The sequence below is a fragment of the Rhinatrema bivittatum genome, chromosome 9 (assembly GCF_901001135.1).
Source record: "Rhinatrema bivittatum chromosome 9, aRhiBiv1.1, whole genome shotgun sequence".
Taxonomy (NCBI): Eukaryota; Metazoa; Chordata; class Amphibia; order Gymnophiona; family Rhinatrematidae; genus Rhinatrema; species Rhinatrema bivittatum.
The window spans coordinates 71,870,317-71,942,405 of record NC_042623.1 but is presented as its reverse complement, the minus strand read 5'-3'; positions in this window follow the sequence as shown (position 1 = coordinate 71,942,405).

Sequence of the window (72,089 nt, the reverse complement as noted above, 5' to 3'; positions counted from 1 at the left end):
CCTCACTCATTGTATCCCTTTCCAGATCATTTACAAATATATTAAAAAGCATCAGTCCAAGTACAATTCCTGAGGCACTTCACTATTTACATTTTTCCACTGTGAAAGCAGACAATTTAATCCTACTCTCTGTTTCCTGTCTTTTAACGAGCTTGCAATCCACAAAAGGACATCACCTCCTATCTAATGACTTTTTAGTTTTCTTAGAAGTCTCCATGTGGAACTTTGTTGAACATCTTCTGAAAATCCAAATACACCATATCTACTGGATCAACTTTGTCCACATGCTTATTCACCCCTTCAAAAAAATGTAGATTTGTGAGGTAAGACTTCCCTTGGGTAAATCCATGCTGGTTGTGTCCCAATAAACCATGTCTATCTAAACTTTTTTTTAAATTTTATTCTTTATAATAGTTCCATGACTTTTCCACAGTCAATAGCAGCAATGATCACACTAAGAGGCTGTTGTGAAATTGAGAAGATGTGGACCCTTAGACTGAGGGGAAGTTGGCGCTACCTGAAGAGATGGCTCCTCGGGTTCCCCCCGTCGGGTGGCAAGGCTGACTTGAAGCAGAAAACAGTTGGATCTTCATCCCTGGAAGCCTGCAGCCCCCGCCCCCCCAGAGGAGCCCGTAGGAACTCGGACTGCTGGGGCTTAGGTGAACCTTTGGGAGGTCGAAGGTGAGTGGCGCGGGCACAAGGGTCAGCTGGGTCTTCACCCCTGGAAGCCTGTGGTCCCCCCAGGAGGAGCCTGTAGGGACCTGGGCCACTGGGACTTAGGTGGACCCTTGAAGATGGAAGGTCCGTTGAAGTTCGTCTGAGGTCTAACACAGAAAGTTGCCACTTGCCAGTCCGAAGTCAATCACAAAGAATAGTCGCTTGCCGATCTGAAGTCAAACACAGAGGAGCGTCCAGAAACAAGGATACCTGAAGCACCAGAAGACTCACCAAAGGGAGCAGACTCATTGCCAAGTCAATGAATAGAAGAAGGAAGTCTCCTTAAATACTTCCCTGAGCCTGACCCTACAGTAGCAGCTGAAACTACTTAAGGGAACGAGGTCCCTTTAAATCCTTTCAGGAGGCACGGCCTCACGCCTAAGGGCAGGGCAGGCTGAGCCCTAGCCCAGAAGCACACCAGTGCGGCCTGACACCGCGGGAAGAGGGCCGGAGGATCCCCCCCCCCCCCGCTGGGGGGTCCCGCAGGAATTCCGCCCCAAGTGCGGGCCAAGAGAGGAGAGCAGGAGCCTGGCATGACAGTGCTTCCCTGCCGCTGCGGTGGTGTCACTGGCGGTCCTGCCGCTGCGAAGAGAGGTAGGAGGGGCCAGCTGCGGCCGCCCGCGGCTGGCTGCTACAACAGAGGCAAAGTGGTTTCTAACTTCTTTTTCTTTCTTTCTTTCTTTATTGTATTTATATGCCATTGTTCTGTAATAAATCCCAACAGTTTAGAAAAATAAAAAAACAGTTAAGAGCATCATAACAGATAGATAGTTGATAAATTGAAGATTTTTTACAACATTTACAGTAGGTTTCAAATAAAATTGATAAACAATAATGAAGAATACATTTTAATAAATCTGTGACCTCACTGTTCTAGTAAAGTCTCTGAATTTATGGAGGCCAATTACTTATCAATTGGTCTCCATCTCCTTTAAAGCCTAATCCCTCTTCCAAATTTATCTGAATCCTCTCTGCACTATAGAATGGTTAGAATTTAATCTTAATTACTTATCAAAACATGGTAAGTCCCAATTTTCATGCTTTTCCTGCAATCTTCTTAAAAATCTTAGATTTCCTGTTGAAAACACCAGGGGGCTCTTTTCTCTCATGGGCAGCACACTTGAATTAGTAGAAGAAAACAATGTTTGAACAATGCCTTTAACACCTTCTCTCTGGCAATGGACAGGAATCCATTTCTCTTTTGATGAAACCTCTACTTCTCAGGCTCTTCCTAGGTAAACAAGATCTCTTTTCCCAATGAGTTGGAAACTGGGTCTCTGGTACTTGGGTACTCAGTTAAAAATAAAATGCTGACACAAAGGGAGGAAAAACAAGGAAGAAAATAGTAAGCGTGGAAACTTTTTCTTGTCTCCCAAAAATGAAAAGATAAGACAATGAGTAAAACAACTCAAAAGTGAAACTTGAAATTCCACTGCATTGGGTCACTGACTGATCTATCCATTGGAGCTGAGATAGAGAGCAGCAGAATCTACCCAACCCCTTGTTCTTACCTTACCCAGGGACTCCCCAAAATCTCTGTGAAGGGGTATCAAGGATCTCACAGGGAAGGCTTCCAAAAAGGATAAAAAGAAGAAAATAATCCAAAATAAGTCAGAGAAAAGACTGATCTAAAGAGGGTGAATCAGGAAAATCTTCGGAACCAAGTTAGCGAAAATAATTAACAGGAGGCAGGGACATCCTGCCTTCTGAAAGATTAACCAAAAATCTACAAAGCAATTCCATTAAATTATAACTGAAATCCAAATATGAATCCACACTCTAAGATGATTGCAAGGGTTTATATAATGCTAGAGCACACGATCTGCAACTCCCATCTGGGGGAGTGAAAACCAAACCTTTCTTTACTAAAAGTCTCAAACCTCCCCAACTAAATAGTATATTATTTTTGGTAAGGAAGCCAAAGGTTCCTTACATATTTGATAGTGTCTAACGATCTAAAGTCGGCAAAACAATGTGACAAGGCAATAGCTAAAGCCAGAAGAATGTTGGGCTGCACAGATAAAGGAATATCGAGTAAGAAAAGGGAAGTGATTATCCCCTTGTACAGGTCCTTGGTGAGGCCTCACCTGGAGTACTGTGCTCAGTTCTGGAGACCTTATCTCCGAAGGGACAGAGAACATAAGAACATAAGAACATAAGAAAATGCCATACTGGGTCAGACCAAGGGTCCATCAAGCCCAGCATCCTGTTTCCAACAGTGGTCAAACCAGGCCATAAGAACCTGGCCAGTACCCAAAAACTAAGTCTATTCCATGTTACCATTGCTAATGCCAGTGGCTATTTTCTAAGTCAACTTAATAGCAGGTAATGGACTTCTCCTCCAAGAACTTATCCAATCATTTTTTAAACACAGATATACTAACTGCACTAACCACATCCTCTGGCAACAAATTTCAGAGTTAAATTGTGCGTTGAGTAAAAAAGAACTTTCTCCGATTAGTTTTAAATGTGCCCCATGTTAACTTCATGGAGTGCCCCCTAGTCTTTCTACTATCCAAAAGAGTAAATAACCGATTCACATCTACCCGTTCTAGACCTCTCATAATTTTAAACATCTCTATCATATCCCCTCTCAGCCGTCTCTTCTCCAAGCTGAAAAGCCCTAACCTCTTTAGTCTTTCCTCATAGGGGAGCTGTTCCATTTCCCTTATCATTTTGGTAGCCCTTCTCTGTACCTTCTCCATCGCAATTATATCTTTTTTGAGATGCGGTGACCAGAATTGTACACAGTATTCAAGGTGCGGTCTCACCATGGAGCGATACAGAGGCATTATGACATTTTCCGTTTTATTCACCATTCCCTTTCTAATAATTCCCAACATTCTGTTTGCTTTTTTGACTGCCGCAGCACACTGAACCGACGATTTTAACGTGTTATCCACCATGACGCCTAGATCTCTTTCTTGGGTTGTAGCACCTAATATGGAACCCAACATTGTGTAATTATAGCATGGGTTATTTTTCCCTATATGCATCACCTTGCACTTATCCACATTAAATTTCATCTGCCATTTGGATGCCCAATTTTCCAGTCTCACAAGGTCTTCCTGCAATTTATCACAATCTGTTTGTGATTTAACTACTCTGAACAATTTTGTGTCATCTGAAAATTTGATAATCTCACTCGTCATATTTCTTTCCAGATCATTTATAAATATATTGAAAAGTAAGGGTCCCAATACAGATCCCTGAAGCACTCCACTGTCCACTCCCTTCCACTGAGAAAATTGTCCTTTTAATCCTACTCTCTGTTTCCTGTCTTTTAGCAAGTTTGCAATCCACGAAAGGACATCACCACCTATCCCATGACTTTTTACTTTTCCTAGATGCCTCTCATGAGGAACTTTGTCAAACGCCTTCTAAAAATCCAAGTATACTACATCTACCGGTTCACCTTTATCCACGTGTTTATTAACTCCTTCAAAAAAGTGAAGCAGATTTGTAAGGCAAGACTCACCCTGGGTAAAGCCATGCTGACTTTGTTCCATTAAACCATGTCTTTCTATATGTTCTGTGATTTTGATGTTTAGAACACTTTTCACTATTTTTCCTGGCACTGAAGTCAGGCTAACCGGTCTGTAGTTTCCCGGATCGCCCCTGGAACCCTTTTTAAATATTGGGGTTACATTTGCTATCCTCCAGTCTTCAGGTACAATGGATGATTTTAATGATAGGTTACACATTTTTACTAATAGGTCTGAAATTTCATTTTTTAGTTCCTTCAGAACTCTGGGGTGTATACCATCCGGTCCGGGTGATTTACTACTTTTCAGTTTGTCAATCAGGCCTACCACATCTTCTAGGTTCACCGTGATTTGATTCAGTCCATCTGAATCATTACCCATGAAAACCTTCTCCATTAGGGTACCTCCCCAACATCCTCTTCAGTAAACACCGAGACAGGATGAAGGCGGGCAACCAAAAAGGTGTATGGTCTTCATCGAATGCCTTATGAGGAGAGATTGAAGAATCTAAATATGTATACCCTGGAGGAAAGGAGGAGCAGGGGGATATGATACAGACCTTCAGATATTTGAAAGGTTTTAATGATCCAAAGTCAACGACAAACCTTTTCCGTTGCAAAAAAAATCAGTAGAACCAGGGGTCACGATTTAAAACTCCAGGGAGGAAGACTCAGAATCAATGTCAGGAAGTATTTCTTCATGGAGAGGGTGATGGATGCCTGGAATGCCCTTCTAGAGGAAGTGGTAAAGACTAAAACTGTGAAGGATTTCAAAGGGGTGTGGGATAAAAACCGTAGATCCATAAAGTCTAGACAATGTGAATGAAGAGAAGAATGGCTTGCGGGAATGACGGCTACCTAACTGGAAATAATACCTTTATTCAATAAATATACACACGGTTAATGCGACACCAACATTGCTCTATGCTTCAACGGCAAGAGGAAATGTGGAAAATAGGATTTGCATTCACAAAAAAGAGGGGAGTAGCTTGCTTGTTACGGTGGTTACTACCCCAATCCAAATAATGCCTGATACTTCACTTTCACATCCAGCATAGCTCATTGTTTCAACGGCAGAGGGGAATGAAGAAAAGATGATTTATATTCAGACAATGACTAAATTACATAGTCTGGATAAGCAAAGGTGTATCTCCATTTGTGATGTGTCCCATACAGCTTATTTCTTAGGATGAGAGAGAGAGAGAGAGAGAGAGAGGCCATAATAGCATGTCCCGTAGATAGGTATATGTATCCCTAGGATAGGCCCACCTAGTAACTCGAGGTGGGGATTAGGTAAGAGTGTAGGGGGTTAGGGGCCACTTTCACATTGAACATGAGACGTACGAACTGAACAGTGGTCTCTTGTGAAGATTAGCTGGCTTTCGGAGTGAGGAAACTCACTCCAAGATGAGATTTGGGCAAGGGTCTCTCAACCTAGCTTGATGTTACCCAGGTAGAGAGTCCATCAAGCTAGGTTGAGAGACCCTTGCCCAAGTCTCATCTTGGAGTGAGTTTCCTCACTCCGAAGGCCAGCTAATCTTCACAAGAGACCACTGTTCTGTTCGTACGTCTCATGTACAATGTGAAAGTGGCCCCTAACCCCCTACACTCTTACCTAATCCCCACCTCGAGTTACTAGGTGGGCCTATCCTAGGGATACATATACCTATCTACGGGACATGCTATTATGGCCAGTCTCTCTCTCTCTCTCGCTCTCTCTCTCTCTCTCTCTCTCTCTCCTCTTCTCTCTCTCTCTCTCTCTCTCTCTCTCTCTCTCTCTCTCTCTCTCTCTCTCTCTCTCGGACATAATCAGGTTTGGCACTTATTGCAGAATATGAAATGGTATTGCAATGTGCACTAACTTAGCTCTTCACACAGAATGTGATAAAACCACACCCCTTTTGCTATCACATGCGGTACTTACCGCATTTTGAGAAATCTAGGCCATAGCTAGATACTTTACTTAGATGCAGCTCCAGCACCACTCTCTACAGCAATGGCAGGGGTGGAAGTGAAATAGAACCAAAACGTTACTAAGGGCCAAGAGTAACAGATAAGTATGAGAAAAATAAGTGTGAAAGGTTGCTGGGCAGACTGGATGGGCCATTTGGTTTCTTCTGCCGTCATTTCTGTTTCTATGTTTCTATATCTTTCAGCACTTCAAAGTGAACTACATTCAGGTACTGTAGGCTTTTCACTAGCCCCAGAGGGCTTACAATATAAGGGCCTCATTTACTAAGCATTTTTTCCCATAGATACAGCATGGAAGAAAAACATTAGTAAATCAACCCTAAGTTTGTACATGAGAAAATGGAGGGTAAAGTGACTTGACCATAATCACAAGGAGTGTATTGGGATGACAAAAAAAATCATACTGATTCCAGCTTCTTAACAGACTAAAGCTTTATTTACACTTCTCAGCATACAATCACAGTAACATGCCTACCTTCAGTCATGACAGCAATGCAATTAGGAGCTGCCTTCTCCTTTGTACAGACTGCTTTCCTCCAGCAGTCTACTTACAGCTTTAGTTAGGTCAGCAATGTATGCCAAAGCTGTCTTCTCCTGTAGACCTGGGTCAGGCATACTGATCCCAGCTGGATGAACATCTCTTAACCCCCCAAACCCACCACCCAAACCCCCCCCCCCCCCCCCCCACCGAACTCTTTCTGCCTAGCATTGTCCCACCCACAATTCTTTTCTTCTCTGGGATTTGAGGTAGACCAGGCACCTGGCCTGGTCCCACACAGAGTGGCAGAGGAATTTGAACCATGGTTGCCCTGGTTTACAGCCTACTGCTCTAACCATTAGGCTACTTTTCCAATCCACTCTACTTTCCTTCCTTGTTTTCATCAACTTCCCTGTCTTCCATTTTATGCATTCCATTGTTCTTTTTGAATGTGTTTCTTTTCACCTTTATTTTCTCAGCCACCTCCTTGGAGAAACACATTTTTTTCCTTTTTCTCTTACTTTTATTTACATTTTTACATAAAAGTTTGTCGCCTTTGTTATAACTTCTTTTAATTTGGAAACTGTAGTTCCACTTCACTCATGTCATCCTAGCCTTCTAGCTCCTCTTTGAAGTATGTTACCATTTTACCAAAGTCTATGTTTCTGTAATCCAGGACCCTGGATTTTGTGTGACTTCCTTCTCTCTTGGTTGTTATATCAAAATATACCATTTGATGATCACTGGTACCTGGATGGGCACTTACCCAGCCATTTGAGACAGTCTCCATTTATGAGTACCAGACTCAGTCTTGATCCTCCCCTCATAGGTTCCTTCACCATTTGTCTGAGCATAGCCCCTCAAAGGGCATTCACAATTTCTCTTTTTCTTGCAGATTCTGCAGCATGAATAGTCAAATCACATCAGGCAGATTGAAATCTCCAAGGAGCAATACTTCTCCTTTACTTCTCACCTTTTGGATGTCTTCAGCCAGATCTCTCTCCATTTCTTCTTTCTGATTTGGAGGCCTATAGCCCACACTAGTGTAAATGGAAATTTCATCTTTTATGAAGAAAGCCAACAACACTTCCTTTCCCCATGCCCTCTTCATTGTAATTGCTCAGGTATTTTTATAAACAGCTACTACTCTCCCATTTCTGTCATCTCCATGCTTTCTGAAGGGGTTATAGCTCGCTAGGGCTGTATCCCCTTCATAAGAACATAAGAACATAAGAAAATGCCATACTGGTCAGACCAAGGGTCCATCAAGCCCAGCATCCTGTTTCCAACAGTGGCCAATCCAGGCCATAAGAACCTGGCAAGTACCCAAAAACTAAGTCTATTCCATGTAACCATTGCTAATGGCAGTGGCTATTCTCTAAGTGAACTTAATAGCAGGTAATGGACTTCTCCTCCAAGAACTTATCCAATCCTTTTTTAAACACAGCTATACTAACTGCACGAACCACATTCTCTGGCAACAAATTCCAGAGTTTAATTGTGCGTTGAGTAAAAAAGAACTTTCTCCGATTAGTTTTAAATGTGCCCCATGCTAACTTCATGGAGTGTCCCCTAGTCCTTCTACTATCCGAAAGAGTAAATAACCGATTCACATCTACCCGTTCTAGACCTCTCATGATTTTAAACACCTCTATCATATCCCCCCTCAGTCGTCTCTTCTCCAAGCTGAAAAGTCCTAACCTCTTTAGTCTTGTAACTTACTGAGCTATGTTTCTATAATAGCAACAATATCGAACTCTTCCTCCACCATTAGGACCTGCAGATCTAGAATATTTTTGCCCAGACTACAAGCATGTATGCTCATAGTTTTCCAGCTTTCATCACTCAACTTTCTGCTCTTCCTGGACACCTTTTGTTCTATTTTCTTTAAAGGTATATTAAAGATCTGATTTGTATTAATTTCTCCATCCACTTCCTGTATTTGTTAGAGATGAAATTCCAACTTTTTTCTGCCATCCCTGTCCTCTAGTTTAAATGTAGCGCCGGCGCCATTTTGGTTCCTGGCTCCCGACGTCACGCGTGCAGGAGATCACCCCCGGACCCCCGCTGGACCCCCAGGGACTTTTGGCCAGCTTGGGGGGGCCTCCTGACCCCTACAAGACTTGCCAAATGTCCAGCGGGGGTCCGAGAGCGACCTCCTGCATGCGGGCCATATTGCCAATCTTCAAAATGGTGCCGGCGCTACCTTTGCCCTCACTATGTCATACGGGCGACGGTCACCCGTATGACATCGTCCTGGTTGGCTCTGAGATTGGATCTAAGTTTGATGTGGAAAACATGGTGCTATATCAAGATCAGCCAATACCATTTGTATAATATGGTTGTTTGTTCAGTCATACTACAAAATGGCATTAGCTAGTCCTGAGGCCAGAAAAGGTTTGTTGATGTCAAACTTGTCGCTGTCTCAGATCTAGTGATACCCTTTTTAAGGAACACTGATATTCAGGAGTGACTTGGGATCACTTCTACCCCCTTTCTAAGATGATGATCCCCTAGAAAAAATGTAAGTAGGGGCCAGTGGAGGAAAGGGATAGAGCTTCTTTGCAGAAGATGGGGAACCAAGGGGCTTGGGGAGGCTCCAGCTAGGCTTCACTTAGCACAGCTTGGGAGGTCCTGGTCCTGGCCCTAAACCTTGGGTTGTCAGCAGAGATGAAGGGAGCAGAAGGGCCTGGAGAGTCTCCTGGGATCTGAGGCAGTATTGGGAAGAGGTTGCAGGATGGTCTCTTTTAAATATTTTTTAATCTCAAAAATTTTTATTGAACAATATAAGAAATAAAACATAACCAAATATAGTAAGCATATATAGATAGATAGGGAGAGAGACAAGACCCATAATTTAGGTAGAATAGTCCCAAATGCACCTTTAAAGAAATATATGATATAAATATAAAAAAAAACCCCAAAGGATAATATAGGAACTAACAAATATTCAGCTCATAAGTAGCAGTCACGCCCAAATGAATGACCATTTTATAAAAGAAAAAGAGGAAAAAGAAAAGAGAAAATAAACAAAATACCCTTTCCCAACTCAGACTCCTATGTTTTATCCAAAAATTCTATACAGAAAAAAAAAGAGAAAGAGAGTGAACACTGATATGAATAAAAAAGAGAGAGACACAGCTTCCAGGATTCACATATAGAATAAAAGACAAGCAACATCATGCAGAAAACTCTATTCATTTCTCTAGATTAGAAATATGGACCAGATATCAGTAAATTTCTGCAAGTTATCTTGCAATTTCCAAGTCATCTTTTCAAAACCAATGATGCCTCGTACCTTTTGTAACCATTCAATCTTAGTAGAAGGAGAAGGTCTTCTCCAGCATTTAGCTAATTGCAGCAACAATTTTTGGGAAAAATATATTGAAATACTTCTCCTAACAGAAAGCCAGAAATGGTATAGGGAATGTTTAGGTTCACAAACTTACCCCTAGATTCATGAAATGCTATAAAATTTCACATGAATAACACCTGTGATAAAAAAGGAGTGTAGTTAGGGTAATTTTTTAGTTACTGCAACATGTGCTTTGCATAGGTATTTTACAGCAATGTGAGTAAACGTTTTGGATAAGAGAGAGAGAGACACTTTTTATCAAGCTCTCATATTAGTCATCTATCTATACAACTATAGGAGGGTCATCTAGTAACTCAAGGTGAGGATCTGGTGGTGGTCTAGGGTTTGGGGGGCAGTTTTACATGCACAGATGTACAAACAGCACAGTTCACATCAGTGAAGATTTGATGTGATTTGGAGTGAGGAAAGCTACACAAAGATGAGATTTCTACAGTGTATTCTCACCCTAGCTTGATGCACCCTCTACCATATAAAATTGCCCCTCCCCCCCAAACCCTAGACCACCACCAAAACCTCACCTCAAGTTACTAGTTGACACTCCTATAGTGGGTAGGAAATAGATGACTAATATGTGCCACCCTAAAGGCTCTCTCTCTCTTTCTCCCTCTTTGTTCAAAACAAGATTCACAATATTTATTACAATTCCCATTTGAGGCATATCACACAGCATGACACCAGGAAAAAAGGTGTTGTTATTTCTGGCGTGACAACGTGCATTTCACTATCATGCCCAATGTCAAACATCCCTCATTTTCATAAACCCCACCCAAACTGCTCCCCTTTGATTACATTTTCGGAATTTCCATATGCATCGCACGATGCAAATAATGCCCGCAGACGTTAAAGCCCTAACACATTTTGATGAATGACCCTGTTTGAGATATAAAAATATACTTCCTACCAGTAGCTATGTATCTGATAACATTCCCACCTGAAATGTAGATAATTTTTTTTTATATATTTATTTTTTGGGGGAAATGAACCAAAAAATCTGAAAATGTTGGAATATTTTTGTTCAAGCCTATTTTCAGTTTTTCCATTCTGAAAAACCATTTGTGCAATAATGAATGCACATCCTTAGAGCTTTGTACTTCTGAAATTTTGTGTAAGTTTGCTGCTCACTGGCACACTGAAAATGGACCTTACCTGCATGTGCATATATTATTATTGCTGTTATGACATAAATGTTTATATAATGTCTTTATTCTGTTTTCAAAGAGAAATAATCCTTTGAATATAGCTGAGTGAAATACCTATGACATTTTAAAAGCAAGTTTAAACTCAGTACAATGGAGTGGAATGACATTTAATTACTGATGTGCAGTCACTCAGTTCAGCTAATTACGATCCCTGGAGTTTAGTCATCATATGTAATTAACTTTTACTTTCATAGATGCCTAATGTTCCACAGCAGTGGCAATGAACACTACATTTGAGGATTATTGACACAATTTACAATGAATTTTAAGATATGATGTTTCTCACTGAGTGTTACTATTGCCATCTGTTCTTAAATAATGCAATCTTTTTCCATTCAGAAAGAAAATTAAAAAATACAATGCTAATAGCATTACTTAATGGTACTTTTGCAGTGAACTGCCATAACAATGTCAACCTATGTATATTTGCAAAGTGTAATTAAAATGATTTACTAGCAAACATAATGCAAATTAAGCTAAAAAAATAATAAAACAGTTAATCTGAACAACCAAATAAACAGATTTTTATCATACTTTGAGATTTGATTAGAAATCCATGGTGAATCTAATTTTGGCCATCATTTACGAAGTATTTTTTTCCATAGATATTGAATGAGAGAACAGCCTTGGTAAATCTGGCTTATTATGTCCCAAATATCAGGTAGATTTTTAAAAGGGTCGTGTGTGGGCCCATCTCACCCGCACAAAGATACATGCTATTTTATAAGTGTACACGTAGGTTATAAAATACTCTTCACACACGTCTACAGCTTTACACATACACACATAGAGACAGAGAGAGAGAAAGAGAGAGACTGTTTATAAAGCTCAGCCTGACACTAAGGGGCATATTTTATTTATTTATTTTTTTAATTTTATTTTTATTGCGTTTTTAACAAAATAAAGAACAATCATACAATGTGGTTATACAGGAAAGAAATATCAATTTAACAATAATTAAAAGTAAAAATTCTATATAATCCTTTATAACTTACAAGAAATACTTTTAACTTCTGGTTCATACCACATTGAGTATTTACTTAAGTAATGGGAGAGCCAATCAAATATCGAGCAGAATCTAAGCAATAAACAAAATAAGATCTCTATCCATGCTGGATTTATCTGACATTATCTTATTCAACTCCTTGACTAGGTTCATTAGGACTGAGAATGTGTATCTAAATATTGACGTAACTGTTCGGGGTCAATAAATGCATATCTGGAATCATTATGAAAAAGTAAACATTTACAAGGATAACGCAATATCCGTTTCACTGTTAATATTCCACCTCTGTTCTTTGTATCGCCCAGAGCGAACGTTGTTGTTACATTGTAAACCGTTGTGATATGTATATTTTACAGGAACATCAGAATAGAAAAGCAAATAAATAAATAAATACATATGAATTTCACCCCTCTAGTAATTACCTCCTCCCTCATTGCTATAAATATTTCCTTTTTATCTGTGTGATTTTAGCTATATTCGGGAATATTTGTACTGGATACCCATAATACTTCACTTTTTGATATTAAAACTGCATCTCTTTCTGAAACAAATACAAACTGAACAGAGTTGATCTTAGACTAATATCCATATCTTGGGATTTCTACAAAAAGTTTGTCAAATTCAAGTTTATATCCATTTGATCTTCTTGTTCTAAAACATTTTGTTCTGGTGTAATTTACTGAGCTATATAGTACATTTTTGAGATGGCTGGAATGGTGTTCTCAGGGTACTTTAAAATATTTAACAAGTCATTTTTAAACAAATCAATTGCTGATAACATCTTTATTTTTGGAAAATTCAGTATGCTGAGGTTTGCCCTCTTCATCTGATTTTCAATTTTCTCAAGCTTATTTTCATGTATTCCTTCTGACTTTATTAAGATTATTTGAACCTTCTCAAGACCATTTATTTTCCCTTCCATTGTATTTAATTGCTTTTCCACATTCTCCACTTTTTTTTTTCTGTTTTCTTTGTCTTAATTAAAGCCTCTTGCACAGTCCTTAATCAAGTGTTAATAGAACATTGCATAGAAATCAAAATATTTCTTATTTCTTGTAAGGATGGTGCAGCAATGGGAGTGGAACACATAACAGAGAAATCATCATTCTCTGTTCCTACCTCGTCTAGGCCTTCTCCTCGATGATCCAGGCGTTGTTGTGCCATTTGGCCCTGACTTCTGGAACCTGATTCCACCAGGTTCTCCGAGGCAGCGGTTAATCCTTCTGCTCCTCTCTGTAAGTCAGGGATTTTCAGGTAGGTGTCCGTTTCAGCCCTTCGAGAAGAAAGGCTTCCAACTTCTACCGCCAATGGAGGGTCCGGAATCATTGGGGCGCCTGGGCTTAAAGATATCTCGAGGGCCAAGGGGCTTGGCAACTGTTCCTTACCGTCTCCAGCGGCCCCGCCTCCGGGCAATATTGTCGGTGTTTTGGCAAAAGCAGCCTCTATCCCTGGCTGCCGTGGGTCCATTCCCGATGTTTATTTTATTTAACTGTTTTTATATACCGACATTCGATGGGGGTTCTCTCACACGAGCCTTTCTTTTTGTGTGAGGCATTTGTTCAGGTAATATCACAAATAGTAAAGAAAATCTCCAAAAGCCTCGACACGCCAGGAGCTGCTGTCTTTACCTCCTCACAGCATGGCGGCCATCTTGGCTCCCTAAGGGGCATATTTTAAAAGGGTTACGTGCTTTATATACACGCGTAACCCTTTTAAACCCACTCTTGCACGTGCCGAGCCTATTTTGATAGGCCCGGCAACACGTGCAAGCCCCAGGACGCGCATATGTCCCAGGGCTTGAAAAAAGGGGCGGGGAGTGGGCGGGGTGGGGCGGTATGGGGGCAGGGCAGGGGCGGGACAGAGGCCTCCGGCACAGTGGCCGTGCTGGGGGATCGCGTGTCAGCACTTGGCTGGCACGCGCAACCTACTCCCTCCCGGAGGCAGGTGCAACTTATAAAATAAAGGTAGAGGGGTGATTTAGGTAGGGCTGGGGGGTGGGTTAGGTAGAGGAAGGGAGGGGAAGGTGGGGGGCTGAAGGAAAGTTCCCTCCAAGGCAGCTCCAATTTTGGAGCGGCCTCGGAGGGAACAGGGAAAGCCATTGGGGCTCTCCTAGGGCTCGTCACACACAAGGTGCACAAGTGTGCACCCCCTTTCGTGTGCTGACCCCGGATTTTATAACATGTGTGTGGCTGCACGCATGTTATAAAATTGGGTGTAGATTTGTGCGCGCCGGATTGCGCGCACAAATCTACACCCTGCGTAGCTACTAAAATCTGGCCCTAAATATATGGATCATTGTAAGGGGGCACTTGATTTGGGGTGAGTTTTCAGGAGGTGGGTTGGGGGGGGGGGGGTTACTACAGACATATTCAGAGGTATTCATTTAAAAATTGACATCATTAAAGAATTTTAAACATGATAAGCGATGAAAATTCTAAGAAGAGGAGTTGATTTGTACACTGCAGCCTCTGCTAGCTGCATTGAACAAATCAATTTCTTTTCATCACTTATAGGATACTAGAAACAGAGCTTTCTTTTGGGTTGCCCCTTTCTTGTAGAATGGGCTCCCGGTGGAGATTCAGCATTTATACAAATATAGGGCCTTTCAAAAGCAGGTGAAGGCACATTTGTTGCTTGAGACTTTCGGGTAAATTCTTTGAGGGTTTTAATTGACTGTAATTGCTGTAAGTTTTTTGATTTTATAATGTGTATGTTTGTATTGTAAACTGCCCAAAACAGATGTCTGGTAATTGGGTGGGTTAGAAATTACTGTAAATAAATATGGTCATGGGATAGGAGGTAGTGTCCTATTGTGAATTGGTTACAAGACAGGAAACAGAGGTTAGGACTAAATGGTCAGTTTTGTAACAGAGAAAGGTTAATAGTGGAATACTACAGGGATTGGTACTGGGACCTGTGTTATTTAACATGCTCATAAGTGATCTAGAAAAGGGAACAATAAGTCAGATAATCAAATATGAAGATGCACAACATTATTCAAAGTTTTTAAAACACAGTGATTTGTGTGGAACTTCAGAAAGACCTTGTGAGACTAGAAGATCTAGCATCTGAATGGCAGGTGAAATTTAATGTGGAACAGTGCAAAGTGATGCACATAAGGAAAACTAATTCCAACCACAGGTACGCAATGCTGGGCAAAGTATTGGAAGTCACAACCCATGAAAAGAACCTTAGAGTTCTTGTGGACAATTCTTTGAAATATTCAGCTCGGTGTGAAACAGCAGACAAAAAAATCAAATTGAATTTTAGAAATGTTCCAAAAAGTAACATAAGGATAGCCATACTGGGTGAGACCAAAGATCCATCAAGCTCAATGTCTTGTTTCTAACATTGGCCAATCCAGGTCACAAATACCTGACAGGATTCCAAACAGTAAATAGATGGCATGCTGGAAACACCCAGGGATAAGTAATGGCTTTTCCCATGTCTATTTGGTTAATAGCAGTTTACGGACTTCCCCTCCCAGAAAATATCCAAACTTTTTTTAAACCTATCTCACTAACTGCTTTTGCCAGAATTCAAGAACTTAATTGCATTGAGTAACAAATAATTTTGTCCGATTTCCTTTTAATCTGCTACTTACTAACTTCATAGATTGTCCTCTAGTGTTTGCATTATTTGAAAGAGTAAATAACTGATTCACTTTCCCTGTTCTATTCCACTCATGATTTTGTAGACATCTATCATATTCCCCCGAGCCATCTATTCTCCATGCTGAACAGCCCTAAACTTTCTAGCCTTTACTCATAGGATAAATGTTCTATCCCCTTTAATATTTTGGTCCCTCTTCTCTGTACCTTTTCTAGTTCAGCTGTATCTTTTTTGAGATGCAGTGACCAGAATTGCACACAGTAACCTGGTGCGGTCTCACCATGGAGTGATGTGAAGATGTTATGATATTCTCCATTTTATTCTCCATTCTTTTCCTAATAATTCCTAACATTCTGATTGCTTATTTGAACACCATCACATATTGAGCCAAGTATTTCAACATATTGTCCACAAGGACTCCAAGGAGCTTTTCCTGGGTATTGACTCCAAATACAGAACCTGACATCATGTAAATACTGTGTGGGTTAATTTTCCCTCGGTGCAACACTTTGCACTTGTCCACATTAAATTTAATCTGCTATTTGGATGCCCAGTCTCCCAATCTCATAGTCATTTTGTAATTTCTCACAATTTGCTTGTGATTTTCCTCTAGGAATAAGTTTGTAGGTGATCATTTATTAATATAGTAACTTAGTAATGATGGCAGAAAAAGACCAAATGATCCATCCAGTCTGCCCATCAAGTTTCTTATGGTAGTAACTGATGCTTCGTGCAGGTTACCCCCATATTTCTGTTAAGGGCCCACCCTCTGGAACTCATTACCGCCGGATCTACGCCAAGAGACATGTCATCTAACTTTTAAGAAAAACCTAAAAACGTGGCTCTTCCGGCAAGCCTATCCAGAATCGCAGGAACACTCTGACACCGGTCAAAGAGCAAAATAGTCCACTATAAGTTCCACGACTGCCCATATCCCCTCAAGGCCCGATTACGCCTTATCTGGACAGCCCACTTGTTTTGAAAAGACTCCTTTGTTGATGCATTAGTTCTTTAGCTCATGCATTACTCATGTTTATGCCCATCATCACGGTTCTCTGTTACCTGTATATCCCAATTTAGCCTACCCTCTTTTTTAGCTATTCCCTACATTTATTCACGTTATTTTGACGAGTTATTGTTGTCTATTTAATATTTAATATTTAATATTTATGTTCTTATGTTCAGAAACTCTGTTTAATGTAACGCCTTAACCGCGACAGTTTTGTCTGTGGAAACCGACCTGATTTGATATTTGTATCGAGAATGTCGGTATATAAAAATCCTAAATAAATAAATAAATAAATAAATAAATAAGGGTAATAACTGCTGTTCTGTGCTGGTTACCCTCAAGGCTTAGGTTAAGGGTAGTTATAATTATAATCAAAACCAAGCAACTGTCAAACCCATAACAAAATTACTGCTAGCATCATTTTACAGGATGAGCAAACTTCTTGATAATTCAGGCAATGTTGCTTGACTGTGCTTTGATTTTGGATGACCATAAAAGCAGTTCTGTGCTTTTTCCCTATTGTCTGTGTATCAGTACCCCATACAGTAAATGTCAAGGCCCAGTGTTAGCTGTCATCTGAATCCAATTCCCCTTCCCCCAACTACCACCAACAAAGGAAAAAGTGATGTTGAAGTTGCATAAAAAGCATCAAGGCTAATTAATTAAGGGTAGTAATCCCCATGCCTGTGTAAAGGATAGTAACTGCTGCTCCATGCAGGTTACCCTGATCCATCCTTTTCTTCATTTTCAACCTCTAGCCTTTAGGGATCAACAGTGTTCATTCCATTTACTGTTATCATCCTCAACACCTGTTCCAGAAGTGAATTCCAGGCATCCACCACCTGCTCCATGAAAATATATTTCCAGATCTTGGTTCTAAGCCAACCTCCCTGGAGTCTAATTTCATGACTCCAAGTTCTACTGTTCCCTTTCCAATGGGAAAGATTTGCAGTTTGTGCATAATTAAAACCTTTTGGGTATCTGAAAGTCTGTATCAATTCTCTCCTGCACCACCTCTCTTCTAGGATGTACATATTCAGATCCTTCAGCCTTTCCTCTTCTGATACAGACTCCATACCATTTTGGCCACCCTTTTCTGGGCTGCCTCCATCCTGTCTCAATCCTTTTAGAGATACGGGATCCAGAACTGAACATAGTACTCCAGAAGAGGCCTCACCAAAGACCTGTACAAGGGCTTTATTGCCTTTTTCTTTCTGGTTTTTCTGGTTTTTCCTCTCTCTATGCAGCCTAGCATTCTTCTGGCTTTAGCTATTGCCTTGTCACATTGCTTCATTGCCATTATCCCACTTGGCACTATTACCCCAAGGTCTCTCTCCCACTCCACGGACAATAGTCTTTCAACCTAATCAAATACAGCTCTCTTGGATTACTGCACCCCAGAGGCATGACTCTGCACTTTGTGGTATTGAATCCCAGCTGCCAAATCTTTAACCACTCTTCAAGCTTTCACAAATCACTTTTCATTCTCTCTACTCCTTCAGGCATGTCCACTCTGTTGCAGATCTGAGTATCATCCACAAATAGACACACTTTACCTTTTATCCCTTCTGCAATGTCTCTCACAAAGATATTTAACAGAACCTGCCCCGAAACCGATCCCTGTTGTACTCCACTTAACACTGTTCTCTCTTCAGAGTAGATTCCATTTACCATTACACAGAGTCTCCCGTTTCCAGGGATCTATTGAACAGGTTTTTCAGTGAACCTGCCAGGACATCTCTAAGCTTGCTTAGCATCCTGGGTTGTACCTATTCCAGCCTCATGGTTTTGTCCACTTTCAGTTTTACCAGCTCTCCCCATACATTCTATTTTGTAAGTAGAGTTTTGTCTACTCCATGCCCAACTATGGTCTTCATTTTTGAGTTCTTTTAGAACTCTGAGGTATCATCTATCTGATCCAGGTAATTTACAAAGAAATATAGAAATGACAGCAGAAAAGGACCAAATGCTCCATCCAGTCTTCCCAGCAAGCTTATGGTAGTATCTGCCACGTCATGCAGGGCCCTCATTGGTAACTTTCTGAATCCAATTCCCTGTAACTCCTTGCTGTTGAAGCAGAGATCACACCCCCTCCTCTCCCCTCTCTCACACCCATTCTCTCTCACCGGGGCCTTTATCTTCATCGAGAGCAAAGCACACTCCATTCATGGCACATGGGGGCCTTCCATCTTCACTGTGAGTGGAGCATACTCCATTCGCGGCACCCGGGGGCCTTCCATCTTCACACGAACAGCGCGCTAGGGCCTTCATATTTGCCACAAATAGAGAACATCCTGCAGCACACGTGGGCCTTCGTCTTTGCGCGCTCCGTTCATGGCATGCCTCCTCTGCTATTATCTGCACAGAATTTGGCGTTTTTTGGTATGCTGTCTACATGTAGGTTAAAGTCTCCTATGATTAGTGTAGATTCAGGTGATGGAAACGCTTTAGTAAAAATTTCAATTAGTAGTGAGCAGTCTTTTTGGAATGTTCAGGTGGGCAATAGACCATACCTATTATTTAGTTAGAGCAGAACCCCTTGAAGAGCATTCACTATCTCTTTAATTGTCGTAGATTTCACAGAAGGTACACTCCAATCCACTTCCAGCAGATTAAAATTGCCCTTCTTTCCTACCTTTTGGATGTATTTTATGAGTTCTCTATCCATTTCTTCTGTTTGTGTCAGTGGCCTGTAGATCACATCAGTAAAAATGGAAATACCATCTTCTTTTTTTAGGACAGTCCATAATGTTTCTTCACCCCATGTCCCTTGCAATGCAGTTGCTTGGATATTGTTTTTGACATGAAGAGCTACTCTTCCCCCTTTTCTGTCCTCTCTGTCCTTTCTTAGCAAGTTATAGTTAGGGGTGGCTGCATCCCAATCATGAGAATCAGTGAACCATGTCTCCGTAACTGCAACAATGTCCAAGTCCACCTCCACCATTTGGGCCTGCAGGAGGTATGGGATTTTGTTACCCAGATTACAAGCAATTATAGTCATAGCTTTCCATATGCTCTCCCTAGTCAACTTTTCTGCATTTTTAAACTGATTGATTTTGTTGCTTTCTCTTCCCTCTTCCTGTTTTCCTTGGGGGTGGCATGCCAAGTTTCCTGGCCACCTACAAAACTCCCAAACTCCTTAATGTACAATTGTCCCATGGTCTGATCACACAATGATACAAACAAATCTCACAGTCAACTCTACACCAAATCACAACATCACAATCCAAGTCAGGAAAACCTGCAACAAAGAAGACTTAATTGAAGCGCTCCCAGAAGCCCTACATGAATTAGACTTTACTAACACAGATTCAGCCCTCACTACTTGGAACAACATCACAAACAACTTAGCAAACAAATACTGCCCTCTAATAACAAAAAAATTAAACCCATCCCTGAACAACAAGAAAGCCTGGTACTCTCTCGATTTAAAAAAACTTAAATGCGCCCTAAGAAACATAGAAAAAATGGTGAAAAAAACCCTCCCCCAGCCTACTATCCACCTACACAACATCTCTAAACAATTACAGAACCACAATTCTTAATACCAAACATGATTTTTAGTAAAAAAAAAACAAAACCACAATTTCCAATTCAACGCCAAAGCCCTCTTCTCCTATGTAGCCGACCTAACTAGAACATCTCCCCCCCCCCCCCCCCCCCCCAATATCTGACAAGGACTCCAAAGACATATGCAACGAACTTGCCCACTACTTCAATGACAAAATCTCAAAGCTAATAGGGAATTTTCCCGCAAGCAACACAAACAAAATTGTCCTACCAAAACCCCAAACGCTGTGCTAGACTCATTCGAGACCAACTTCTCAGCAGAAATCGAATCAATCTTAAAAAAATAAATCCTGCCACACACCCAGCTGATGCCATCCCTATAAAATCCCTTAAAGCTATACCTAACCTACTAGCCAAATCCCCTATCTGAAATCATCAGCACCTCCCTAACACATGGAAATGTCCCAGGCACCATAAAACAAGCCATAGTCAAACCCATCCTTAAAAACACCAATCTGAACCCTGCATAACCAGCACATTTCAGGCCAATATCTATTCTCCCTAGAGAAACACAACATTCTATATCAATCTTAATTCGGCTTTCACAAATTCTTTAGCACTGAAACCCTACTAATCTCCCTAACCGACACACTCCTAAAAGGAATAGACCATGGGCAATCCTACATTCTAGCAATGTTAGACATCTCAGCAGCCTTCGACACCATCAGCCCCAAAATTCTTATAGATAGACTTACCGAAATTGGCATACAGTTACTGCCCTATACTGTTTCGAATCGTATCTACAAGACAGAAATGACAAGGTCAAAATAGGAAACAGTGAATCGGCACCTATCAAACTAACCCAAGGCGTGCCCCAAGGTTCCTCACTATCATCTACACTTTTCAACATCTACATGCTACCCATATGCAATCTCCTATCCAACCTAGGACCTACACATTTCATCTACGCCGATGACATCCAAATTCTAATCCCTATCACTGAATCCATCACTAAATCCCTCCTACAATGGGAAACTCACCTCACTGCTATCAACCAACTACTGACCCAAATAAATCTAGCCCTGAATTCCTCCAAAACTGAATCCCTAATAATATCTCATGACCCAAAAGTAAAGACCCTCACTGAAATCAACATCCATCATCCTAGACACCCGATCGCACAAGATGTAAGAGACCTAGGCATCATCTTGGACAGCGAACTCAATCTAAAAAGCATCATAAACACAACAATGAAAGACTGCTTCTACAGACTACAAGTACTAAAAAATTAAGACACCCTCCTACATCTAAATGACTTCTGAACCATACTCCAGGCAATAATCTTCTCCAAAATAGACTACTGCAACTCCATTCTACTTGGTCTCCCTGCAACAACCCTCAAACCCCTCCAAATGCTTCAAAATGCCACCGCCAGAGTCCTCACCAACACATGAAGAAAAGATCATATTATGCCCATTCTAAAAGACCACCACTGGCTCCCAATCCACCACAGAATTCTCTGTAAGAGCCTTACAATAATACACAAGACCCTACATAACCAAAACACACACTGGCTTAATGACTCTCTCCATTTCCAAACCCCCAAAAGACCTACCAGATCCGCATACAACGCAACTATGCATATATCTTCACCTAAACTAACCCATTTCAACTCCACTAGGGATAGAGCACTATCACTCGCCGGCCCTTCCCTCTGGAGCTCGATGCCCCCTAATCTGACTAGAACCCAGCACCCAGAATTTAAAAAAAAAAAACTTAAAACCTGGTTATTCAAACATGCCTTTTTATAACTCCCCCCATTCACTATCTATCATTCCACCAGATCCAACCATCCTTAGATAAAACTCCTGTACAAAGTTCTTCTCTCCTGTTTCACATATTTTTGACACATTGTATATAAAAATATCATGTTAAACATTTTTACCGCACCCTGCACACCCTCACCCCCCCTACTCTGTCTTACAACCTTTTTGTGACTTTCCCTTATAATGTTGAGATGTAATTTCCATTTCTCTTTCCTTTCACTTTGTTTTATGCTATCTGTTCCTTGTAAACCGATGTGATGTGCAAATGAATGTTGGTATAAAAAAAAGCCATAAATAAATAAAATATAAATAAATAAAAAATAGACATAAAATGTAAAAACTTAAATATCATGGAAACAGTAGACAATCACATGGTTTATTTGTCATTTTTGAAGCAAAAGACTTCTAAAAATGTATATACCAGTGATATCAGAGTTATCTTGATTAATTTCACACTAAATGATCTCCACCCCAGAATGCTCTCAAGATGCCCCTTAATTATTTGGCTTAAATGTATGACTTTTCCATCTACAATTTTGCTGGATAAGTGCCTAAGGTATTCAAAAAGTTGCTATTTAGCTAGATAACTAACAAATTATCCGAGTAAATGCTTTTGAATACTGACCTCATTTTAAATTTATTTTGATGATAGGGAGTTGCCCAAGGCTCCCCATCAATTGATTTGACCAAATGTATTAATTTTATTTATTTAACTTTTTCCAGTGAGCTGACATGCGGTACCACTATCTAGATGTTTACTTCTGGGTTCAGCATCACTGCTGACATCACCAGGAAAGGCAACAGTGGCAGTCTATGACTGTTCTCCTACTGTTCTTACCAGCCTTTCCCCACCAGGCTGGCCTGGAATTAAGCAGAAGGAGCAGGAAACTCTCTCTTATCCCCTTCCTTCCCCCACCCCCCCCCTTCTCTCTATCAGTGCCACGGTCAGCAGTAACTATCCTGCAGCAGCCTTCTTTATTCTGCCTGTCACTGTCATGGCAAAACTTAATAAATATCTAAATAAAACATCACCTTGCCATAGGCAGACTTGAACCTGTATATCTACTCCATTTCCCACCGCTTGTATAGCTAGGGACTATAAGCCCCCTCAGCTAGCCCCTATGTGTCAGAGCCGGTGACATCACAACTCCTAGTCAGACACCCACAACATATGCCTCCCGTTACCCATGCCTGAGCACCAACAAAGTTAATTTTGAGGGGCAAGGGGTCCCTATTAGGGGTGTGCATTCGGATTGACCGCATTAGTGAAACGCAACTCATTTTTTTTTTTTACTTAAAAAATTGATTCGACATAAACGATCGGATTTCCCACATATCGAACATAGATATGTTCGATATGTGGGAAATCGCGATTGTTGAGCCAAAATAAAAATATAAACCCCCTCACCCTCCTTAATCCCCCCCCCGACTTACCACAACTCCATGGTGATGGAGCGGAGTGAGGACGCCATTTCTGCAATCCTTGGCGAGAAGCATGTGACGTCGGCGGCACGTCGAGTGACGCCGGCGTCACGTGATTCCCGGCTCGTTCGCGCCGGACGGCTCGTTCGGCCCAAAAAGAACTTTTGGCCAGCTTGGGGGGGTCAGGAGGCCCCCCCAAGCTGGCCAAAAGTTCTTTTTGGGCCGAACGAGCCGTCCGGCGCGAACTCGCCGGGAATCACGTGACGCCGCGTCACTCGACGTGCCGCCGACGTCACATGCTTCTCGCCAAGGATTGCAGAAATGACGTCCTCACTCCTCGCTCGATCACCAGGGAGTTGTGGTAAGTCTGGGGGGGGGATTAAGGAGGGTGAGGGGGTTTAAATTTTTTTTTTTGCACATATGTACATATACCCAACTCATTGGATTTTTTTTATGTCCATATTGGCCGCAAGTGGGACCCCCTTTCGGACATAAAAAATATGAACATAAAATTTTGCTCTGCACATCCCTAGTCCCTATCGCCAGGTAAAACAAACATATTTTTCCCTATACCCTGGTCAGAGTGATAAAAATAGTCACATATCAAGAAACATACAACCATTTTTCTAGTCAGTGATAGCACCTTTTGACCCATGTAGATCTCTCCCTTCACATATAAATACTCACTGTCATGGGACAGTGATGCATGAAGCCCCCACCCCATACACATAGCCAGAGCACAAGGAATGCATGCTGCCCTTCCCATTAAACACAGTTTCTGATTGCGTAACCCATATAACCCCCTATTCACACACATATATACAGTCCTTTCACATGGACGCCCTTCAAAGTGCTGTCACTGAGCAAAATTTTCATACCCTTCCCCTCCCTCTTCAAATGCTCCCTCCTTCATAATTTCCACTCTTCCCTTTTCACCCATCCATTAGATCTCACTTACCCATCTACCTTCTATCATCTGTATCCCCTATCCCTCCATCATCACCAGTGTTCTCCATCTTCTCCTCTCCCTTCTTATGCCTATCTTACCTGTTCAAAGACCATGGTATATATTTAGACTGGATGAGCTAAGTTTCTATTTCTTGTTTCAAGTAAGTGTAATTATAAAAAGTTAGCCCTATTTAAATTTGCTGACTACTGTATTTTCACTAACATTGCTAAATATAATTTTTCAGAATTGTTATAGTTACAAATATACATGATCTACTGCAAGTGGAAACAATTTAAGGTAAATATGAATACTTTACAGTAAGTACTGTTTTGATTAAGACTAATTATCTACAGCTTCTATACTAGATGGCTAAAGCATTGATCATTGATCATTAAGGCTTTTTTTTTAATAGGTATAGAATAAGCGAAAACCCTAAATGAAAGATTCTCATCAAACGAGTATGTTATATATTATCACAAATAATGCAAACATTCCAATGGATTTTTATAGGTTTTCTTTGTGTATCTCTAGAGATGGCTTTAAGCTTAAATGACAAAATTTGAGGTCAGGCTTTATTGACACAATATTCATTAATTACATCCAGTCGATCTCCTGCATTAACAGGCATCAAGGGTCTAATGAGCTGAGTTGTATCTAAAGGTCTCATGTAAATGTGAAGGAGGTAAGTAGGAGCTAATCTGTTATTTATCCTAATTAAAACTGACTGCTTATCTAAGGTTAACGTATTAATGCAGAGATATCTCACTTTATACTGAAACTTTATATAGCAACCATTTCTATTACAATTTCTAGAACAGTTTCTTATAATAAAATGTTATATAAATGATAGCCCAAGGTCAATTAATGCAACAAATTTGTTTTAAATTAGTTTAAAAAGTTGGTACTTTAATTTCTTGGCAATTAATTTTAAGAAACATTTGTTTAGTTGCATGTAGTTCTAAATAATGTTATGTCTCCTTCAAACTTTAGTGCTACTATATTTAGGGCTGAAATTCTACATTGGAAATAAATATGAATTCACATTAGTAAATGGGCTTTAGACTATTTTTGTTAAAACATTCTTTAGACTCTTTCTTTAATTTCCAGGTTTCTCTACATGATCCCATTCACCAATGATCTTAACAAGCAATGCACGAGATGTTCCGGGTGCCTTTTTCAATCACTAACCCTATCATATCCAATTAGATTAACAATGTAGGTATATGATAGACTTTGAATTGGAAAATTTTTCTACTGAATACCTAAGGAAGATATCATGTAGTTCCTACTCCATGATTTTTAATTCATATGCGTGCCAGCCACACATACATGTTAGAAAAAGCTAAAATCAGCCAAATAAGGCTTTCAGGCATATACATTTCAGCTAGTCAGGTCATACATTTGCTCAATTTTTGAAGCACATCTATATTTAATTAAAACATAATGTACATATCTCTTGATATAAATTATAACTGACTTGAATAGATGAAGCAGAATTTCATTTGTTATGGGATTTTGGCATATGTTTCTCTTATAAAAGTTTCAGTTAGCTATATGGTGTGCAAACTATTGTAGGAAGGCTAAAAACACTTTATCATGACTCCTAGAGGTCTCTAGTTGCTCTGACTTATTCATCTTAGTCCCCAGGTATGATAGTAAACTTTAGATTGTGTGTTTTTTGGGCATTAGGCCCAATGGAAGTATTATCAGCAAAGCTGCTTTTATTTATGTGCATAGTAGTGGATCATTGCTTGAACACACAGAGCTCTGCCCAGATGAATGTGTTGGCCAGTGCCCAGAATCTCAGGCAGCAGAAAACAGACTTCAGCTTCATATTCTGCTTCTTCCTTTCCCAGGAAGCATGCATGGAACATGAGAGGATGGGTTAGAATACAGAAAACAAAGAGCAGAGCAAAGAAGAGCAACCAGGTTACTTAATCTAGCCCCTTCCCTTTTGTCATTCTGAGATATAAGATTATAAAATATACCATGATGACGGTGATCGGCGCCATTTTGAGTATTGGCAGGACGGTGATTTTGAGTCTCAAAATGGCGCCGATCGCCTTTGCCTTTGCCCTCACTATGATGGCGATCGGCGCCATTTTGAGACTCAAAATCGCCGTCCCGCCAATACTCAAAATGGCGCCGATCGCCGTCATAGTGATGGCAAAGGTGATCGGCACCATTTTGAGTATTGGGATCGGACGGCCAGCGTGCAAGGAGGTCGCTCCCGGACCCCCGCTGGACTTTTGGCAAGTCTTGTGGGGGTCAGGAGGCCCCCCCAAGCTGGTCAAAAGTCCCTGTGGTTCCAACGGGGGTCCCAGAGCGACCTGCCGTCCGACGCCAGGACTCAAAATGGCGCCGATAGCCTTTGCCCATACTATGTCCCAGGGGTTACCGGTGCCATTGGTTAGCCCCTGTCACATGGTAGGAGCACAAGATGGTGCCAATGGCCATGTGACAGGGGCTGACCAATGGAACCGGTAGCCCCTGTGACAAAGGCTATCGGCGCCGTGATGAAACTAGCACCGAGGGTGTGAGTGAGTTCCCAGACCCTACCGCTGGACCACCAGGGAGTTTTGGTAAGTCTTGGGGGGGGGGGGTCAGGAGGGTGGGGGGTTGTAGTTAATTTATTAGTAACGTATTTACAGATCGACAACTTATTGAATTCTCCATACTTCCGCATGAAACGGAATTGACCCCCTACGAATACCTATCGCGTACGCAACGAAAACCTTTTGCCTGCACATCCCTAGTTTTTAGTTCCTGGAGAGCCAGCCTAGCTATCAGGGCCCTTCTACAACCACAGGGGGGGGGGGGGGGAGAGAGAGAGCGCAAGAGAGAACCTAACCATAATGTCATCATACCAGGTAGGTATTTATACCCCTATATGAGGCCTACCTAGTCACTCAAGTGAGGTTTAGGTATTAGGGATGTGAATCGTTTTAGGACGATTAAAATTATCGTCCGATAATTTTAATATCGTCTTAAACCGTTATGGAACACAATACAATAGAGATTCTAACGATTTATCGTTATAAATCGTTAGAATCGTGAGCCGGCACACTAAAACCCCCTAAACCCACCCCCCGACCCTTTAAATTAAATCCCCCACCCTCCCGAACCCCCCCCCAAATGACTTAAATAACCTGCGGGTCCAGCGGCGGTCCGGAACGGCAGCGGTCCGGAACGGGCTCCTGCTACTGAATCTTGTTGTCTTCGGCCGGCGCCATTTTCCAAAATGGCGCCGAAAAATGGCGGCGGCCATAGACGAACACGATTGGACGGCAGGAGGTCCTTCCGGACCCCCGCTGGACTTTTGGCAAGTCTTGTGGGGGGTCAGTAGGCCCCCCCCAAGCTGGCCAAAAGTTCCTGGAGGTCCAGCGGGGGTAGTGGAGCGATTTCCCGCCGCGAATCGTTTTCATACGGAAAATGGCGCCGGCAGGAGATCGACTGCAGGAGGTCGTTCAGCGAGGGTTTCCGGCGCCTCGCTGAACGACCTCCTGCAGTCGATCTCCTGCCGGCGCCATTTTCCGTACGAAAACGATTCGCGGCGGGAAATCGCTCCCTGACCCCCGCTGGACCTCCAGGAACTTTTGGCAGCTTGGGGGGGGCCTCCTGACCCCCACAAGACTTGCCAAAAATCCAGCGGGGGTCCGGAAGGACCTCCTGCCGTCCCAATCGTGTTCGTCTATGGCCGCCGCCATTTTTCAGCGCCATTTTGGAAAATGGCGCCGGCCGAAGACAACAAGATTCAGTAGCAGGAGCCCGTTCCGGACCGCTGCCGTTCCGGACCGCCGCTGGACCCGCAGGTTATTTAAGTCATTTGGGGGGGGGGGTTCGGGAGGGTGGGGGATTTAATTTAAAGGGTCGGGGGTGGGTTTTAGGGGGTTTTAATGTGCCGGTTTTGCGATTTTACGTTTTTTCGATTTTTTACGATTTTTCACGATATTTTACCCCCCCAAACGGCAACAATACGATTCCCTCCCCCTCCCAGCCGAAATCGATCGTTAAGACGATCGAGGACACGATTCACATCTCTATTAGGTATTAGTGTAGGGGGTTAGGGGCTACTTTGACATTCAAAGTGAGATGTACGAACAGAAGAGTGCTCTCTTGTGAAGATTTGATGACCTTCGGAGTGAGGAAACTCACACAAAGATGAGATTTGTGCAATGTTCTCTCAGCCTAGCTTGATGTTACCCAGGTAATCAAATCTTCACAAGAGCAGTGGGCAAAACTAAAAGGAGATATTATATTTTTGTTAGGAGAGTAAATGAAGGAAAAAGAGGTCACTATAGTTTTCTAAAGACATAGCTAAAAAAGTAATGGAGAAAAGATTAGTGTTCATAAACTACAATAGATTGCAGAACGAGAAAGACAGGTGACAATATGTAGAAAAATTATGAGAAGCCGAGAAAATAGTAGGAATACAAAATTCCAATGGAAGAAAATAATAAATATGATAAAATGGAGGAACAATCTTTTTTTAAAAAGTATGTTAGTGATAGAAAAAAGTACAAAAGTGCCATTATGAGAGTCAGAGGTGAAGGAGAAGAATATGTAGAGGCTGATGAGGAAAAACCAAAATTGATTAACAGATATTTCTGATCAGTATTCACTTTGGAAGGGCCAGAAGCAGAACCACATAGTGTGAACAAAATAAGATTGGAAGTGGGATAAGCCTCAGCTGATTTTCATAAAAGTGTGTTTGTGAGGAGTTAACTAAATTTAAAGAAGATAAGGCAATTGGGCAGGATGGGATATATCTGAGAGTATTATAAACTAGAGGTGTGAATCGTGTAATCGATCGTCTTAACGATTGATTTGGGGGGGGGGAGGGAAATCTGATCGTCGAGTTTTTTTTTTTCTAAAAATCGTTAAAAATCGTAAATCGGGGGGAGGGCGGGAAAACCGGCACACCAAAAAAACCCTAAAACCCACCCGAACCTTCAAAACAAATCCCCCCCTCCCGAACCCCCCCCCCCCAAAATGTTTTAAATTACCTGGGGTCCAGTGGGGGGGTCCCGACGCGATCTCCTCCCGCTCTCTGGCCACCGCTGCGTTGAGAAATGGCGCCGGTGGCCCTTTGCCCTTATCATGTGACAGGGCAAAGGTAGCGCCGGCACCATTTTGAAGATTGGCAATACGGCCCGCGTGCAGGAGGTCGCTCCCGGACCCCCGCTGGACTTTTGGCAAGTCTTGTGGGGGTCAGGAGCCCCCCCCCAAGCTGGCCAAAAGTCCCTGGGGGTCCAGCGGGGGTCCGGGGGTGATCTCCCACATGCATGATGTCAGAAGCCAGGAAACAAAATGGCGCCGGCGCTACATTTTCCCTTGTCTCATGATAAGGGCAAAGGGCCACCGGCGCCATTTCTCAACGCAGCGGTGGCCAGAGAGTGGGAGGAGATCGTGTCGGGACCCCCCCCACTGGACCTCAGGTAATTTAAAACATTTTGGGGGGGTTCGAGAGGGGGGATTTGTTTTAAAGGTTCGGGTGGGTTTTAGGGTTTTTTTGGTGAGCCGGTTTTCCCGCGCCCTATTTAACAATACAATACAAATGCCCCTGACGATAAATCTGGGGCATTTATATTGTATCGCGTATCTAACGATTTTGGACGATTTTAAAATTATCTGACGATAATTTTAATTGTTCAAAAACGATTCACATCCCTATTATAAACACCCCTGGGTACAAAACTACTTCAAGCACAGTCAAGTTGGTGGCCAGATAGGTTATAGGGGTTTCGACTTTTAAAAGATGTTATGGAAATAATTTGCACTCATATAGAGAAAATACAACATAGTTAATGTCTGGCAAACATAATTCACTGGTCAATACATATTGACAAAATACTTTTATTGTAAATACAGTCACGTAAGTGGTACACACTCATAAAAGAAAATGTGGTTTGTGGTGTAGAAACAAGGACCCTGACATGTTTTGCATCAGGGCTGCGACAGGGGGACCAAATATTCCATATATCTATAAACCAGAAATAATAAATAACATATTGAGCAGGAAGGTGAACACAGCACTTGGAAAAAAGTAAACTTTTTGACAACATATTGAAGAAGGTGGAAAAAAGGAAAAAGAGGCGAAGGTGTGGGGAGCGAGAAGAAAAGGGGGAAAGGAGAGGGAGACTAGGAGCAGTGAGCTACAGCTTGAAAAACTGTTCACTCCTCTCCCGCTCAGCTTCTATCTCTCCTTCATGCCACTAGGAGCTCCCCAGGCTCCCACGGCCCCTATAATATATTTAAAAAAAAACCTTGAGGCACTCTTCCATGGGCTCTTAAGCCACTTGCCAATCATCAGGGACACCTTGATTTATTTTTACTTTTGGGCTACCACCCCTGGGGCTAGGAGCCCAAGCCACCTCTCTAGCTCACCAGACCACATGACAATAGAACTCTAGCCAAACCAGATCAGGGCAGGTAATTATAATTTACATGTTTACCATTTTTTTACCCTTATCTACAGCATTAAGGGAACTTAGAAAAGTCCTGTCAACTATGCTGCCTGACATTTAGAGTCAGGAGTAATTCAGGAGAACTGGAGAGGGGAGGATGTGATTCCCCTTTCATAAAAGTGTAAGTAAGAAGGTGACTAGGAACCACAGGCCAGTTAATCTGACCTCTGTGGTGAGTAATTTAATGTAATCACTGCTAAAACAGAGGATAGTGCAATTTCTGGAGTCCATTGGATTGCAAAATCAGAGGCAGCATGATGTTACTAGAGACTAATCTGATCAATTTCTTTGGATGACCAGAGAGCTTTTATCAAAGAAGAGTGCTAGATGTAGTGTACATGGATTTCAGTAAGGCCTTTCATATGGTTCTGTATAGGCAATATATAAATAAACTGAGCGTCCTTAGAATGGGACCTAGTGAGACTGACTGGGTTAGAAACTAGTTGAGTGGGAGGCAACAAAGGGTAGTGGTAAATGGAATTTCCTCGAGGAGGAGTGCCTCAGGGATCAGTCCTTGGACCAGTTCTTTTCAACAATTTTATAAGCGAGATAATGGAAGATTGTCAAGAAAGGTTTGTCTTTTTGCGGATGATACCAAAATCTATAACAGGGTAGGCAGCAGGAAGGTATTGAAAGCAACTGGGAAAGATTGGAGGATCTGGATGCTAAGATTTAGTGCTAAAATATGCAAAGTAATGCATTTAGGATGCAAAAACCCAAGGGAGAGTGTCAGTATTGGAGGTGGAATTCTGAGCATGAAAGAAGAGCAGGATCTGGGGGTAATCTTATCTGATGATCTTAAGGTAGCCAAACAGGTGGATACAGTGATGGTAAAAGCCAGAAAGATGCTTGAAAGCATAGGGAAAGGCATGATTAGCAGAAAAACACATTTGATATTGCCCTGTACAGGTCCCTGGTGTACAATTTCTGGAGATCACACCATCAAAAAGATTTAAACCGGTTAGAATCAGTCCAGAGAGTGACTATTAGATGTATGTGTATATACATTTTTAATAAACCTACTAAAATGATCAGTGGTCTTCATTTTAAAGCTTATAAAGCATATGGGGATATACTTAAAATCTAAAGATGTATACCCTAGAGGAAAGGCAAGATAGAGGAGCTAAGATATAGATCTTTATATAGCTGAAAGGTTTCCATGCATAGGAAGTGAGTCTCTTTCAATGGAAAGGAGGCTCTAAAATGGAAGATCATGGGATGAAAGTGAAGGAGTAGACTCAAGAGTAATCAAAAAATATTTCTTTACAAAGAAGGTAGTGGATGTATGGAACAGCCTCCCAGTAGAGGTGGTGGAACAAAAACAGTATCTGAATTCAAGGAAGCATGGGATAAAAACAGGGGATCTCTGAAAGGGAGATGAGAATTGTAAAGCTAAATTAATTGGGTTAATAGGCAGACTAGGTAAGCCATACAGTATTTTACTGCAGTCATGTTTCTATGTTTCTAGGTTATTAGTTTCAAAATATCATTTTAAAATCAAAATATTTATAATTTATGGAATTAAGGGTTTCTTTTGAAATAAGTTCTATGATGAAAATGGGGTTAATATATATTTTTTCCTATAGTAAACATACTAATAGTACTAACATTTTTACATTAGAATTTGTTTTCTCTAATTTCACCATATATTGACCAAATGGCATGCCATTATTGAAGACACCTCCAAGCATTTATTTCCTGGCTCAATTTCATTCTAGACTGGCACCACTTAACTCTGTCAGCCCCTTGTGTTTTTAACTGAATAAAGGTCAAATAATCAGACATCTAAAAGGACAGCTCATTTATCATCCTTTGATAAATGTGTCAGTAGCTAATCTTCGGCACTGGATGATAGCGCCACACAATGAAAGGTTAATGGATTCAAAGCACTGGTTTTATCTCAACAAGCATGTAATAATGCCTTGGAGCAGAAAATTCAATTTTTATTCAGTTTTGTGGAAGGATACTTGTGATTTTAAGTTCTAATTACTAGATTTTTACATGTTAAGCTGCTAAATAAGGTCCTAGAAAGGTTAGGGTAAGTTCTAAAAGGAATTAATATCATTGACACAATAGACTACAGTTAAACAAATTGTCAAAACAATTTTTGTCCATGTATTGTTTTGTGTTTATCTGTACAATTACAGATGACACAGGAGGTATGTCAAAGGTTTTTATTCAGGTAAATGTGTGTTTATCTGCATAAATGAAAAAAAGAAGAGCCTACAAGATCCCGATGAACACATGCAACAATAAAAGAGAACCAAAACCCAGCTTTTATAAAGAAATTATCCTGCAAGGGACATTTCAAAATAGCAAATTCAAAGCATTTTAAGAAAAAAAGTCCCAAAACTGTCAGCAAGTAGGTCATTGTGCCTTACATTGCACGGACCACTCGGTCTTCTCACTCATATGCTGGGACATTAGATAGAAGGGAAAACAATTTTTTAATGTTTTTTGTAGCTAGGTTCCCTTTTGTTGTTGCATTTTTATCTGCGTGAAAACATGTTTTGGAAATTGTGTCTTTCCATTCCCTCCCCATAAACAAATATACACTGTTTAACAGCAGAAATACTTCCCCTGTACAAAAAAGGGGCAGAGTTAGGTCAGTGGAGAGAAAGTACATGTGGAGATTTTGGTGCCTTGCCTTTAATTCTTCATTCCATTATTGCTGGGGCCATTTGCCCTCTTTGATAGCCTTGAGATGTTCACTGTGCTATTTTGTCAATCTCACAGTGCCTTGGAGCATTCATGATTTGATTTTATGTACTTAAGTACAACTTATGTACAACAATTTAATTTTAAGCATGGAAAATGATATTTACATTCATAACTCCTGAAAATGAATGGGACTTTCAGAGCAGTAGACCCAAAAAAAACCCCAGCCAAAATGAAAACAAAAGGAACCAACTATTTTTGACTGCAAAACCCTAGAAAATGTATGCACTCAGTAAATATAGGTTTCTCCTAAAACATTCCTTACAGGTCAAAAAGTCTTATTTTTTAGCATTTGCCATTCTTCTTTATACTTCTTTTACACATTTTCCATTTTCTATAATTCATTTATTTAAATATTTATATTCTTTATGCTATTCTACTTCCATAATCAAACATTTCTATAGTGCTGGCATTCTTTTTGCTGATTATCATATTTTTCAACTTTTTGATGTTTAAGATCATTCCTTAGATCTTATTGGTTGTGCATAATCTATTTATCATCTCTTGCAGATCTTATTTCTTATATGACAGTAGTATAGTGTCATTAACCTATCAAATGTTCATCAAGTTTATGTCATTTGATTTATGTATACATATTATTTCATAATATTGTATTAACAGAAAGAGGCAAAGGATGCCAAGGTAGGATGCTGGGTTAGTGTTCTCTGTCTACTCTTTGGAAATTTTCAATTATTTGTTAGGGTTGGGAAGAAGTAAACATTTTTTTTTTTGAGGGGTTCCCCACAAATTTCATTTCGTTTAATGTTTATTTTGTTCATTTAGTTAAAAAAAAACAACCCCAAAAAAAACACGAATCCCCCAAAACAAAACCAAACAAAAAATAATTTGCAGGATGGGGCAAAAACATTCTTCTTATTGGGAGTGTATCTTATCTCATATGATCCTGCTGCTGCCTCCATGCTAGTGTCTCATCTCATCTCATCTCAAGTCATCGTGCTGCTGCTGCTGCTGCATCCATGCTGGTGTCTCCTCTCTTCTCATCATGTCATTCTGTAGCAGCCTCCATGCTAGTGTCACATCTCATCTCATCTCATCCTGTTCCTGCCTCCATGCTGCTGTGCCTTCTCCTGGTGCTCTTACCTCTATGCTGCTATCTCTTGTCCCAGTTCTCAGCCTCCATGCTGCTGTGCCTTCTCCTGGTGCTCTTACTTCTATGCTGCTATCTCTTGTCCCAGTTCTCAGCCTCCATGCTGCTGTGTCTTCTCCTGGGCCTCCATGCTGTGCTCTTTGGTTCAGGTCCTGCTGCTTTCTTATTGAACTCTGCTGCCTTGGACCTTAGGCTGTCCCCTTGAGTGCACTCTTTCATCTTGGTGTTCTGGGTTTGGCCTCACACACACACACACACACACACAGAATATACCGAGGGGTTTGCCTGTACTCCCACAGGCCTACCTCAGGGATAATTTTCAGGATACAGGGAGATACCTCAGGGCTTCTATACCTCAGGGCTTCTCCGATACATAAACAAACATGCACACATACACTGAGTCAGTATACCAGGATCCAGGTATTAGATGGAAAGTTTATTTGAGCACTTACTGAGCAAGAGGATAACACAAATGGTAAACAGAAAGACCTTGAGAAGTGATTGCAAGTAAATAATAATAATAATTAGAAAGGTATTAAAAGATAGATAGATAGATATATATATATATATATATATATATATATATATATAGCAAATCTTACATTCCTAAGGACAGATGAAATGGGCCCAAGAAAAAAATCTGTTCAGCTCCAGAAGTCTGAAATAAGTAACAGGTGATGCTCACTGCTGTTCTCTCAGCTCTGCTTACTTTTATTGTAACATGCAAAAAGCAGGAGCAGAGTTCCCCTCCTTCCTACTGTTTCTATCACAATGCAGCTCATCTACTGGTACTGTCTGATGTTTACTGCCACCCCCTATTTCTCCCAGGTTTCTGGTCTGACCTTGGGCTAACAAGTCTCATGATTTCAGCACATAAGCATTTTTAGTATCTGTATAGCCTCCCAGTCAATGGAAGGTTGGTGAAGTTGGATCCAGGGCAGACTGAGGATGACAGGGTTGACTGCCTTGGGTAGCACATAAAAGTCAATGGTTTCTTTATGAAGGAGACCCATCTGAATGGTGAGAGGCAAATTGATGAAGAGGCATAGATGGAAGAGATGGCGAGGGCACTAGTCAAGGTGGTCATGGGCAGGTTATACTGCCCAGCAACTCATTGATAAAATTACCACCTGCCTCAGTCCAAAAATGCCTCAGTCCAAAAATGCCTCATTATGGCCCATGTTTTCCCCAATGGTGAGCCAGACAGGCACCTGCAGTTTCGACTTAAGGTTGTCTCTCTGACCAACCTTAGGTTCGCAAGTTTCCCGACTTATTGGGGTAGTGACTGGTGAAATGCCCCTGGCCTACACAATAGAGACATAGATTTATTCGTCTCTATCTTGGTTTCTCTTCCTCTGTAAGCTTAGATTGACACAACTGCATGGTTTCTTCAAAAGGGGAAGCCTTCTTCGGGAACAGAAGAGGATGCCAGGGGGCTCTGAAAGCTGGGAATCAGGTGGATGGGATGATGGGAAGCTCTGCTTTCTTGTGCATGTCCTTGAAATCTCAAGTCTACCCAGATGGCCAGGGAAATCAGGCCTTCCAGTGTGGGTAGAATATCTCGGCCTGCCAGCTAATCCTTTATTTGTCCTGATAGTCCTTGCCAGAAAATGGCCATCAGACTGTTCTTATTCCAGCAGAGCTTTGAGGCCAGAGTGTGGAATTCTATAGCATACTTACCCATGGTAAGAGTATCTTGGCAGATTCTCAGCAATCCCATGGCTGTGGATGAGGCACAACAATGCTCATTGAATATCAGGTGAAACTGCTGTAGAAAATTGTCCAAGTTCGAGGAGTAGGCCATCTGATACACACAAAGGAGAAGCCCAGGCAAGGGCAGGACCATGCAACAGGGAGAGTATGTAGGTCATCTTAACTTGTCCAATAGTTAAAAAGCTGCTTGGAGTTCAAAATGCATTTTGCATAGATGAAGCCCATGCATCCTTTGAGGTTTCCACAGTATCTGGAAGGTGGTAGAGGCTGTTACATGGATCCAAAACATGGACAGATGTGGCTGTAGAAGAAACCACCAGGGCTGGTGTTGGTACTGGCTCAGGTAGCTGGGCTTGCATGGCATCCATATGTAAACTAAGACCCTCAAGTAGATTAATTAATAGGTTAAGTAACTCATGCTGCTGCTAGGGGTGTGCATTCGTATTGAACATAAATGTAAAACGCTACTTATTTTTTTTTTTAACTTAAAAAAGTGATAAGACATAAACGATCGGATTTCCAACTTATTCAACATAGCTATGTTGAATAAGTTGGAAATCGCGATTGTTGATCCAAAATAAAAATTTAAACCCCTCACCTTCCTTAATCCACCCCCAAAGACTTACCACAACTCCCTGGTGATCCAGCGAGGAGTGAGGATGCCATTTCTGAAAGCCTTTCCGAGGAGCAAGTGACGTCGGCGCTACGTCGGAGTGACGCGGCGTCACATGATTCCCCGCGGGTTCGCGCCGGAACGCTCGTTCGGCCCAAAAGGAACTTTTGGCCGGCTTGGGGGGGTCAGGAGGCCCCCCCAAGCCGGCCAAAAGTTCCTTTTGGGCCGAACGAGGGTGCCGGAGGGAACTCGCAGGGAATCACGTGACGCCGCGTCACGCCGACGTCACGTGATTCCCCGCGGGGTCGCTTCCGGGATCCTCGTTCGGCCCAAAAGGAACTTTTGGCCAGCTTGGGGGGGCCTTCTGACACCCCAAGCTGGCCAAAAGTTCCTTTTGGGCCGAACAAGGATCCCGGAAGTGACCCCGCGGGGAATCACGTGACGTCGGCGCCACGTCGCAGTGACGCGGCGTCACGTGATTCCCCGTGAGTTCCCTCCGGCACCCTCGTTCGGCCCAAAAGGAACTTTTGGCCAGCTTGGGGGTGTCAGGAGGCCCCCCCAAGCTGGCCAAAAGTTCCTTTTGGGCCGAACGAGCGTTCCGGCGCAAACCCGCGGGGAATCACGTGACGCCGCGTCACTCCGACGTGACGCCGACGTCACGTGCTCCTTGCAGAGTTGGTCAGAAATGGCGTCCTGACCCCGCTGGACCACCAGGGAGTTGTGGTAAGTCTTGGGGGGGGGGGGATTAAGGAGAGTGAGGGGTTTAAATTTTTATTTGCACATATGGACATATACTCAACTCATTGAATTCTGTTTATGTCCATATTGACCGCAAATGGGACCCCCTTTGGACATATGGACATATGAACTTAAACTTTTGCTCTGCACATCCCTAGCTGCTGCTATATATGCTGGGCTAGTCTAGGTATAGCCTGGACAGAGGGTGGGAACATCAGGTTCATTGCCTTAGTAAACTGTTTTGGTTGTGAGTCCTTGTGCTGTGGCAGGGTTAATGCAGCCTAGTAGGTGAACCTAAGAAAAAGTTAACCACAACCGGTCAAGTTTCTCAAGGTGAGACTTCCAGGACAGGATATACAGCAAATTACACAGTGCAGAAGATCATGGAATTAGTGGATCTTCACCTTGACCAGCCCTGTTTCCTGCAAATTAAGCTCTTGGGTTCCAGAGGCTAGCAGCATTTAGGAAAATGTCCTTGTGAGTGGTTAGAGAGTGAGAGACTTGAAATGGGTTGAGGTCAGGGCTGGCAGTGAGCAAAGAGTAGTCAAATTCCATTGCAGAGGCTAGTGGCAGGCAGCAGACAAGAGGAAGGTCTGGGCCCATAGCAAAGTTCAGTTGCACGTGTAATCGAGATCCAAGGCAAGGATCAGTACCAGGAGTCAGGCAAAGACGGAACAAGGCACTGGGGACCAGAAACAGAGGAGCAAAGAAGCAGGACAAGCACAGAGGATGATACCAGGCACTGGAGAATAAAGCAAAGTACTAGGAGCTGGACAAGATACCTGGAAAAACAACATATATTCCAAGGCAGGGAAACCCGTTTCTGAGGTAAGGTATTGAGTGTGGCTGGAATTTACATCCCATCTGCATGATGCCATCACTGGGCACCAGTGGCCTGTTTCCCACCTTGGAACCATCAAGAATTGGTGTACTGTGTATGCACGCACCTAGGGAAGGACCGAGAACATGGTGAAGTGACTGCGTCAGTGGTGTTTCAGCTATATGTGGATCCCAGTGGCTTCAGAATTCTCTGTACATCAAACTGGTGCTGACCACTGGGGTGAATGTGCCAGAGTTAATTAACTCCTGTGCGGCCCCAGTAGACGGCATCAGTTAAAGAAGAATAAAAGTAAAAAGGCATAGAGATTGAATCTGGGCCAAGGCCTTGGCATTGGAACCCAACCTTCAGGCTAGGCTGCAGCATTAGCTCCTGCCTAGGCTGAGGCCCAGGCATCTAGACCCGACCTCCAGGCTGGGTTCCAGCATTGGGTCTAGGTTCAGGCCTGGGTTCAGGCCCATGACTAGTCACCAGGTCCCGGCCTCCAAGTCAAGCCCTAGGATCATGCCTGGTTCAGGGTCAAGGCCTCAGCATTGGGACTCAGCCCCCAGGCCAGGCCAAGGCATCAAGTCTGTGTCTATATCAAGGGCCCTGCTGTTTGGCCTCGACCTGGACTCTGGCCTAGGCCAAGGTCTAGGTCTCTGGGTCAAGCTCTGGAGTTGGACCTGGGTCTCAGTCGAGGCACCGGCATGGGAACCTGGGGTTCGGGCTGTTCCATGGCATTGGACCTAGGCCCAGACTATTGATGAGGCCCAAGCATCAGGACCTAGCCTCTGGGCTGGGTTCTAGCATTGGACCTTGGTCTGGGTTGAGGCCCAGGCATTGGAACCTGGCCTGGCCACTTCTATGGATACCCGAAATATCAGATAAGTGATTGTTCAGGAGTGCTTGGGTCTTAGGTGAGGCCTCAGCATTCACCTGAGCCTAGGCTGAGACCCCAGCATTGCACTTGGGCCTAGGCTGTGGATCCTGCTTTGGGGCTTGTTCTAGGCAAGGACACGGCTTCCAGATCTAGGCCAAAGCACTGGCGTCATGCTTGGGCCTAGGCCATGGACTCTGTTTTGGTCCTCGGTCTATGGCCTACGCTAGGCCCCAGCCTCAGGCCTAGGCCCGATGCATTCATTTAAAATGAATGCAACAAATGAGGTTTGTTTCATTCAGGGAGTTCCCTCAATTAGATTTGGAGCCCCCCAAAATAAACTAATTGCCCTTATGTGTTGCATTTTTTGCATACATTTTAACAAATGCACACCACTACTACACATTACTTATCAGGAGAGAAAGGAGAATAGCAGTGCTTCATTCAGACGGACTACTAAGCACAATGTAGGTGTGAATTACTGCAGACCTACAGTGTAGGTTGAGATTTAATCAGAGAGACCATTGTGAAATAAAAGGGAGAAAACAGAGTATTGCCTGGGGTTTCCAACTCCCTAAGGGGGTTATTTACTAAAGGTTTATCACGTGCAAAAAGGGTCTTTTCGCGTGCGATAGGATGTAAATTAGCTGGATGGGAGGAGTCGGGGTGGGGAGGGGGAAGAGTCAGCCACAGCACTGGCTGGCAAAATCGCATTGCCGCGGTACAACGGCTGCGGCCTTTCGCAGACCCACCTACCCTCCTTCGCCCCTGCCCTCTTTTTTTTGCAGGATTCATCATTCTGCGATAAATTTCAATACAATAACCATTTAAATTTCAATACAATAACCATTTAAGACACATTTCCCACAAAATCTGAGCAATTCTGGGTATACAAATTCCAGCTGCATAAATAATAAATTATTAGATGTTATTGGCAATAAAACCCAAGAATATCATGTACTTTTTAAATTTAAAATATTTTTTACAATTTTGATGGATTTTTACCCTTTTTAAATTACACTTCTAACACATTACCTATAAAATTATTATATTTGTTAAACACAATAATAATCCACCATCTATGAACCTTTTCCCTAATATTTGGAATAATGTGAAAAAACCACTTCATTAAGAACATAACATAAGAAGTTGCCATACTGGGTCAGACCAAGCATCCATCAAGCACAGCACCATTTTTCCAAAAGTGGCCAGTCCAGGTTACAAGAACCTAGCAAATAACCAAACAGTAAATACATACCATGCTACTAATGCCAGTAAAATGCAGTGGCTATTCCTTAAGTCAATTTGATTAATAATAATTTATGGACTTCTCTAGGAACTTGTCCGAAACCTTTTTAAACCCAACTAGGCTTCTTCCTTAACCATATCCTCTGGCAATGAATTCCCGAGCTCAATTGGCATTGAGTAAAAAAGAAGTTTCTCTGATTTGTTTTAAATGTGTTACTTCCTAACTTTATGGAGTGCCCTCTAGTCCTTCTATTATCTGAAAGAATAAATAACCGATTCTCATTAACCCGTTCTATACCTCTCATGATTTTTTGGACCTCTATCATATCACCCCTTAACCTCCTTTTTATTCAGATGAACAACCCTAACCTCTTTAGCCTTTTCACATAGGGGAGCCATTTCATCCCCTTTATCATTTTGGTCGCCCTTCCCAGAACCTTTTCACAGTGCAACTAGTATGTAATAACTGTAACAACAATAACATTATCACCCTCAAATGGTATTCAATTATTTAACCCCTAATTAACACAAGTGTTAGCAGCATCTTCTTTTCATCAATCTTTTTGGCCAGTTACCACTTGATTGTAGTCTTGACTGAGGTAGTTTCTATAAAACAAAAACATGAAACACCCTCCCACGACAGCTAAATGAAATTATACTCAAAACACTGGTAGAAATAATTCTAAATTTAAAAAATACCAACAACAAACAACACAGTCCCTCTACCCCTAAATGGGAATGGAACTTCTCAAACTCAATTCAATCATCCCTCCTCTTTATCATCATTCCCTGGAGTCAGGGGCTCATAGTGGTCAGGATGAGTTTGTTTTTTTTTAACAGTGGCTTTGTTGGGTAATAGACACTCATTTTGATATTTGTCCACAAACCCATCCCACCTGAAATAGATGCCTGCATGTTTGTAGAAGTTTTTGCCACAATTTCAACTTCTTCACCCTCTTTGTTATCTTCCCAGGGTAATCAGGGTGACTCCTTACAAAATCCTGATCAGTCTTATCCTTGATCACACATCTGTCATCGTACTCTCAAATCTACTCCTCTCAGAGACACTCAGCATAATTCATCACATGGACAGGGACATATAGGTACTGTAGACCAAACATAGCCATCACTTTTCTGCAAATTAGCCTCTCAGCCTGACATTCCCTTCTGATGCTAAGGCCATGCTCTACAGTGCTGGGGACCACCCATGATTAATCTCTCACTTTCTTTAGAATGGGGTGATCCAGAACTTTGGGGCCCACAAGACCTCTTAGTATACTGCTAACACTGTACAAATTGTTGAAATGTCCTGGAGAGTCTCCACCTGGCCAGGTCCTTTTATTAATATGTTGCTGTGTGGAATGACAATGGAAAAATGGTGTTGAGCAATGGTGGCACTCATGGCTACATTCCACTCCCATGAGTCATAGTTTCAGCTGATCACAGAGAAGCCGCCCTCTGGGATGACTGGGAATTTGATGACCCTTCATCAGATGAACAGCCTCGTTTTTATTTTCTGTTGGTTGGCAGAAAAAGCATGACCTCTGATTCATACCTCATGTTCTAGGATCAGTCAATGGATGCCACAAAGAGGGCTTCCTTCATAATGATTAGCTTTCTTCAGCTGCCTGCAAGGCCTGCTCAGTGACTTCTACCCTGTCTGCCCACGACATAATGTTGGTTCTGTGCAGTATGACAGGGACATCCACTGACATCTCCTCTTCTACTGCCACATCCAATGCCTCAACTGAGTTAGGCAACAGGGCCTGAGGTTACTCGAAGGCCCTCTCACTGTCAGTGGATGGGTTAGGCAATGGCGTGAGAGCCTTACTTACCAAAACAATCTGGTCCTGCTCCTGGCTATGGGCCCCACTACTCTCTCAACTGATGCCGATTCACATTGGAAGTCCAACCCTAGATGATTCCCCCCCACCCCATACACACACACACACTCAGGTTAGGGCCCTCACCAAGGTCATCTCAATTGTCAGCAGCAAGGCCCCACCAGCACTGTCATCAGCATCTGCTTTCAAACATAGGTGCAGCACATCTGCAATACTGAAAGGTCACTGGCTGTAGTTGCTTTAATGTGTAGTATTCATCATGGAGCACCCTACCAAGCTCAGCTATGCTTGACCACGGTGGTAGAAGTTAAATCTGGAAGCTGTTGAACTAGGCCTCATGGACCAGGGTGCATGGGTACTCAGTGTAACCCCACTTGTTAGGCTCCTGGTTAAATCACCAATGTTCAGAGCCCAACCCTTCTTCGAGCATGATGGTGAACTACCATTTCCCCTTTCGGGTCGATGGAAGGTCGATGATGGTGAACTTCTTGAGCTTGAGCCTGGGCAACTTCTCTGGCAGCAATTCTCCCTTGCTCAAACTTCTTGCTCTCCTTCCCAGCACTGGGGCTCTGTGCACACTCTTTTACAGCATTTCCTCATACAAGCTGAACATTTACACTGCTAGCACACACTTCTAGTGCTACTAAACAAGTAATACAGAATCACACGGTACTGGCATGAATTGTGATCCCAGGCTGTAAAACGGTCCTAACACTCAGGTGCTGGTTAGATTGGAGGGCTTCAGGGGCAGGGTGGCAATTAGGAGGGAGGGAAGTGTGGGGAGTGTGGACGCAATATTTTTTAAAATAATTACTGGGATTGACAGTGGAGGAGAGCTGGAGGACCAACATAGATAAAAGTTTTTTTTTACATTTAGAGGGATTTGAGGGGCGATCCTGGCCAGTGGAGGGGGGGGGGGTGATATTTGTGGTGGTAGGGGTGGGAATTGGGCTGGGAGTTTCGCAATAAAGTTTTTTTTTTAAGATATCCAGTTAAGTGATAGGTTATCCACTCACACACTGCTGAATAACTTAAAAACCTAACCGGCTATATTCAAACATAGCTAGTTAGGTTTTTAGTTATCCAGCTACATGTATATTCAGTGGGATGTTTATCTGGCTTACTGAATATGGACCTCTATATAAGTAAGTTTGAAAAACAGGAATGCTTGCTTAGTATTGAATACACAATTTGTTTCACTCATTTGCACTGTAAGGAATTGCCACTTTAGCACTGATATTCAAAAAGATAAGAACCTATTCCTTGTCCAGTAATCCTGTTAACAAGCAAGAGGATTGCATTTAGTAAGATTTCATTCTGTGCAGTAGATTGCTTTCTGTTGGAAGAACAGATGCTCTTATGAGAAGTGTTATAAAGCAAACAGTAATAGTTGTGCAATATTTTACAAATCACTTTTTTCCTTGAGGACAAAATGCTGTTACGTTCAGATTTATTTATTTATGAATCATGCCTGTGTGTGTGTTGGAATTTTTTTAAAGAATAATTTGCAGCATTTCAGTAGAATTCCATTTAAGATTTGCAGCAAGTATTTCTTTATCTGACAATTCAAAACATTCCCTTGTATCCTGCATATCTGACAGCCATTGGCATGCATAGCTAATGCAGCCCCGCTTATCCTGTAAACATGTGCATGCCCCACGCCTCACTTCACTGATAAACAGGATAATTGTCCTTGTCAGTCTAAATAAAATGAATTTCTTCTAGTGTGTTAAGGTACTGTTTAACCATTTCAACATAACCAAAAGAGATTTAGTAGCATATGATGCAGGACAGTGGACAACCCAGTCAGTATGGTTTTGTAGGCTATCCATACATTAATACACAGGAAGGATATATGCGTGTACAATGTTTGGAAATATATATCATTCATATTTATTGTGAATGTCTCGAAAACTAGTCTGGCCATTGAGAACCACTGCTGTAGAAGGTCTGCCAAGAATTCAGTAATGCTGTACTTATCTAGGGCCACTCTGGGATAGACTTAGCCAAGCCGAGATAAAGCATCCTCAGGATCCCTTAGTGTGCTCTTCCCCCCTACAAAAAATCCTAAGATGAAGCTGGGATTATCCCCAGCCCCCACTTATCCATTCCATAGAAGTGTTAATTCTCAAAGATGGCAGGAGGGAACCCCAGGCCTTCCTTTTCCACTGGTATCCCTTTAAAAATAATCTTGGTTGGCCCTGAGACTAATACCTGATGTCAACAAAATGTCACCACTCTCAGGGATGGCAGGTATCATTTTTTTTTTCAGCTGAAAGTTTGTATGACAAAATGGCACCATCCATCCATGATGTCAGTACTATTTTGTTGAAATCAACTTGGTGCCATTCTGAAGGCTGGCCAAAAAACACTTTTAAAAAGATGCTGTTGGGTTAAGAGTGGGTACCACTCCTGCTCCTTTTGAGAATGAAGATTGTCATGGAAGGAGTAAAGGAGTGCCAGCAAAGGATTCTTTGCAGGGGCTGAGGGATGGCCAAGGTACCCAAGGAGGTATCAAATGGGAATACCTCAGTGCAGCCCAGGGAGTTCTCAGGCCTGGCCCTGGGTTACTGGTGGGTGGTGGGAAGGGGGAGTAGAGGGGCTTTTGGTGGCTTCAGGATGGTCTTTGGAAATGAAGAATTATGTATTCATTATATTTGTTTATTTAATTTTTATTCCGCCTTTTAGATACTTCAAAGCAGATTCACTGTAGGTTTTATCCAACAAGAACTTACTGGAGGTCTTGGCTCCAAAATTAGCATACCTGTAAGTAACATGTGAACGAGTCTTATCCATTCCTGGCCGAAGACTCTGGAATAATCTTCCGGAGCATCACCACTCAAGAATGTGCTTAAAACTGTTCAAGAAGGCCTTAAAGACCTATTTATTCACATAAGCATTCCGACACTAAACCACTGGCTGAGACATTGTATCCTTGAAGAGCATCAGAGAAGGATTTCTTCCTGTTTGTTTATGAATAGTAATATCTTTTTACTTTTATTTGTAAATGCGATTTTATTTTATTTTTGTATGTAATTTTTCTTTGTGAGGGCGATTTTCAGTACTACTTAGTTGGATAAGTTAGGATTTACCCAGCTAAGTAGTAGCAATTGAATATCCATCCTCACTGAACGCCCTCCACTTAGCAGGATAACTAGTTATCCAGCTAAATAGTTATCTGACTAAGTAGCGGGCAGGGTGAGGGTGTTCTGGGGAGATGCCAGCTTAGCCGAATAAATTATCCAGCTAAATCAGATATTCAGATTGAGCCAGATAACATCTGACTAAGCCTGATCAGCCCTTTGGGCTGTTCTAAAGTTAGCTGCATAAACTTATCTGTCTAATTTTAAGATAGATAGATTTCTTCAGTGGTGCAGCTGCACCACAGAATATATGGGCTAAATTAGCCAGAAAAGTTTATCTAGCTAGCCAAGCCGCAAATTGACTGAATATCTACATCTGTATGTTTAATGTGTAATCTGCCTATAACATTAACATGTATGTGCAGAGAATATGTTTTTAAAATAGATAAAGTAGTTTGGGCTACGTTTATTTTTACGTAACCATAATTTTCATTTTTTGGCACATGTTTTTGTTTTGCATGGCACATAATCAGGACCAGCTCCAGGTTAACTGGCACCCTGTGCAAAAACCAAAATTGGTATCGTCTTGACAGCAGCTCTGGCACAGCACTCTAGGGATGTGCAGACAAAAAGTTTATGTTCATAAGTCCATAAGTCGAAAGGGGGGGTCAATTTCGGTCAATATGGACATATGATTTCCGGACGGTATTGCAAGCTACCATACTACCAAAAATTGACTACTGTAACGCATTACTCTTAGGTCTACCTAAAAACTCAATTCGACCTTTACAAATGTTACAGAATGCAGCAGCTCGATTAATCACCAATACCCGCCTCCATGATCACATCACACCAGCTCTCATGTTCTTGCATTGGCTTCCAGTAGCATCTAGAATTACCTTTAAAGTTCTCTCCCTTATTCATAAGTCTGTCTATAACCAAGAGATGCAATGGTTCTCAGAGCAGTTTGCATTCCGTACTTCCAAAAGACCCATAAGATATATCCATCAAGCTAAATTTGCAGCACCGCCAACGAAACATATCAAACACGTAACCACAAGGGACCGCGCTTTCTCCATAGCGGGAATCAACTTATGGAACAAGATGCCCACTGACCTACGTCTGGAACCCTGCCATAAGAATTTCAAACAAGGCCTCAAAACGTGGTTATTTGAACTAGCGTTCACACAATGATGTCCATTTAACTGTAATGCCATTTTCCCTCCTCAAACTCCTTCTTCACCCAATCTGCCCACCCCATTCCCAATCATGATTATAATTAGCTTTATATAACAGAAATGTCCCTGTGCAATATAGATCTTGTTTTCTTTCTCAGCACCGTTATTGTATTATATGCTAATTGGTTGTAGGGTTTGTTTTGTAAAGTTATATTTAAGTACTTCAATATATTATTTATATGTTAAATACTAATAGATGGTCCACGGTCTGTACAGCCTGTTTTCCGTCAATCCTGTTAATTGTAATTTTTTTTCTAATTAATAACTGCTAAGAATGTCAATTGTAAAGCCTGTTGCTTTACAATTGAAAATTGTAAAGCAAAAAAAAAATTGTAAAGCTTGGGGTCAGGAGGCCCCCCAAGCTGGCCAAAAGTTCCGGTTGTGTCCAACGAGGGTCCCGGAGCGAACGCGCGGGGAATCACGTGACGTCCGCGTCACTCCGACCTGACGCCGGCGTCACGTGCTCCTCGCAAAGGAGTACAGAAATGGCGACCTGACTCCCCGCTGGACCACCAGGGAGTTTTGGTAAGTCTTGGGGGGGGGATTAAGGAGGGTGAGGGGTTTAAATGTTTATTTAGGATCAACAATCGCGATTTCCAACGTATTCAACATAGCTATGTTGAATAAGTTGGAAATCCGATCATTTTCGCCTCATCACTTTTTTAAGTTAAAAAAAAAAAAAGTTGTGTTTTACATATGCAGTCAAAACGAATGCACACCCCTACAGCACTCCCTCCTTCAACAATGGTAGTGGCTCCAGCACAGTATACTAATCTCTCCCCACCCCATACACACTCAGTATCCCCTGTCCTGCTCTCATTCTCCCTGCCTACAAAGCCCAGCATCCCCTTTCTCTCTCTCTTCTCTTTCCTGCTCAGCAACATCTCCCTCTTTTTCTGCTGGTTATTCTTTCACTACAGGCAGAACCCTCCTTCTTCCTGCTGGCAGATACCATATGGAAGGGTGTGGGAAGGAGGCGGCAGTAGCGCCCCCTTGAGCATGGTACCCAGAGCAGCAAAGGGAAGGGAGAACATCAAGCTGCTCTGGGTGGAAGGGAAGAGGTGGACAAGAAATTGGCATGCTCCAATCACAATGTAACTATACCTCTTGAGGTGTAGGATTGTGATTTTTATAAAAAAAACATTTTCATATTAATGACCTGATTTTCATGGTTTTATATGTGTCATAGCACATTATTATTTTTTTCCAGTGTTAATGGGGAATATCTTTGCACCAATGACAGTACAAGTGCATACATTACCATCAATGAGAATTAGAATTCAAGATAAGTATTTCATGTATATTAAAGGCATTAACATGCTTTAGCAAATAAGCCTGTTAATATAAGTTGGAAATGTAAAAGTATTACTATGTATTAATAAAAATTAGAATACTGGATAATGTGAAAAGAAAAAGGGCAGCTGAAACTAAAGTTTAGAATAAAGTAGTTTCAGCCTGTATATTTCTAATAAGATTCCTAAAGGGTACCTAGAGGCTATTGCAGATTAATGATATCAAGTAAGCAGTCACCTGTGAACAGCTTCTTGAGAGTTTGGTGAAGGACATTTATCATTCTCCAATTAGAGTGTCAAATCTAATTAGACCTTCTCTCCACATACCTTATAACAATGATAAAATGATACTTTCTCTTGAATTCCTAACAAGCAAATAGGGGATCCAGAAAGTTAAAAATGAACCTGAGGAGTATTTGATAAGATACAACCCTAGGGAACTCCATTCATCATCAGTCTGTGGTATAACTACCAATAGGCATAGTCTCACAACTAAAATCACATTCTCAAAAGGTTAGTTAAGAGATTGTTCTGTAATGAGGAAGCCAGTGACCCAAGAATAACCGTGACAGGAATTATGAAAGAAAATTTCAGCACATAAGCAGTTTCTGAATTTCACCAGTCATATTTTATTATTGCCCTTCTCTGTAATTTTTCTAGTTCTGCTATATCTTTATATATAAAAAGAGAGAGAGAGAGAGAGAGAGATGGAGAGACCACAATTGAACTCAGTACTATACCATGGGTTCATTCAGAGGCATTATGATATTCAATTTTATTATTATTATTATTTCTTTCCAAATAATTCCTAATATTCTATTCACTATTCTCAGTTTTTCCTACATTTTTAAAATTAGGATTTTAATATATTGCCTACATTGACTTCAATGTCCATTTCCTGAGTTATAACACCTACTGTGAAATCCAGCATCGTGTACAAATATAGGTAAGAATATTTTTCCCATATATGTATCACTTTGCACTTCCTCACATTAAATTTCATTTGACATTTAGCAATCCAATTCCCCAGTCTCAGAAGCTCCTCCTAAAATTCCCCAGTCTACTTATGTTCTAACTATTTTGAATATTTTTGTGTCATCTGTAAACTTGATCATCTCACTCATTACTCCTTTTTCTGGATCATTAATGAAAATATTAGTAATAGTGGTGACAGTACAGGTTCCACTTTTCTGTTTTCACCTCTCTCTATTAAGATGCTGATCATTACTTCATTAGGTCCTACGTTGTGAGGCTGATGTACTAACCCACAGATTTTCCTGCAGGTTGAGACAACAATATTAACAAAATTCAAAATGACATGAGATAAACTCTAGTAAGAGGATGGCACTGAAACACTGAAGTGACCTGCATAAAATGGCAGATACATCCCTAAACAGAAAGCTTGGGGGAAACCTGCATAGGGTGGCAGATACAAACCAAAAAATACAGTGAAACAACTTGAGAGATTTGGTGAGAGATATGAAGGCAGGGAGATTTGATGACATTTGCAAGTTCCATGCAGGAATTTGTGTGCACATTTTCCCAGGGTGGGCAGGTTGCTGCTGGGCAGACTAGATGGGACTTTGTCTGCCATCATTTACTATCTTACTATCGGGCCGATACAGTAAAAATTGCGGGAGTGCGGGCGAGCGTCCACTCTCCCGGCATGCGCACAGGACACTCTCCTATGCACGCAATACAGTAAATTAATTTATTTAAATTAGGGTCCATGGCAAAAAGAGGCGCTAAGGACACTAGCGCGTCCCTAGTGCCTCGTTTTGGACAGGAGTGGCAGCTGTCAGCGGGTTTGACAGCCGACGCTCAATTTTGCCGGCATCAGTTCTCGAGCCCGCTGACAGCCATGGGTTCGGAAACCGGATGCCGGCAAAATTGAGCGTCCGGTTTTCAACCCGCGAGCCACGGGCCCATTTTAAATTTTTTATTTTTTTTATTTTTTACTTTTTTTTAACTTTTGGGGCCTCCGACTTAATATCGCCATGATATTAAGTCGGAGGATGTACAGAAAAGCAGTTTTTACTGCTTTTCTGTGCACTTCCCCGACGCTGGCAGAAATTAATGCCTAGCTTTGTGTAGGCGCTAATTTCTTAAAGTAAAATGTGCGGCTTGGCTGCACGTTTTACTTACTGTATCGCGCGGGAATACCTAATAGGGCCATCAAAATACATTTGCATGTTGCAGGCACTATTAGGTTCAGGTGGGTTGGATGCACGTTTTCGATGCGTTATTACCCCTTACTGAATAAGGGGTAAAGCTAGCACATCGAAAATGCGCGTCCAATCGCGGGTTAACAGTGTGCTCTGCCGGAGTGCACTGTACTGTATTGGCCTGTATGTTATTATGTTATCTTCCTATGATACTATGTTCCTTCAAAAGTTGGACGTAAATAAGCTCTGTAGTAAACTTTCATGTAAGATTTAGCAACATGGAAACTTGGCCCTACCTTTAGCCAAGGGGAAATTTTGGGGCGGGTACGATTGATGGAGGCAAAGCTCGCATTGAAAGATGAATTTTCAAACATTTACATGTGTAAAATTAGCATATTTGCAGGTAAGTACCCTCTATTCACGTATTCTGTATTTTATAAAAGTCGCAAATATGCACAGTTTTTCACTTTCACGTGCACATATATGCTTGTAAAAAAGGGGCATTTCAGTGCAGGGCCAACATTTGCATGTGTAAGTTGCTATTTTAAAAGACACTTGCACACAACCATTTGCAACTTACTCATGTATTTTTACATCTGCTTGGAATTTTAGATTTACTGCTGAAGAAGAGACACACAGAGGAACATTTTTTGCATCTGTTGTAAGTAATATTAAATGTATTTAATGTGTAGTAGTGACTGGGTGGGAGGTCAGAGTGGACTGAAGGGAGATCAGGCTGAATAATCAGAAAGGTCTTGATGACCTGGGGAAGGACTGGGTGAACTGGTGGACTAATTGGTAAACTGGTTAATTTCTTTAATGACTGAGGGGTGATATGATAGAGGTCTTTAAGATCATGAGAGGTCTTGAACGAGTAGATGTAAATTGGTTATTTACACTTTTGAATAACAGAAGGACTAGGGGGCATTCCATAAAGTTAGCAAGTAGTACTTTTAAGACTAATCGAAGAAAATTCTTTTTCACTCAACTCACAATAAAGCTCTGGAATTTGTTGCAAGAGGATGTGGTTAGTGCAGTTATTGTAGCTGGGTTCAAAAAAGGTTTGGATAAGTTCTTGTAGGAGAAGTCCATTAACAGCTATTAATCAAATTTACTTAGGGAATAGCCACTGCTATTAATCGCATCAGTAACATGGGATCTTCTTAGTGTTTGGGTAATTGCCAGGTTCTTGTGGCCTGGTTTGGCCTTTTTTGGAAACAGGATGCTGGACTTGATAGACCCTTGCCATTTTTAAAGATGGCGCCGGCCATCCAGTGCTCCCTCCATGTGACAGGGGCCAGCCAATGGCACGGATACCCTGTCACATGGTAAGGGCAAAGGGCCATCGGCGCCATTTTTATTAGTGGCAGCCGACATCCCGAGAGCGGGAGATCGCTCCCGGGACCTCCACTGGACCACCAGGTACCTGTAAAATGGTTTTGGGGGCTCGGGGGTGGGGGAAGCAAAGGGATTAGTTTTAAAGGGTCAGGGTGGGTTTTTTGTTTATCGGCTCGGGCGCAGCCGATAAACAAAACCGCGATCGGGCCCGATGAAAAAAAAACCACATGTGAATCAGATCCGGAATCCGAACCGATTCCGGTTCCGATTCACATCTCTACAAATACCTATCTAGGGAGAGGACATTATGGCTAGGTGTTCTCTCTTTCTTTCTCTATCTTTCTCTCTCTCTCTACCCCCACCAGGAGCTGCACACCTACTAAAACAGGCCTTTCAGGAGACATTGCAAAATGCAGTAACCCCATAAAGCAAGCTATCGCACAGCTTTACGCTACTGAAAAAGGTGTAGCTAAAATCAGCATTACGTCCATGCAATAGGACTTTGCAAACTGGTAAACCCTGCCCACTCCTCCTCTTTTTCGGATTTGCATCACACCATACGATATGGTGCTATCGCATGCGATAAAGGCGTTTTCACATGCATTAACGGGGCTTTACACATGCAGAAACGCCTTAGCACATTTTGATAAATGATCCCCTATATCTGTCTATCTATATCTATAACAAATCACTGTAACTGATCAGGACCTTTATTTTTAGATTCAGCATTGCTGAGTTGACCTTAAGCAATGTTCAAATACAGGATTTTTTTTAAAGATATCTTTAATATACATTTGAAACAGTATCCACAATGCATTTCCCTCTTTTCACCTTATCTATACATAACATAAAATATGTTAACTCATGAAGAGAAGCTCTGATCTATTGCCTCTAATTATAGTATATGCCTTCTAAACAAACAAAACAACCACAAACTGACCAACCAAACAAATAAAACATGGAAACAGCAGGAAAAGCAATTGACTAGGGCTGAAATTGAAATTGAGAATGAGCAGCAAGCAAAGTCCACAAAAAAGAGCCCCACATTTTCCTGAACCTTTTTTCAGTTTGCAAAATACAGTCTGGTATTCCGTTTGTAGCATTTCTATCATTTGAGACCTTCATGTCTTCAATAAAGGGAGAACAGACTGTATCCAGTAAAGTAGAATTCATCTTTTTGCAATTATAAATGATTTTAACAAAAACAGTTTATGATCATGTCCTGTAAAACTCCATTCTCCTCTGTACCCTAGTATACAGAAAGAGCAAGACCAAGGCACACTTCTTAGTGATAAGAAACAACTTATGCCTTATGGCTTCCCAAAATCTCCCAATGATGGTACATTCTTACAGGCAATGCATAACCATACCCCTTAAACTCCACATTTCACACAAGCACTAGACTGGATTAAATCCATTTGCTCAAAGGAGCAAAAATTGATCATTGAAACACACATAACTGCAGTCAACGAAGACTCACATTATTTGTGCTTTGATAGATCAAAGAATAGCATTCTCGCAACAGTTTCTCATCTAACGCATAACCTACACCCTTCTGCCACACATCTGCCAATGTTTTAAAAATTGTGATTTGCACACTGTTGTGGAAATGTATATATTTGAGAGAGAGAACCTTTGTAGGACAAGACTAAATTTTAGGGATGTGAATAGTTTTTTGACGATTTAAAAAAATCGTCCGATATTTTCTAAATCATCAAAAATCGTTAGAGTGAGCGATACAATAGAAATTCCCCCGATTTATCGTGAAAAATCGTTAATGGGTTAGTGTCCACTAACGGGAGTTATTTGGGGGGAGGGCGGGAAAACCGGCACACCAAAACAACCTCTAAACCCACCCCGACCTTTTAAAACTATACCCTTACCTTCCCACACCCTCCTGAACCCCCCCAAAACTTTTTACGAGTACCTGGTTGTCCAGTGGAAGACCCGGGACTGATCTCCTTCTCTCGGGCCATCGGCGTCATTTTGGCTGCCACTAATAAAAATGGCGCCGATGGCCCGATAAAAAAAAAACCACCGACCCTTTAAAAATGACCCCTTTGCTTCCCCCATCCTCACGAAGCCCCCCAAAACCATTTTAAAATTACCTCGTGGTCCAGTGGAGGTGCAGGGAGTGATCTCCCGCTCTCGGGCCATCGGCTGTTACTAATCAAAATGGCGCCGATGGCCCTTTGCCCTTACCATGTGACAGGGTATCCATGCTATTGGCCAGATCCTGTCACATGGTAGGAGCACTGGATGGCCGGTGCCATCTTGTGCTCCTACCATGTGACAGGGGCTGACCAATGGCACCGGTAGTCCCTATGACATAGTAAGGGCAAAGGCTATCGGCGCCATTTTGAATACTGGCAGCCGACGGTCCACGTGCAGGAGGTCGCTCCCAGTCCCCTGCTGGACCACCAGGGGCTTTTGGCAAGTCTTGGGGGACCCTCCTGACCCCCACAAGACTTGCCAAAAGTCCACCAGGGGTCCGGGAGCGACCTCCTGCACTCGGACCTTCGGCTGCCAGTATTCAAAATGGCGCCGATAGCCTTTGCCCTTACTATGTCACAGGGGCTACCGGTGCCATAGGTCAGCCCCTGTCACATGGTAGGAGCACAAGATGGCGCCGGCCATCCAGTGCTCCTACCATGTGACAGGATCCGGCCAATGGCACGGATACCCTGTCACATGGTAAGGGCAAAGGGCCATCGGCGTCATTTTGATTAGTGGCAGCCGACGGCTCAGGAGCGGGAGGACAGCACGGAGCGGGAGATCACTCCTGGGACCCCCACTGGACCACCAGGTACCTGTACATTTTTGGGGGGGTCGCTAAGGGGTTAGCTTTAAAGGGTCGGGGGTGGGTTTTTTTTTTATCGGCTGGGGCGCAGCCGATAAACAAAACCGCGATCGGGCCTGATGGAAAAAAATCCACATGTGAATCGGAACCGGAATCCGAAACGATTCCGGTTCCGATTCCGAACCGATTCTGGTTCTGATTAACATCTCTACTAAATTTAATCAAAGCATTGAAAAAATGGGTAGTTAACAGACCCCCAGCATCCTTCAAGGTTTTACCAATAAATGCCTGCATCTGATCATATAAAAGGAGATGGGCATCAGTGAATCTCATATTCTCTTTACAACAGGCAAAGGAATGTATCTAATCTGCATTTTTGTCAATAAAATCTATTAACTTCCGCTTTGGGGTCTCTCATTATTTGTAGTCTGTGTATATAACCAGGGGAAATTTAGGATTACCAATCAAAGGTAAAAAATGTAAATATAAATTTGTATATAACTTTTATGACCATTGACTCATGCTTCTGAATTGGAAATATAGTATTACAAAGAGTATTTAGTTTAATGTAAAGATAAATAGACACATTAATCTAGCACTCTGATTTAGTATCATCCCCATGCTTTTTATGGATGTACATTTATATTACATTATATTCTTAAACTTGAACATTTTAGTGTGATTGCTACACATGGAACAAATTATCATAATCAAAACACTGATTACATTCATAACACTGCATTTCTGCTTATGCAACTTAGAACGTTAGTTATATGTACATGAAAAGTTTGGATTAACTACATGATATAAATAGTAGTGAAGAGAAGATATGTGTTACTCTGGAAGAGAATATTTATATTGCACTCTGGTATGCTAATAGAACCTGAAATAGATCCAGCTATGAACATCATGCACAGATTGTAATAAGTACCTAGCTGGTGTTTAGCAATGCAAAACATTTAGATGGTATTCTTCTGACATTTTAAAAGAAACTCCTCTATTCATAAATTTCTATCTGTACCCCATCTCAGTTTTTGTAGTTAATATGACTTCTATCTAGTCAAAGAATAAGAAAAGTTTACCTGTTCTTTCTGACTCCGTCTGGGTAAATTATTGATGACAAGAATGATTTTACTTAGTAACATAATAACATAGTAAATGATAGATAGATACATTCAAATGGTCCATCCAGTCTGCCTAGCAAGTTGTTTAGGGTAGTAACTGCTGCTCCATGCAGGTTATCCCCATGCAGGTTACCCCATGCTGTTAACGGTAGCAACTGCTGCTCCATGCAGGATACCCCCATGCAGAAATGTTATAGCTAAAGTTAATGCAAGTTACCCCAATTCTTCATTTCTATCCTTTATCAAATAGGGATCCTCTCTGTTTATACTATTCCCTTTTGAATTCCATTACCATTCTTGTCTTCACCACTTCTTCTGGGAGGGCCTGCTATGCATCCATCACCCTTTCCATAAAGAAATATTTCCTGACATTTTTCCTGACTCTACTCCCTTGAAATTTCAGTTTTCTTTCCAGTGGAAAAGGTTTGATTCTTGTGCATCATTTCTACATTGGAGATATTTAAAATTTTGTATCATGTCTCCCCTGTCTCTCCTCTCCTCCATAGTAAAATCATCTAGTTTCATCTCATCAGTCCTTTGGTGTAGACTCCACCTTTCTCTATCCTTTTTGAGATATGATCTCCAGTATTGAACAACAATATTCCAGGTGAGGTCTCACTAAAGAACGGTACAGAGACATTATTACCTCCTTTTCCCCGCTGGTTATGGTCTCTCCGTGCAGCCCAGGATCCCTCTGGTCTTAGCCACTGCCTTGTCAAATTGCTTCACTCCTTATAGATCATCAGGCACTATCATCAAGAGGCCTCTCTCCCAGTCTGTGCACATCAGTCTTTTGCCCCCTATCATGTACAGCTCCTTTGGATTATCACACCTCAATTTCATAGAAACATAGAAATGACGGCAGAAGAAGACCAAACAACCCATCCAGTCTGCCCAGCAAGCTTCACACTTTTTTTTCTTCTCATACTTATCTGTTTCTCTTGGCTTTTAGTAACCTTTTGGTTCTATTTCCCTTCCACCCACACCATTAATGTAGAGAGCAGTATTGGAACTGCATCTAAGTGAAATATCTAGCTTAATTAGTTAGGGTTAGTAACCGCCGCAATAAGCAAGCTACACCCTTGCTTATTTGTTTACCCAGACTATATAATTCAGTCCTTGGTTGTTCTCTGTATATAGATCCACTTTTCTTTATTCCCCCTGCCGTTGAAGCAGAGAGCTATGCTGTATATGCGTGAAGTATCGGTCTTCCTCCCCTGCCGTTGAAGCAGAGAGCTATGCTGTATATGTGTGAAGTATCGGTCTTCCTCCCCTGCCGTTTAAGCAGAGAGCTATGCTGGATATGCATTGAAAGTGAAGTATCGGTCTTCTTCCCCTGCCGTTGAAGCAGAGAGCTATGCTGGATATGCATTGAAAGTGAAGTATCGGTCTTTCTCCCCTGCCGTTGAAGCAGAGAGCTATGCTGGATATGCATTGAAAGTGAAGTATCGGTCTTTCTTCCCTGCCGTTGAAGCAGAGAGCTATGCTGGATATAGTATCAGACTTATTTGGTTTGGGGTAGTAACTGCCATAACAAGCAAGCTACTCCCCGCTTTTTTGTGAATGCAAATCCTTTTTTCCACATTTCCTCTTGCTGTTGAAGCTTAGAGCAATGTTGGAGTCACATTAACCGTGTATATGTTTATTGAATAATGTTATTATCTCCAGGTAGTAGCCGTCATACCAGCGAGCCACCCACTCTTCATTCACGTCCTCTAGACTTTATGGATCCACAGTGTTTATCCCACACCCCTTTGAAGTCCTTCACAGTTCTGGTCTTCACCATTTCCTCTAGCAGGGCATTCCAGGCATCCAACACCCTCTCCGTGAAGAAATACTTCCTGACATTCGTTCTGAGTCTTCCTCCCTGGAGTTTTAAATCATGACCCCTGGTTCTGTTGATTTTTTTCCGATGGAAAAGGTTTGTGGTTGTCTTTGGATCATTAAAACCTTTCAAGTATCTGAAAGTCTGTATCATATCACCTCTGCTCCTCCTTTCCTCCAGGGTGTACATATTTAGATTCTTCAATCTCTCCTCATAAGTCATTTGATGAAGACCCTCCACCTTTTTGGTCGCCCTTCTCTGGACTGCCTCCATCTTGTCTCTATCTCTTCGGAGATACAGTCTCCAGAACTGAACACAGTACTCTAGGTGAGGCCTCATCAAGGACCTGTACAAGGGGATAATCACTTCCCGTTTCTTATTCGATATTCCTCTCTCTATGCAGCCCAGCATTCTTCTGGCTTTAGCTATCGCCTTGTCACATTGTTTCCCTGACTTCAGATCATTCGACACTATCACCCCAAGGTCTCTCTCCTGCTCCGTGCACATCAGCTTTTCTCCCCTCATCGAATACAGTTCATTCGGATTTCCCTGCCCATATGTATGACTCTGCACTTCTTGGCATTGAATCTCAGCTGCCATATCTTTGACCACTCTTCCAGCTTCCTTAAATCCCGTTTCATTCTCTCCACTCCTTCCGGCGTGTCTACTGTGTTGCAGATCTTAGTGTCTTCCGCAAAAAGACAAACCTTACCTTCTATCCCGTCCGCAATGTCGCTCACAAAGATATTGAACAGGACCGGTCCCAACACAGATCCTTGCAGTACACCACCAAAACCGCTCTCTCTTCAGAGAAAGTTCCATTTACCATCACACATTGTCTTCTGTCCGTCAACCAGTTTGCAATCCAGGTCACCACCTCGGTACTCACTCCTAAGCTTCTCGTTTTATTCACCAGTCTCCTGTGCGGAACCGTATCAAAAGCTTTGCTGAAATCCAGGTAGATGACATCGAGTGCTCTTCCTCTATCCAATTCCTTGGTTACCCAGTCAAAAAAGTCAATCAGATTTGTCTGACAGGATCTTCCCATGGTGAATCCATGCTGCCTCTGGTCCAGCAATTCTCCCGACTGTAGATAGTTCACTATTCTCTCTTTCAACAATGACTCCATTACTTTTCCCACCACCGAAGTGAGGCTAACTGGTCTGTAGTTACCAGCCTCTTTTCTGTTCCCACTCTTGTGAATCGGGACCACCACCGCTCTTCTCCAATCACTCGGCACCACTCCCATTTCTAGGGATCTATTGAACAGGTCACACAGCAGACCTGCCAACACATCTCTGAGCTCCCTCAGTATCCTGGGATGAACCTCATCAAGCCCCATGGCTTTGTCCACTTTCAGTTTCCCCAGCTCTTCCCATACATTCTCTACTGTAAATGGAGTTACATCTACTCCACTCTCCTCCAGTTTCTTGTTAACTAGCGACGGTCGTTCTCCAGGGTCCTCTTTAGTGAACACAGAACTGAAGTATTCATTTAATATTTCTGCCATTTCTTCATCTCTCTCCACACATTGATCCTTTCCACCTTTCAATTTCACTATACCACTTTGATCTGGAATTTCTGTATGCATTGGGTTTCTTCTCTCTTTTCAGATAGCACTTCAATCTTTTCTCAAGAAGATCTTCAGTATATAGTACAAAGAAGGAATTTTGTACTTGTTGCACTTGATACAGTGTGTGTCTGTGGATCACAGGTCTAATTCTTCCAGAGCCCACGGTAATACTGTTTTTTGATTTCCTTAATGCCCTGTGTGAGTGGGGGCGGGGAGGTAGAGTTGTGGGCAGCACAGCGGTCAATAACGGGTGTCTGTGGGTCACAGGTCTTATCCTTCCTGAGCCCACAGTAAATTTCTTTTTCCTTGACTTTTGGTTATTCTGTGGTAATGGGTAATTAATTCCTGAATAATGTAAAGTGGCTGGGACTTTCTTTATTGAAGCTAATTCAGCTTTAACTTCAGCAAGTTCCTTTTCCAAGGTAGAGAGTTCTGAACAAATGGGGCAAGCCTTACGTTTCCATATGATTACCCTCAATATAAAGGCTCCACAGCAGTTGCATTGGATAGTCCTCATTTTTGTAAATTTGATGGATAACACTTAAGGACTTACCAAATTACCAGCCTATAAAAGGTGAGAAATTATGTATGCAGGCAGATTATATCAGAAACAAAACCCCAGGGGTGGGAGGGAGTTAAACAGTTACCCTTGGTCAAGGTTGCTCTCAGGACCCTGTATCTGCTATTGCGTTTGACAATAGCCTCCCCCAGATTGGCTTACTATGTTAAACATTTTTAGGTAGCTGGACACAAGAAGCTTTAGTATCTCCTGTGTTCTGGCTGAGCACAGCCCTTAAATGATCTAATTGCCCCCTGCTGCCCAAGCTGGTTACACCAAGGCTGTTTCAGTAATGCTTTCAGTTTTGCTTTAAAACTCACTCTACATCAATTTTTGGCCCCAATGTTTATATCTAGACAAACAGTGTTTTTTAATAACAGCTATATGTAGTTCAAGATAGAGATTAAAGTGTAGAGTAATTATAGAGACAGGAGTATCTCAACAGGAATTTGTTTTGTTTGTTTTTTTTGTCTTGAAATAATTAACCCACAGCAAAATTAATATACAATCTCAATAAATAAAAGCAGAGAGAGAGAGAGAGAGAAATATGAAATACAGACAACAATATATTCTATCACAAAAGCACTCTGAAATTAGAAATTAAAATATTCCTTATCTGTTAGCTGGATGCTTGAACAGAGTCTTTTCTGCTTAGACACAGCCCTCCAATGTGCTGTTTCCTGTCTATGCATAGCCCTTAAATGATCTAATTGCCCCCTGCTGGTTCTGTTGAGTCTGCTGCCCAAGCTGATTACACCAAGGCTGTTTCAGTAATGCTTTCAGTTTTGCTTTAAAACTCACTCCACATCAATTTTTGGCCCCACTATGTAGTTCAAGATAGAGATTAAAGTGTAGAGTAACTAAAAGCAGAGAGAGAGAGAAAGAAGAGAGAGAGAGAGAGAGAGAGAAATATGAAGTACAGACAGCAATATCCCTCCTTAGCTGTCTCTTCTCCAAGCTGAACAGCTCTAACCTCTTTAGCCTTTCTCATAGGGGAGCCATTCCATGCCCATCAATTTGGTTTCCCTTCTCTGTACTTTCCCCAATGCAAATATTTCTTTTGAGATGTGGTGACCAGAATTACACACAGTATTTAAGGTGTGGTCTAACCACTGAGCGATACAGAGGCATTATGACATCCTCTGTTTTATTTGCCGTTCCCTTTCTAATAATTTCTAACATTCTGTTTGCTGTTTTGACTGCTACAGCACACTGAGAAGAAAATTTCAATGTGATTTTAACTGACACCCAGATCTTTTTCCTGGGTGGTAGCTCCTAATATGGAACCTAACATCATCTAAATATAGCAAGAGTTCTTTTTCCCTATATGCATCACCTTGCACTTGTCCACATTAAAAACCATCTGCCATCTGTACACTCAATCTTCCAGTCTCACAAGATCATCCTGAAATTTATCACAATCCGCTTGTGATTTAACTATTCTGTATAATTTTGTGTCACCTGCAAATGTGATCACCTCACTCATCCTACCTCTTTCCAGATTATTCATAAATATATTAAAAAGTAATGGTCCAAGACAGATCCCTGAGGCACTCCACTGTTTATCTTTGTCCACTGTGAAAACAGACCATTTAATCCTACTCTCTGTTTCTGGTCTTTTAATCAGTTTGCAATTCACAAAAGGACATTTCCTCCTATCCCCTGACATTTTAGTTTTCTTAGAAGCCCCTCATGAGGGACTTTGTCAAACACCCTCTAAAAATCCAAATACATTACATATACTAGTTCACTTATATCCACATTCTTCAAAAAATGTAGCAAATTTGTGAGGCAAGACTTCCCTTGGGTAAATCCATGTTGGCTGTGCCCCATTAAATCATGTCTATCTATATGTTCTGTGAGTTTATTCTTTATAATAGTTTCCATGATTTTACTCAGCACTGAAATCAGACTCACTAGTCTATAGTTCCCTGGATCACCTCTGGAGCACTTTATAAATATCGAGATTACATTGCACCTTCCAGTCTTCAGGTGCAACAAATAATTTAAATAAAAGGTTACAAATTACTTGTAATAGGTTTGAAATTTCATTTTTGAGTTCTTTTGGAACTCTGAAATGTATACCATCCAGTCCAGGTAATTTTCTACTCTTCAGTTTGTTAATCTGGCCACTACATCTTCCAGGTTTTCTGCTTTCTAGACCTGCAGCAATGATGCTACAGAAGCATCAATGACAGCTCCTTGGTAGAAGGTCGTTACATTCAACACACAATGGTGGCACCTAGTAGCGAGATTTATGACCTAGGATTTCAAAGTTTTTTAAGGCGCATGCTCCCTGGCCAAGGACTACTACTGAGATAATTGGGTTAGATGAGTTGCTAAGAGATATATAACAGGACAAATATCCCCATGTGGTTGTGAATGAAGGATCATGGTGCTGGTTCTCATTTCCCATTCTGATTGAACTGTATGCCTAAAGGAGATGAAGAAAACTACTAGCCAAACCCCACCCCCAAATAAAAAAAACCCAAGACCTTCAGTTAGGATATGAATACTATTTTTGTACACTCTAATGTCATTTCATCAATGCAGGTTACAGAAACAGCAATATTTCAAAGTATTTAGAGGACAAGAAACTGTTCCAGAATTGTAAGAGTAATTTTGTTAAATCAAGCATAAGTTATTTGGTAAATATACACAGAGGGGCAGATTTTCAAAGGGGTACACGTGTAAGATACGCGCGTACCCCCTGAAAACCTGCCCCAAGCTCCCCCTACGCGCGCCGAGCCTATGTTGAATAGGCTTGGCGGTGCACGCAAGCCCCAGGATGTGCGGAAGTCCTGGGGCTTTCCTGGGGGGCGTGTCGGGGGCATGTCGGGGGGCGTGTCGCTGCAGCTCATCATCCGGGAGCGGGGCCGCGGTCGTGGTTCCAGCCCAGGGACATTTCGGGGGTATGGCCGAGACCTCCGAAACTGCTCCCAGGCTGGGGAATCGTGCGCTGGGCAGCTGGCCAACGTGCGCGAGTTACGCCTGCCTTGGGCAGGCATAACTTTTGCAATAAAGGTAGGGGGGAGTTAGATAGGGCTGGGGGGGGGGGGAGGTTAGGTAGGGGAAGGTGTGGGGGGTGGAGGGAATGGAGGCAGGCCGTGCGGCTCAGCATGTGCAGGCTGCTGATTTTGCACAGCCTTGTGTGCGCGACCCCGGATTTTAAAGGATATGTGCGGCTACGCGCGTATCTAATAAAATCCGGCGTACTCTTGTTTGCGCCTTGTGCGCGAACAAAAGTACGCGCGGGCGTACTTCTTTAAAATGTACCCCACAGTTTGTACCAATATTCAAAGCAGACTTACTTGCATAAGTCCAATTTGAAAATGAACCTACCAAATCTACTAACATAAACTTACAACTGCTAAAATATGCTCAGAAATTTTTCTTGAAAATGTATGTGCATATTTTTGAAAATACAAAAATAAGCCCAAACACAAATCCTTTGCAAGAAATGTTGCAAAAGACCATTTCTGTGCTTAAACACTGTTTAACCCTCAGAAATCCCTTTTAAATTATCCTCCCTATGGACTAATTCAATCCAAAATCAAATTGATGTGTTAATTAACAAAACAATGGAAAGGAGATATTAAGATATTGATCGAAATGAAAAGTTGGCAGAAATTATATGAAATTTTTCTAAATGCTTTTAGAAGTAGGAAGAGAAACATCCACATTCAGTTTTTTTTTAATTGAAAATATTTTATTTTGAGACATATATTCCTGCATAACCTTAATCCAGCTTTGGAAACAGTTCATTGTCATGCTGATGTAATTGTTTTGTAGGTGAATAATAAAATATATCTAAATCTTCCTTTTAGTTAACTGCTGTCCCAAAAACCATCTAAATCCTCTGAATCAACATACTTTGGAAGGGGACAGAATACCAACTCCTGCCTAGTGTTGTAGATAAATGAATTGCCTCCCACCAGAGCCGTTATATAATAATGGATATGTCTAAAGCAGTATATGCAAGTGCAACTCATTTTATGATAGTTTCTACTTTTCTGTGGACCATGATTTTGTAATTTGCTAGGAGCTATATGCACTATTCCATTATAAATATGCACAGCCCTCAATTACCTCCAGCAGCTCAGGGGTAGATTCTCAGTTAAAGGTTCAGCCGCAATGTTTCTGACATTCTGTGATAAATATGTGGCACATTTTCTTAAATTTGCATAGTAATTTTATGACCATTCTTATGTCTCTAGGTAATGGATTTAGGTTTTCTTTTCTCTCTTTTTTGTCAAAGAAAAGAGATCTCAATGATTGATACTATGAAAGGAGCATGGTGGATTGACATAGAATGGAATTATAGGGATGGAGAATAAAGGACTGTTGATGATAGGTGGAAAAGGATGGAAAGATTGGCATTGGGAGGAGGACAGAAAAGATGATCAGAGAGAAGGGAAAAGAAAGAGGGGAGGTATGGTGATGAAGGGAGAAGGAGAGAATGATCAGAGATAGGAAAAGACTGGAAAAAGGACATGGGAGGAGAGGGAGGAGAGGGAGGAGGATAGGATATATAGAAGGAGAGGAAGGGAATGGAGATGGAGGATGGGGGCAGGTGAACTTCTTTCATACCCCCTCACCTTTTGCAGCAGATATTTTCTCTCACACACATCCTATCTCTTTCACCCTTTCCATCTCACACCCACATGCCCACTTCATCTCCCCACCTACTATCTCACATGCACACACATTCCTGAATTCTCATACAACACCATCTCTCTCTCTTGCACACACACACACACACACACTCTTACATCCCTCCAATTTCAAACATTACCCTATCCATACCATATAATAATAATAATAATAATATTAATAATAATAGTGTTTCACTACATACCTAGACATCTGATATTCAATGCATTGGACTATATAATATCACCCACGTCCTCTTTCTGGCAAACATCTCTCCACTCCTCTACCCTTCCCCAACCACCTTTAGCTCCTCTGCCCCAGTGCCCCCTGAACCAATTTCCTTTCACTCATTCCCCACAGCTGATCCCCTTTCATTCCCACAGCTGGTTCCTAATGCCCTCTTCAGCATCTCTTTCAACATCTTGCTGATCCCACCTACCAATTCACCCTTTTTTATCTTTCTGATTGTCAGCTTCCCTCTTCTCTTCTTTTTCTTGCTGATCTTCAAACTCCTTTTCCTGCTGATCATCTTGACTATCAGGACCGGCAGGAGAAGGCGGTGAGAAGCTGTGCCAATCGCAGAATCCAGCTTATACTTTGAGCTGAGGGGGACACCGTAATGCTGTGTATTCAAAGCAGTAGCTGGACTCTGGGCATTAGAAGAGGAGTAGGTGGCTTAAGGAACTGCTGCTCCCCTCCTGTCACTGTTGGCCTCATTAGTGTGAGGGAAGAGAGGACCACATGTTCAGCCAACTATTGCTCCCTAGCACCTGGTCATGGTCTTCTATAATGATTCTAGGGGGAACTGCCATGGTAAGGGTTGAATTTTGCAGCTCATGTCATAAATGTAGAATCATCAAGACCAGACATCCTGGAAATAAATCACAAATTTGAAGAGATTTGGGGAAAGTTATTAAGTACTATTAGAATATCTATATCTATTATCTAAATCTATCTATCTATCTATCTATCTATAAACATAATACACAGTATCTGTTGAACTTGTGAACCCTTGGGCCGCCTCGAACAGTTGGTGACTCACTGAGGGGAGGTCCAAAGTGGACGTCGAAGCTGGGAGGTGGTACAGGAGAGGGGTCTTGAAGAATCTTCACCACTGGAAGCCCGAGGTCCCCCCTGGAGGAGCCCATGAGGATCTGGGACTCTTGGATTTAGGCGCGATCCTCTGCGGCCGAGGATCCGAAGAGAAGTTCTGGAGAGAGTCAAGCGAAGAAGCCAGAGCCAGGAGGTCGAGTAGGACTTCAGCCTTGGAAGCCCGCGGTCCCCCCAGAAGGAGCCCGTGAGGACCCGAGCCACTGGGACTTAGGTGAGACCACCTGGAAGGCGCAGAACTGGATACCTGGATGATGAGCGGTCAGTAGCCAGTGGATGAGCCGAAGTCAAAGCCAGGAGTCAGAAGCCGAAGACAAAGCCAAGGGGCGGAAGCTGAAGTCAGAAGCCAATGGACAAGCCGAAGTCAAAGCCAGGAGTCAGAAGCCAAAGACAAAGCCAAGGGACGGAAGCTGAAGTCAGAAGCCAATGGATGAGCTGAAGTCAAAGCCAGGAGTCGAGACAGCAACTAGTAACTCTCAGCAGAGAGTGAACCTTGTTGCAAGGCAGGGAAGAGAACCAGATGCAGGGTTACATACCCTGTGAGCATCTGATGTGATCCCAGGGCAGGGCTGAGTTTCCCGCGCTGGCTCCTTTAAGAGCTGAGCTCCTGCGCACGTGTGCGCCTAGGGGGTGGGGCCATCCGCGGAGCATCGACGGCATCTACCTCGAGGAGGAAGCGCTGCGGTAAGTGTCGTACAGGCCCGAGGAATCGTCGCAGCGGCCTGGGCTGTCCCCGAGGTAAGTGGAGGGACTGGGGCATGGCCTGGGACCGTAACAGTACCCCTCCTCCTACTCCCCCTTCCCGGGGGCTTGGGCTTTGCAGGATGGTCCAAATGGAACTGGAGAAGCAGGTTCTTGTCCAGGATATGTGAGGATGACTCCCACGAATTCTCCTCAGGGCTGTAACTCTCCCAGGAGAGAAGGTACATCCATCTGCGATGGTGGAACTGTACGTCCAGTACGTCCTTCACCTGATAGATGACATCTTGGTCAGCAGACCTGTTGATGGGTGCAGGAGATTTATTGTGGAATTTAGATAGAACCAGAGGCTTGAGGAGGACACATGGAAGATATTGTGAATCCTCAGGGTGGACGGTGCTGTAGGTAACTTAGAGAGGGGCACAAAATGGGCCATCTTCGAGAATCTATCGACCGTGACCCAGATCACAGTCTTCCCATCCGAGGTAGGTAGATCCACAATGAAGTCTGTGGACAGATGGGTCCAGGGTTCGGTTGGAATGGGCAGCGGCTGGAGAAGGCCCCAGGAGTGACCAGGCAAAGTCTTCTGTCAGGCAGGTAGGGCAGGAACTAACGTGGAGACAGACATCCCTCTTGACCTGAGGCCACCAGAAGAAATTGTTCAATAATTCCAAGGTCCAGGTTACTCTCGGATGACCTGCGGTCAGTGCGTCGTGGATCCACGATAAGACCTTCCTACGCTGGCGAGTGGGCACCATCGTCTTGCCTGTGGGAGCCAGCTCGGAAGCCACAAGAAGGACTTTGGCTGGGTCAAGGATGTATTGAGGCGGATTAGGGGTATCCTCCGTCTCAGCCGTGCGAGAGAGGGCATCCTCACGGATGTTCTTGGAAGCTGGCAGGTAGCAGAGGAGAAAGTTGAAGCGGCTGAAAAAGAGGAACCACCGAGCTTGTCGAGGGTTGAGGTGCTGGGCACGACACAAGCATTCTAGATTCTTGTGGTCCGTATAAACGATCACAGGATGTTGGGCTCCCTCCAACCATTGGTGCCATTCTTCGAAGGCTAGTTTGATGGCCAGAAGTTCCTTGACTCCTATGCCATAATTCTTTTCCGCAGGCGAGAATTTCTGGGAAAAGTAAGAACATGACAAGGACTTGCTGTTGCTGGATACTTGGCTCAGGATGGCCCCAACCACCACATCGGAGGTGTCCACTTCCATGATGAATTGACGCTGGGGGTCCAGATGGTGGAGACATGTGTCTTGAAGGAAGGCAGACTTCAGTTCCTGGAAGGCTTGTAGTACTGCCGCGGACCAGTTCCTAGCATCGGCCCCCTTTTTGGTGAGGGCCGTTAGTGGGGCCACCAGCTGGAAGTAGTGGGGGTATGAACTGGCGGTAAAAATTGGCGAAGCCAAGGAAACCCTGAAGCACCTTAATTCCCACTGGTTGGGGCCAATCTTTGATGGCCGTTACTTTCTCAGGGTCTATGTGGAAACCCGTGGAGGATACAATATATCCGAAAAAGTGTAGAGACTCTGGCTCAAACTGACACTTCTCCATCTTGGCGAAGAGTAGGTCATCCCGGAGTTTCTGTAGTACACTCCAAATGTCTCTGCGGTGCGTGGCCAGGTCCTTCCAGTATATAAGCATGTCGTCCAGATATACTATGACCGAGGTGTGTAGCAAAGCTCTCAGCACCTCATTCATTAAGTTCTGAAAAACCGCAGGAGCATTGCAGAGACCAAAGGGCATGACCAGGTATTCGTAATGCCCGTCCGTTGTGTTGAACGCGGTCTTCCACTCGTCACCTGGTCGTATTTGTACCAGGTTGTATGCCCCTCGGAGGTCCAACTTGGTGAAAACCTTGGCTCCTTGTAGTTGATCCAGTAGCTCTGGAATCAGTGGTAGTAGGTATCTGTCGTGTCGCGTAATATTATTCAGACCACGATAGTCTGTGCAGGGCCCGAGACACCCATACTTTTTCGCAACAAAGAAGAATCCGGCTCCAGCCGGGGAGGTGGATGGACAAATGAAGCCTCTGTCCAAATTCTCCCGGATATACGAAGACATGGCCCGGGTCTCCAGGACCGACAAGGGATAAACCCACCCTCTAGGTGGCATGGTGTCCGGGATCAGGTTGATGGCACAATCAAAGGGCTGGTGGTCTGGGAGGAGCTCAGCTTTTTCTTTCGCAAAGACATCCATATAATCCTGATACTGTAGTGGCAGCGCCAAGGGTGTGGTCAGGAGTGTACCAACAGTCGTGGAATAGGTGCCTGGCAGGTGTCAAAACAAGGCGGACTCCAGGACGCAATCTGGAGGGTATCCCAGCGGATAACCGGGAAGTGCTTCTGAAGCCAGGGTAAGCCCAAGATGACCAGGTGCATGGACCTCTCCATGACGAGGAATGAGATCTCTTCTATGTGCAGAAGACCCGTGCGTAAGGTTAGGAGCTTGGTACAGGTAGAAATGGTCCCTGGGAGAGGGGTCCCATGAATGGAAGAAACTCAGATGGGAGGCACTTGGGGTTGAACCCCGATTTGTAGTTGTTGGACTAGATCCCAGAAGATGAAATTCCTCCCAGCTCTGGAGTCAATCAGGGCCAGCATATTGAAGTCTCCTCCGGGAAGGATTATGGTAACAGGAACACTGCATGGGGAGGCAGAAGTGGTGTTACCTAGGGTCAGCTCCCCGATGATCCCTAGGTTCTGGCATTTCCCGGCTGCTCATACCAGGCTAGGAAGTACCCCTTGCCACCGCAATATAGGCACAGACCTTGAGTACGGCGTCTTCTTCTCTCGTCCTGTGAGATTGGGCCCCGGCCCAACTGCATAGGCTCTATGTCTTGATTCCCTGGAGAGGCAGAAGAGGAGGGTACCGGTCGGGAAAATGTAGTTCCAGAATTACTGGGTTTATGACCGGAACTCCCTTCCCGGAACCGGCGTTGGATACGGCGGTCCACCCGACCAGCCAAATCGATGAGGCTGTTCAGGTCATTTGGGAGGTCCTTTGCTGCTAGCTCATCTTGGAGTTTTTGGGAGAGACCCTCCAGGAATGTGCCATGGAGACTGTCATCCCCCCAGTTCAGCTCGTCTGCTAGAGTCTGGAATTCCACCGCATACTCGGCCAAGGGCCGGTTGCCCTGGCGTACTTGAAGTAACTCGGAGACGGCTGTGGGCCTGCGAGAGGGCTCGCCGAAGATATGTCGGAAGGCTGTGACAAACTGTTCCATATTCGCCAGATGGGGGTCCTGATGCTCCCACAGTGGAGAGGCCCAAGCCAGGGGTTTCCCATCCAACAATGAAATGATATAGCTGGTTTTAATCTAATCCGTAGGAAACTGGCTGGCAGTAGGTTGAATCGGATGTAACACTGATTGAGGAATCCATGGCAGAGCTTCGCTTCCCCAGAGTACAGTGAGGGTGCTGGCAGTTGTGTGGGCATGGCTGGTCCAATATCGGCCGAGGCTACTAGTACCGGAGGAATGAATGCAGCGGAATGAATTTATCTGATCGGCTAGTCTCTGCACGGTTGTCAGGGAGTCAATGCAGATTTGCTGTTGTTGTAACTGCTGTGCAATACTAGGAATGGCTTTCAAGCCCGTGGCGTCCGCCGAGTCCATGACCTTGCAAACTGTTGAACTCGTGAAGCCTTGGGCCGGCTCGGACAGTTGGTGACTCACTGAGGGGAGGCCCACAGTGGACGTCGAAGCCGTGAGGTGGTACAGGAGAGAGGCCTTGAAGAATCTTCACCACTGGAAGCCCGAGGTCCCCCCAGGAGGAGCCCGTGAGGATCCGGGTCTATTGGAGTTAGGCGCTATTCTCTGTGGCCGAGGATCCGAAGAGAAGTCCCGGAGAGAGTCAAGTGAAGAATCCAGAGCCAGGAGGTCGAGTAGGACTTCACCCTTGGAAGCCGTGGTCCCCCCGGGAGGAGCCCGTGAGGACCCGAGCCGCTGGGACTTAGGCGAGACCTCCTGGAAGGCGCAGAACCAGATACCTGGATGATGAGCGGTCAGAAGCCAGTGGACAAGCCGAAGTCAAAGCCAGGAGTCAGAAGCCAAAGACAAAGCCAAGGGACGGAAGCTGAAGTCAGAAGCCAATGGACGAGCCAAAGTCAAAGCCAAGAGTCGGAAGCCAGGAGTTGGAAGCCAGGCGTCGAGACAGCAACTAGTAGCTCTCAACAGAGAGTGAACCTTGTTGCCAGGCAGGGAAGAGATCCATATGCAGGGTTATATACCCTGTGAGCATCTGACATGATCCCAGGTCATGGCTGAATTTCCCATGCTGACCCCTTTATTTATTTATTTATTTATTTATTTATTTATTTATTTATTTAAGTTTTTTATATACCAACATTCAAGACAATAGTCCCATCATGCTGGTTCACATGAAACAGGAGTGCAAAATAAACTTAAACTTGAACAATAGTGCGGAAAAAGCAGTTACATGTAACAAGGAAAAATAGAACTTGGAGTGAGAAGGAAAAAGGAAAAGGAAAACCAGCTAATTACATATAATTACATTGTAAGAGGTAGCTAATAGTGATATTGATGGTGATGTGTGTTGATTGTTAGGAGTTAAATAATATTGGAGTTAGGAAAAGCCTGCATGAACAGCCAGGTCTTGAGTCTTTTCTTGAAGGTTGAGAGGCTGGGTTCCATTCTAAGATTTGGGGGATGGAGTTCCATAAGGTAGGACCAGCTGTGGAGAAGGCCCAATTTCTTAGCGTAATGTGTCTGGTAGTTTTGGCTGGGGGTACTTGAAGTGATCCTTTGTAAGCATCTCTTGTCGGTCTTGTTGAAGTGTGTAATCGGAGGGGGAAATGAAGGTCAATTGGGGCTAGTTGATGGATGTTTTTGTATATGGTGAGAATGGCCTTGTAGATTATTCTGAAGTGGATGGGTAGCCAGTGGAGGCCCATTAGGATAGGGGTTATATGGTCTCTTCTCCTGGTGTTAGTGAGTATACGGGCAGAGGCATTTTGAACCATTTGCAGTGGTTTGGTGTGTAGTGAGGGGAGACCAAGCAAGATGGTGTTACAATAGTCCAGCTTTGCGAAGATGATTGATTGTAGGATCGTTCTAAAGTCATGAGTGTGGAACAGAGGTCTTATTCTTTTCAGTTCTTGGAGTTTATAAAAGCAGTCTTTGGTGGTTTTGTTGATGGTAGCTTTCAGGTTCAGGTGATTGTCAATTAGAACTCCTAGGTCTCTCACTTGTGTAGTTTTTGGTATGGCTGGATGAGTGGGGGTGCAGGAGCTGTTCTCTGGTGTGATGAGTAGTAGTTCCATTTTGGATGAATTTAGTACCAGGTTGAGGCTTGTGAGAAGCTGTTTGATATTTTGGAGGCATGTTTCCCAATGAGACAGTGTTTTCGCGAGTGACTCCTTGATGGGGATCAGGACCTGGATATCATCCGCGTAGAGGAAATGTTTGAGCTTGAGGTCAGTGAGAAGTTGGCATAAGGGTAACAGGTATATGTTAAATAAGGTAGGAGATAGGGATGAGCCCTGAGGGACTCCTACTGACACGGGGTAGAGTGAGGATTCTTTGTTATGAATCTTAACCTTGTATCCTGTATATAATTTTTGTACACAGGGACAGGGCAATCAGAACACTTCGATTCAGAAAAAGATTTTAAAATATAATTTATTCAGCTGTTTATAAGAAAGTCCAAGACAAGTGTTCTGGGAGATGCAATATGACTGCCCTCTATTAGTAATAACTTGCATCTCAGTGAATCTCTGACATGCCCTGACTTATATAATCAAAATACAACATTCCCGAAGCTTCCAGAATGAATGACGTGACTGCCCAAAGACTTTTTTACAAAGATACCTTATGCTGTTATCATGACAATCTATCATGTATAGGAAATGCTTGTGAGGATCACTCCCCCCATTCTGAGAATTCCTAACCAACTAAACCTG